Genomic DNA, 71,035 nt, shown 5'->3' on the forward strand with positions numbered 1-71,035 from the left:
TAGTGACAGACCTAAATAGTACTGAAAGCAAGAAATTACTAAACTGCCCTTAACATATAATGGGCTGTATTTATTACATGAAACATCAAATAAAAACAATGACGAAGGCCCAGTCGGTGAAGCTCCCAACCACGTTCCTTGCCATTTGAAGCCCGATACTCTTCTTTCATCGGCCCATGAAGCCCATAGCATTACTTGAAGATTCTAGGGCTTGGTCGAATTATTCTTCCCCAATTTCTCTCACGACTTCATCACTTCGTACGCCCCTTCGTTCGCACCCGACGCTTCTCCTCTTCACCTCACTGTCCCTTAGCTGTCGTGTAACATATAGTCTTCTCCCGGCCAAATCCCAATATTCCTGATCTGTGCCCTGATCATCAAACATGCTATAGCTCCTCATCATCAACCTTTAAATGAAACTTTCTAGCACTTAAATATGCATATGTAATTATCAAATTTTCCAAGTTTGCAAATCATGCCATTAGGCCGCCGAAAGGTTGTACATAAGTCCACGAGGGGAGTTGTGACGGATGGATGTATCATTATTTAAAGAAAATTAAGTAAAAGATATTTTTTAATTAAATAAGAGATATATTATATAGTACAATGAAATGGTGTCTTTCAACGATGTTTACTTGAGAGATGCATGCCGTCCAAAAAATTAAGGCCCCGCGCGGGGGGTCACTTTTACTTTATGTTTTTTTTTTTTTTTTCAACGAGTACTTCTACTGATCTTGAAAGAGATTGATTTGGTTGTATAATAAAAATGCATTGACCTTGAACACTACTTTTCCTTTCACTCCAATTCAAGCTAGCTTATAAAATAAATAAATATATGATCACGAGTCGCTAGTTAGCCTCCTTATTTGTTTATTAAATCAAAAAACATATTTTATTGCAAATAATTAATAAGATTGTCCTTCCGAAATTGAAGTACTAATTAACTTCCACATGACTTGTTGGGGACGTTTTACTGCTACACACTTCTGATCTCTTACAACCAAAGAGTAAGGTGGCTTAGAGGTTTTGATAGGGTGTCTTCGATGCCTAAGTCAGTAATGATATGAATTTTTTTAGAGTTAAATTATTCAAGAGTTTTCATTAGCATGCCTAGATTCTTTAAATAAAGCTTTTGACCTCTTAGAATCATCCAAACTAATAGTTTCCCCCACTATTTAAAATTTGAACCTCGAAACATTTGAGCTATTTACTCACTTTGAATGAGTGAACATCCCAACCGTCCCAGGATAAACGGGCGAACGTTTATATCCTTAACAAACTAACATGAGCCCTATTGGGCTAGAGGGGTTTGAGCCTTGAGTAAAGTGGGTCATTGGGCCACCATGACCCAGGCCCATGGTAGCACCCCGCGAGCCATTACGGTTGTATTAAAGCCATTCCATGCCCCTTCAGCATTTCCCAAAAATAATTAGTATCAAACCAATTTGTTTTCTCTTGTTTTTCCTTTCAAAATCAAAGGCACATTTACTTGCTAATTCCTTTCTTTTTCTTTTTCTTTTTTGGGTAGACTTTGCTCAATTTTGAGTGTAAGAAAATTGTGGACATGAAAATAGTACTAAATAATTAAAGGATGATGCTAAATCCACTAGACGGTGGCCACCAAATGTGTATTTTTTTTCAAACGTTTTTTAAATTCCCTTAAACATTAAAAAAAAATAAAAATATAAACTCATTAAAAAATATTTTCTTAATCATTAAGTAAAAAAATACAAATTGGTGGACACTCTCCGTTGACCACTCTCGGTGGACACAATATTTTCCATAATTAAAACCAATTTGAAGATATATTAATGAGTTAATCTTATAACCGGTTCAACTGTTTTTCCTCAATCAAGAACCCTCCAATGGGTGACTTCCACATAGACAACTCACTTTAATTACTATGTGCCCCCACTGTAGGGTATTACGCACGCTGCCCTCTCTTTCTCTCCCCAACTCACTCCCACGAAACCCAAGGTATTATGGCTCTCATTCTCTCCCACGGAACCCAGACGACAACCCCTTTACTCCACTCTCCCCTCCCTCTTTGTTGATTCTCGCACGGAAGCCCCCTCCATCGCCACTCTCCTCACTGCCAGCCCCTAATCGTGACCCTCCTAGTGCCGCCAACAAGATTCTCTACCTAGTGCTGCCACCGACGTCTTTCTGGCATCAACCCAGTGTCACCGACGACAGATACTAGATTTGAGATTGCAGGTTTGAGAATGAGTTTCATTGTAATTTTAAATGGATTGTGGTTTGATTATAGCTTTGTGGTGGGCGATAGAGAGGATGGTGGGCGACGAAGATGGTTGGCGGCGGGTTTGAGAGTGTGTTTTATTGTGATTTTAAATGAATTGGGGTTTGTTTGTGGGTTTGTGTTGGACGATGGAGAGGATGGTGGGTGTCGAAGATGGTGGGCGACAGCAAAATTACTGGAGGGTGACTGAGCGGCGGTTGGCGACGACGGCAAGAGAAGAGTGAGCTGATGTAGTTGCAGCTTGAGTTCGAGGAATGCGATGTGAGGAACAATGGGGCTTATGGGTTTTGCTCTGCAGAATTCATATTCCAATGTGATGCACCTCTTTTGGTTTCATGTAGAATGTGTGACGTGGCGAAATTATATTGGTGTCTGTTAAGGCTAGGAGTGTAACCGGTCCGGTTCGGTCCTGTTTTAGACAAAATTTAGAAACGAAACGGTATGTATCGGTTTTGCATTTTAAAAAACCGATTGCGCGCCGATTATCCCCTTAAACCGGTACTTCTGGTTTTACCGATTCCGGTCCGATTTTAATCATCTACCATAAAAAAAATTTTGTCATAAAAAGAAATTTAAATATTCTACCATAAAAAAACTGCTCCCATGTAAAAAATATGCTGCCATAAAAAATATTCTATAACAAAAAAATTGCTATAGAAAAATCTGCTATAAAAATATAACATCTGATATGAAAAAAAAAAATTGTAACAACAAAATAAAGCCTAAATCAGAAGCTCATTAAAGTTTTTACAATATGCAGTAATGTACATATTCATGCCAGTTCATAAAAAATACACAAAAGAAAAAAAAAAAAAAAAGATCAACCAAAACTGACTTTTTTTATAAGTGTTCAATGGACACCAAATAAATTGTTATAAAGAAATCTCAAGTACATGAACTGCAATGACAAGCCAAAAGGGAAAAGTACCCGCCTTTCGTTACATAGCACAAGAGAAAAAGCTTTTGGGTTCCTTATATCAATACCCAAAATAAAGATTAATAGAGAAAGAAAAATCATCAATGCAATAACAGAAAATCCAAATAGAGAATACACACATTGCAAGAAAGATCATAAACAATACACATAAAAAGAATACACTTAGAAAATACACATAAAGAAATTCAAATAGAGAATACACACAATGTAAGAAAATATTGTAATGATTCAAGAAAACACAAAACACACAAGAAACCAAACCAGTAGAATCACTGATTGACATCCATGCAACCCAAAAAAATTTATCAGGTTCAAATCTACTAACAGATATATATGAACAAACAAACAAAATTACCCACAAAAACAAAAAGGAAAGAAATCAAGCTATTTTCAACTCGATGGGAAACTATACATGTTCATCCTCGATGGAGAGCTATACAACATATATAAACCCTAAATCCTAAAATATAAAATATAAAATTATACTTTTCACAATTATAAAATATAGATTCAGCTTGATGGGGAGCTATACAAAAAAAATATAAATATAAACCCTAATCAGATTTCAAAATCTGTAAAAAACCATAAATCTCAAATCTGTAAATTCGATAAAAAAAACCCTAAATGAAATGAATCAATTAGTAATGAATTGAAACATTGCAATGATTCATGAAGTGAATGTAAGATTTTGAAAATTAAAAAGCATATATATGTTCACATACCAATTAGCTCGTCGAGAGAGGGGAAAACAATATCTGTCATTCTGTAGCCTTGGGAACAACTGGAAGCGGAGGAGAACAGAACGGACCAACAGTGTCGACGGCGAGGGGCTGTTGACGGTGTGAGAGAGGGGTTAAGCGTGAGAGACGACTGCGGCAACTCAGGGACTCAAGAGGCAGAGCAGAGAATCAGAGATGGTCGAGCGGGGAGAGAGAGTGGGGGTGGGGGGACCGTAATATATATAACCCCATTAAATGACGCCGGTTGGCCTTTGGGACTAAAATTTAGTCTATATGCATATATATTAATTATATATATAATATATATAGTGATAATTAATATATAGCATACTATATTATATACTATAATACTAACTATATATTATACTATTATAGTGATACTATCATAATAATACTATATACTATACTAATACTAATACTATATATAGTTATATATATATTTTGTTATAGTGATTTAACCTATTAAAAAAAATTGTAGTGATTTATATCTAATACTATAGTATAGTATTAGTTATAGTGATTTAGTATAACTATATTAGTATAACTATAGTTTATATTAAACTATTAGTATTAGTATATATATTAGTATTAGTTATAGCCATATAATATATTAGACTGTGTAGTAGTATTAATATTAGACTATTAGTATAGCTATATATTAGTATTAGTTATATATTAGTATTAGTTATAGTGATTTAGTATAACTATATTAGTATAAGTATATATATTAGTATTAGTTATAGCTATATAATATATTAGACTATATAATAGTATTAATATTAGACTATGAGTATAGTTATATATTAGTATTTGTTATATATTAGTATTAGTTTTAGTGATTTAGTATAACTATATTAGTATAAGTATAACTATAGTATATATTAGATTCTAGTATTAGTTAGACTATATAATAGTATTAATATTATACTATTAGTATAGCTATATATTAGTATAGCTATAATAATATAACTATAGTCTATATTAGATTATTAGTATAGCTATATAATATATTAGACTATATAATAGTATTAATATTAGACTATTAGTTCTTGGATTGAATAAGAGGTTGATGAATGAGATTTTGCATTATCAAAGAAGAAGAAATTATTTTTATAATTTATAATTATTTCAAGAAAACTCTAATTATATCATTTATGAGTGTTCACTATTTTTAAAATAGGACGACAATGTTAGAGGATCGAAAATGGTGTTTCATTGTACAAATAAGTATAATTGTACTTTTTTTTAAAAATATTTGTTAAATATTAAAAAAAATACATACATTCACCAATAATTACTTTTTTTTAACTAATAAAAAAATACAAAAAATATCACTTTCGGTCCCCTATCATTTTCCTTCCGAATATAACCTCAGATATGCTCTCGCTACAACACCACCAACCAAAAAAAGTCAAAAAACAAAAAAAATATTCTAGATAGATTACTGAAAACTTTGGAATAACCATTTATTCAGCAATATAAGTGATGGAATTAATGAATAAAATAGAAGAAGACATGTAAAAATGAAAAGAAAAATGTTTAAATAGTAGAGGGATGGGGAAGAGGAAGGAGAGTACCGGGGAGTAGGGGAGGAGAGGGGTAGACCAGAGTGGGTCAGAAGCACACGTTTATGAACAGGCAGTTCCATGTGCACACATGGGTGATAATTGGCGAAGGAAGAAACACTCATCCACAGCAAAAACTACACATTTAGTGGAAACAAAGAGAAAGATGATCCACCATATCTACACCCACATGGTTAAAACCCAACCTTTAGCGCACTCTCACTGTTCTCTCTGATCTTTAAGCATACCCGATTCAGAGAGAGCCAAGAGATGGAGAAGAGCAGCGATGGGTTTGTGAGGGCCGATCAGATTGATCTGAAGAGCTTGGACGAGCACCTCAACAGGGCTTGGATCATGGAGAAGAACAAGAAGAAGGAGGATGGCACTTTTAACCATACTCTTAGCAATAGTATTCATATTGACGTCAGAACCACCTCCAGGACTGTGAAGAAGGAGAGGCAGGAGTGGGAGATCGATCCCTCCAAGCTCGTCATCAAGGCCGTCATTGCCCGTGGCACCTTCGGCACCGTTCACCGTGGCATCTACGACGGCCAGGATGTCGCCGGTCTGTCTCCCTTCCTCACACCCGACTTGTAATTTTTTTATTATTATTATTTTCTCTTCTTCTATATCTACTTCTCCTTTTCGTTTGATTATAATCTGCCAAATTTTATATTTTACACAAATTTTATTGTTTCTTTTTAATTTTGTTCTTAGTTTTTGGCTTGAAATCTCAATTCACAACGTTCCCATTTTTGTTTCCCTCGGAACCCATTCTCCTTTTTTACTAGTAGTTTTTCCATTCTTGTGGCTGGGGCTGCCGTTAATATAGTTTTCATAATTGTCATTTCTTGAAGGAGCTTTTTTTGTATGGAAAGTTGTTACTTGTAGTATTTGTGTTTTTTTCTTTGGATTAATCTAATCTTTTCTTAACGATTTGACAATTCAAATGATACCCAGTTGGTTCTGCATACATGCATGCACTTGTCTTCGACCAATTTGGTTGATTTTGATATAATACTTTAATTTGGTCGGTCCTATAGCGAATTGAGGGACCATTCTGACTGGCAAGCTGACACAATCTCTTGGTACTTTTTCTACTTTTTATCTTTTTAATAACTATTAAAATTTCTTAATCCTTGGGGATTTTTTTTTTATAAGTGAAAAGAATTTATTAAAACTACGTAATTAGGTAAGGCCAAGTACACAGGAAGTATAAAGGAGATGAACCTAATTACAAGCTAGAAGGGATTGGGGATTCTGTACTCTTATGAAATCTGTAACTTATACACGGGTTCGGAGTGAATTTGCTGATGATAGGACATACTTGTTTGATGCTATTGTATTTGTGGACGTTCATGTGATCTCTGCCTATAGTTAAGGTCTTATTAGAAAAAATGGTCTTATCAAGAAAAATGGTAATTAATCTAGTCTGGTATCTAAATATTACGATTAGTTTTCTCCTCTCATCGCCATCACAATTTAGTAAAGCTATTGAATTTCTTTGTAAGATTATGTTAGCCTCTTTTGAATTTGTTATGCTAAGTGGGTTACATTTGTTATTTATCATTAACGGTAGTACCCAGAAGCTGTTAACAGTGGTTTTCTGTGGTCTGTATTCTTTCTTGATATTTAGTTAAATTGCTCGATTGGGGTGAGGAGGGTCATAGGACAGAAGCTGAGATTGCTTCATTAAGGGCAGCTTTTACGCAAGAAGTTGCTGTGTGGCATAAGCTAGAACATCCAAATGTTACTAAGGTTTACTCTCTAGTTCTGCATCTTTTCTGTCTTCTGTATCTGCATTTATATATATATATATAATTTTAATGTTACCTTTTTATAAAATTATGGACCGTGAATCTGTTGTCTCTTTTGGTTTCATTATCTTTCTGTTAGTACACTGAATGATTCATTTTCATGGTTTTCATTTTCTTTTTTCCTTTGTTGGCTCTTCTACCACATTTTTGGGCCACTTGGTAAGAAAATTATTATGAGCTCAGATGGGCACAAACCACCCAATTACACAAGGTGTATTCAAGAGAAAACACCCATCTAGGGGGAAAAAGAAACACAAAAAGACGTAAGCTCACCATAACTAGGAAAGCCGAAACTGTTCTGAGCCAAAATCTGGACATAAAGCATTTTTGGCACAGGGGATTTAAGCTCTTCCACTGTCTTCCCACAATCTTCAGATTTAAATGAATATTTAAGAATATGAGGTTCATATGATCCTTAGTGGTATTCCAAAGCTATTATCAAGTCAAGAAATAAACACTAGATTCCAGCAATTCAATCTAGTTGCGGTAATTGCTTAGGAGTGATTCTTTTCCAGGATTAGGAACCTCTTCATTCGCAAAAGTTTTGTTTTCCTTGTGGTTCATGATACATCTCAAGTAGGCTGGTTTTTTTTATTATATACACCCAATGTCACTTGGAACAAATTAAACTAATGGATGTTTCATGATAAACTCTTCAAAAAGGTTAATCTAATTTGGGATCTGGTATGCATCGTGGCAAAATGTCGTGCAACTCTTAAGCATTATTGAGTGATACATGAAACCAATCAGCCAACTGTGTGTTGTCATATAAATACCATGTGGGACCAAGGATGCTTTCTTCCCTTGATATGACTAGATCAAGATGGTTGAGGACTTTAGGTCGACATGGAACCTTTTTTTCGACGAGTAAGATAAAATTTTATTAATAATGGAGACGGATGTTCTCCCAGTACACAGGAAGTATGGATGAACCCACTCAACAACACAAGGGAAGCACAAGGGTGCTAGCTATCTCACAATGCAGAAGTAGATGGTCCACGTTTCCTCACTTTTCCTACACCTCCAATACCACCATGATGCCACATCTCCTCACGTTGTTCGATGTGAGGATTTTCTCTGGTGCTGCTGTCCCCATGGAGAAAGCCACTTTGGGAGGAGCCCTGTTTCTCCAGATAAACCACTCTGGACATGGAACTGAGGAGTACAGGCTTTATGGATAGCTAATCTTGTTGCATAATAGATCTTTTCAGATAGATGCGAGGCACCTCTGCCTTTTTTATAAGCAATCTCCTATATTGTTTTCATTTTGAAACTGTTAAGTGAATTAGACCAACCTGAATTGGTTAAGTTGAATCAAACAAACTCAAGTATTGCTGCCTAGTCCAAATATCTGTATCAAACATGCAGGCTACAATCGAAAATGCTGCTCCATTTCTTTAAAATTGTTGTAATTTACTCCTTCAAAGCTAAAAAAAGTGCTGGAAAAAGTGGTTAACGTGTTTGAGCTACCTAAATTGCTCCTTGCATTGATCTCCATGGAAGTGAGAGACATGGAAAGGCATGTTGGAGTCAGCATCTGAAGCTAACACAAATTGAGAAATGGTTCCATAACCACTACCTGTGCTAAAAGAACAATTAAGGGAAGAAAACGAATTTCAATTATTGTTGAAAATGTCTGATGCCATTCTATCACATGTAACTTAGGAGAGGCAATGCCCTCATGTGTATTTATATAATCCTTGTGATCCAGAGTTCCCTTTGTGTTTCCTTTATAAAATATTTGGCCATTTGATCTAATTAGCACAAACCTTGAAGTTTTGACCATGGCGGGAAGCCTTGCTTCTTGTGGGACAAAGAAAAGGCAGGGTATAGGGCTGCTAATGTTATCGACTAAGGAAGCCTCAAACCATGTTTTTTCCCTTTTGAATTTCATTTTCATTAATTTGATATTCTGGGCTGCATTTCTCATCTCCCAATGTCATAGTAGCAATTTGAGTACTATTGCTGTCTGACGATTAAAAAGAGTTGGTGCATTTGGATGTTTTAGCTATTATGACTGTGCAGTACATACAGTTCAGGTTGATTCTTTTTTTCCCCCTTTCTCAATTGGTTTTTTTTTCTGTTTTTGTGGAAAATGGACGAAATTATTAATATTTCTGTCATCCTTCATTGTAGTTTCTGTCTTATTTGACATTATGGTCTTTTTACCATCCAGTTTATAGGGGCAACAATGGGCTCATCAGAACTACAGATACAAACTGATAATGGTCAAATTGGCATGCCAAGTAATATCTGTTGTGTTGTTGTGGAATATCTGCCTGGGGGTGCTCTGAAATCTTACCTCATAAAAAACAGGAGAAGGAAGCTAGCTTTTAAGGTCGTCATCCAGCTTGCACTAGATCTTGCTAGGGGGTACCCACCATTTGTATCTTGTTCAGTGTTTGCAATTCTTTTGTTCTTCATAATACTGTGGTTTCCAGTTCAAAAATGACACATGACTTGTAATTTTTTCTAACAAGGCACTTGAAAGCTCAATATGCACTATATCTCGTAGGTTGAGTTACCTTCACTCGCAGAAAATTGTTCACAGAGATGTAAAGACAGAGAACATGCTATTGGACAAGACACGTACAGTAAAAATCGCTGACTTTGGAGTTGCTCGTGTTGAGGCTTCAAATCCTAATGACATGACTGGGGAGACAGGGACACTTGGTTATATGGCTCCCGAGGTATAGTCTATTTATTTAAGTGCTAATTTTCAAATTAAGACTTCAAAACTATGCAAACTACTTCTAGTTGATTCTTCTGGGATTTTTACTTGTCCATTTGTGCTTAGGGAACAAATAGAGAGCATATACATCCATAGCATTCCTTTATTATAAAAAAACATTCCTTTATTATGAAGTGGATGCCTTCTTAGGGCAAAGCTATCAATCTCAGTTTTATCTAATTTTAAAAAATAGGCACTTCTGGCTCTATGTTGTCTCTGCAAAGAGGAGTTCTTCCAATAGCAGTTAGCACGATGATGGTTATTTTAATAAGTACACAGTTGCAGACCCACGTTTGGACTGGGGGCGGCCATGCACCTCCCCTTCCCAAAGAAAAAGAGTAATGGCACCTCCTTTTTACTTTCTACTAAGTCATCTGATCATTTATAGGCCCAATTTCACTAAAAAAATCCAAACCAACTATGAAGTCCAAAAGTTTAAGTTGATAGGAAAATGTAGATTTAATTATTGGTATTATATTCTTAACACTCTCTATCACGTGTGAGCCTGACTCTCCCTCAATAAGTGGGCCCAACACTTGGAATATTTAATTAAATGAGATAGAGTGTAGAGTCATGGTTCAAACTCAGGACCTCTGCTCTTATACCATGTGAAATCACCACTTGTCCCTAATGGTTATGGAAAAAACAATCAGATTACATCAAAAAGAAAATGGCACGAACCACACAACTTTTCACCTACCCTACAAAAGAAACAAACAAAAAGTTTTTTTTTTTTCTTCTGGCTTTATTAAGCAATTGTCATGTTTTCTATCCTTAATTATCAAACAATTGAGCTGCTTAGCTACTCGATTTTTTTTTATTGAAAAAAAGTCTTCATTAAAAACAAATTATGCTAAAAGCAACCTTCCATTTTCAGATATTTTCATGGCTGAATAATTAATAAAAACACTTGTTCTATGTAAACCCCAAATTGCTAAGAAGTTTGATTTAGATTTAATACTTGATGATTTTATTTCTGTAAAAGACCGTAAACTTCTATTTTAGATACTTAGAATCTTCCTTTTTTTTTTTCCTTTTGTATGACTAATGGGTAACTAAATGTTATCTCAATGATAAATCATTCTTGACACATTAAGACACATATTGGTGAACTTTAATGTGTACACTTTTTAAGATACATAAATTGTATTAAAAGTGCATTATTTATATTTTAAATTTTTATCATATTTTTCTACATAGTAGAATGAATTTTCTGGCTTGGCCCCTCTAACATAAACTCCTGGTTCCACCACTGTAAGTACAACGGAGGTGTTGAATTACTGGCCCTATTGTTTTAGCTAAGAGCTTACTCAGAATTTTAACTCACTATTACATTGTGAGCAGCTTGGGGTTTGTTTGATCCAAAACATGGGGAATTTATTTTCAAATGCAATAAGTTCGGAGATAAAGATTTCTTCTTTATTTATTATGTTTTGAAGGATGGCTTAAAGAAATACTAGATCATACATAATAAGCTTTTTCACCTAAACCAAGCTACAATTTCTAGCAAAACCAAGCTACTATTACCTTAGCGAGCAGCTTTGGGATTGTTTGATCCAAAACACACAGCTTGTTTTTATTTAATCCTCTAATTGCGGGGATAAAATTTTCTTCTTTATTTATCATGTTTTGAAGGATGACTTAAAAGAAATGGTAGATCTTACATAATAAGATTTTCCAGCAAAACCAAGATACAGTTAATGATTTGTCTCAAGATTACCTGTCACCTTTAACTCATGAAACTATCGAGGTGAGTTACCTCATTATAAGAACTAAGGAGCACACCACATTCCCATTTTTTTCTGCCTACCACAATGATCTGTGTTTTAGGTAACTTAGAGCTAATCATTGACTTGTATGCGGTTTACAGGTTCTCAATGGCAATCCATATAACAGGAAATGTGATGTGTACAGTTTTGGCATCTGTTTGTGGGAGATATATTGCTGTGACATGCCGTATCCTGACCTTAGTTTCACAGAAGTGACTTCAGCTGTGGTTCGGCAGGTAAGCATCAGCTCTTATCGGAAATCATTCTACCCTATAAGTGTCAAGTCTTTCTGCAGGAGTCGTTTTTTCAAGTCTTTCTGCAGGAGTCGTTTTTTCTTTTTTCTTTTTTTAAGGAAGTCTAATTCATTATGGTTAATTATTTTCTTGGGCGATGTTCTCGTAATGAAATCCCAGAATCTGAGGCCAGAGATACCAAGATGCTGCCCAAGTTCCCTGGCAAATGTAATGAAGCGCTGCTGGGATGCCAATCCCGACAAGCGGCCAGAGATGGAAGAGGTAGTTTCCATGATAGAGGCCATTGATACATCTAAAGGCGGAGGTATGATCCCACTCGATCAGTCCCAAGGTTGTCTTTGCTTCCGCAAGTATCGTGGACCTTAAATTCTTTGGTCCTCATAAATAACTTTATGTAATTATTTCAAAGACTGGAGAGATCCAACTGTAGTTACACAGAAGATAACAAAACTTGGGATATCTTGATGCGAGAAAACAGACGGTGATGGGCGGAGCTGTGCCACATCTCACTTTGTTGGATGATGCAAAGTTTTTGCTTCCCTTTCAAGATGTATATTTCTTTTGTCAAAATAAGTTTTGAATTTCCCCAATATGTGTATTTTACTCTGGTTGTTGGACTGGCCCTGCAACCTCCCTGTAAGATGGATGTCCCATTATTATAGTTTGATCAATTATCATTGGCTATATAAAGTTGAACCTCACTGTTATTTGAATCCACTATATGCATTGGATTGATGGAGTGAAATCAATTGTTGTTATAATTCCAAATCTTCCCAAACCCGTCTCTTTATCTCTAGGAAAAAACTAAGTCATTCCTGAGGTGTTCTTTATCTCAAATCACCTCCAGCTTGCTCCATTAACAGTTCAGTGGCAAGCTTGACAGTTTAGATTATGATGATTGGATCAGTATAATGAAATAAGCTTAAATTACCTGTAATGCCTCTCCAGCACATTTTACCACCTTTGCTCTTTTATTTTTAATTTGAGGAAGAATATTCCAAAATCAAGGGTATTGTTTACCAGCCCCAGTTTTTAAAACCTGCCAGATGATGACAAGCATGGCCTGATGAAGTCATGCCTGTTGTTTGTTACAGAATCTGCAATGAAAAAGAAGACGACCTGCTTGCTGATCCATGTACAGTAATTTCATGATACATTACTTGACATTTCTAATCAAATCACGTTTATCTCTTTTCTATTTTGGTATGTGGGAACTGTTCTGTGTTTTGAAGAAGTGTAAAACCTTATGCAGGCACATGAAAAAAGTGAATACGGCTACAAAATTGAACTGGGAATAGCATTAAGATTCTTATGCATAAAAGAGTTGGGTCTCGCGAGCTGTTGTGTCCCATTGGGTCGGCCTGTAGTAGATGGCATACAGAATGAGCTGCACCAAACCAGAAAACGCTCCCAAAACATTGGGAATCTAGCACCAAATCAAAAACAATTAAGAATATGTTAAGTTTGCCTACTAATCCTCGAAGCCACCAAAGAACCTTTGGCACGTTAATTGTATCTAATTCCCCTAATTTGAATTGAAAACAAAACTAAACTAGTTTTGTGTCCCTTCAAAGTAATTGACTCGACTCGACTCGACTCAACTAACAAAAGAATATGATCATGTGTCATTAGAGTTTTTTGAGTTGCAAGCCACACCTTCCATACCGCCGAGACAATATAATTTGATTTGCAAGACAAGTTTAAAATTAAATCATTTTACAACTTAAATCTTGTCGTGTTAGATATATGGAGAACGTGTCATCCATACAACTTGTAAATATAATTTTTCTATTCCGAGGCATATACTAGCTCTAGGCTTTAAGTCAAGTAGCAGGAAAACAATAAAACGATCCATGGAGTTACCAAGATGTAGACATCGAACTTTAGGAGCGAATAAATCATCCAAACAATAGTATCGCAGAAGTTGACCAGTGAGAGAGCGAATGGCATGTACTTCACACTCTTTGTTCTAATGACCATGCGCTGCCATCACAAAGAAAGCAAAAAAATACAGATCCAAGTTAAAAGTAAAATACTAACAGTAGTAAATAAATTTCCTGTGGATGCATGGCATCGGAGGAGGCATACATACATACATACATACCATGACTGTCAGGGGTGAAGCATACATCACGATATTGAAGATAATACATAATGTTCCAATTATCATGGATCTGTCTTTGGTGGTATGGAAAACTTGCAGGGTGATGACAACTACGCAGACAAAGAAGATGGTTTCAATCACAAGAGCAATGATGATCTTCCGCTGAAAGACAAACATAACAAAACTAAAAACATGTTAATTAAGATAATGAAGAACATGATGCAGCAAAACCAACGTACATATATATATATATATATGTGGTTTGATTTACTTACACGCTTAGAGAAGGGAGAATATATGAAGAAGATGACGAGATAGATGAGCTCGATTATAAGGCCAGCGCTATTGATTGAGATGACAAGATAACTGTCTGGATGCACAAAGGGAAGACCGTAGATGCACCACATTGCGCAGTTGAGTACTGTTGCTAAGTATGGATCAGGCTTGAAGTCTTCCACTGATTTTGCCTTGTATATTTTTATGAATGTTGGGCTGCCATTTTTAATATTCACCATTTTACTATGACTATTAGGAGAACATAAAAATCAGCCTACGGGCAATTAGTATATGAAAAAATTCATGATCATGTGTATGTTTGGAATCAAATTCCCCTCAAGTTCGGGTTGGCTTGAGCGGGAAATTAAGAGACATGCATGATCAAGTGAGTGAGCTCTTTAATATTTATCGAGTATTTGATGTGACAGTACTCATAAATATTGTATAGCTTACTTCATGTGTCTGTCTTTATTAATTATCAAACCCTTAAATTGAACTTGAATGAATCGTTTTCCATGCATATTTGAGTTAGAGCGAGAGAGATTACATTGGGGAGGCAAATAAACCTAGAGCGAGAATATTCCCTGCAAACAGAAAGGAGAAACTTGAGGAATATTAAATTATGAGAAAATATATTTACAATTGTGGATTGTGCAATCATTGTGTAATTGCTTTGAAAAAATAGAATAAAACATGAGATCCACATCAAAAAAATTAATTTTTTAATAATAAATCTTAATTTTTTTCAAAACGATTACGCGGCGTTTACACATTTCACAGTTGTATATAGATTTACTAATAAATTATATATCATGTGGTTTAGCTTTATGTATTGGATTATAGACTATCTTCCATATGCATCCTCGAATTATCAATGCTTTTAATTTCATCTTTGAAGTTTTAATTAATATGCATATATATATAAATATATATATATATATATATAATTCTACCTAACATATATAACTAGTTCTGATATAGCAATGATACAATGAAGTAATAAATGGGTACCTAGCTATATATCATTCTATTCATCAGCTTGATCATGTTCTACATGCATTGAGATCATTCTTATATATCCAGAAAAACTTGCAATTCCTCTAATTATTTTCATTTCATTATCATCAAAGATAAGAAAAAGAAAATCTAGGCCTTTGATAAAATGAAAGCTAACATCCCTTAAATTTTCTCAGGTAATTTCATTAAATTACCTCAAATTCTGTGATTGAAATTACACGACAAAATGAATGCTCTGATGATCAAAACATGAAATTAAAACATATATATATATATATATATATATATAAAGTATATTAATGATGAAGAAGGTTTGAAGCATGACTAACCGAGGACACCCACAATGGTTCTAGTTGTCTCAGTGTCAACCATACTTGCTGCAATATTGTCCAGGAAAAAGATAAGAGATACTTTGAACAAGAAAACGAATTTATTAAGAAAATAGAAGAATAAATTAGTATAGTTTTTATTTTATTTATTTATTTATATTTATCGAAAAACCCACAAAAACAAAATCTTCCTAAATTCATTTTTTGTAGCAATATAACACGGATGATGATAACTGTCCTAGAAAATTAACAAAATGCCACGTTCCACTGAATACTACTCATTAGTAATTAGTGAACAGAAATGTGTCATCCATTGCTGTGTCTGCGTTCTTGAATTAGTATATATAGCCACTCTATTTCCACACTTGTAACTTGATCCTTTATTTTCGATTTATCCTTGAATTAATTATTCTGATCTGATTGTCACAAACTAACTAGAATTAATGATTATTAATTAGGCACTCACCTTTTTTTTTTTTTTTTTCCTTTTTATGAGTTTAAAATCTTGTTTTTATATATATAATTTATAATGCAAGTTAATTTCTTCCAAATTGGATTAAAGGAAGTAAGTGTTGTGTGGCTTTAAGCACATGAGAGACACTTATCTTTTTTGAGTTTTGTTACAAATCATCAACTGTTCACATCACACAGCCTACACATGACATGTAAATTTGTTTTTTTTTTTCATAGGATGTGGGGGTGTTTTTCATAAGGTGATATGAACCCGTAGGAATGGAATCCCTTGAACCCACAATCAATTTAAAAACTCACCCAAAAAAGCCAAAATCATGCCAATGAAAAATTTAGACCTGTTGAGGAACTCGTTTCAAGAACTTAGATTATATGAAAATCTAGACCCGTTGAAGAACTTGTCTCAAGAACCTAAATTATAAGGAAGAACACCACAAAGGTTGTGATTTACTTTTGATAAGTTCAAAAGTTCATTCAAGAACAATAAGAGATAAATTTAACTCACAATGAATAAATTCATCAAATTTCATAAACTAATTAAAATGAGATTACAAAAAGTATTTAAATCAAAACCTAATAAAAAAATCTAGCCAAAATACAGCCTCATCTTCTAAAGTATCCATTAGTGAATAGTATCGCGACTACAGTAATTTACATATCTCAATCCACCAAAAACCCTAGGTTAACATAAAATCCTTTTCCAAAATACCCTTGGGCGGAATACAAGGCCTTCCCAAAAGAAGCCATAGCTGCAAATTAAAACAATCCATAAACTACCCTTAAAAACTTCTTTTGAAACCCTAGTTCATAAAACATATGTTGGTCAAACATCCTCAATCCCCATTATTCTAGACTAATTCCTATAACTAATAAAATAAGCCCTTTTAATAAATTAAATAAGGTCCAAACAATAACTCTACCTCATGTCTTTCATAGCTTGTATCAAGTGGATCAAAACTAGATCTCCTTCTCTGAAGCCCATCTTGAGTATTGGAGTCTTCCTAGTTTCATTCCAAGTGGATTTCATCAATCATTGTATTGCCTCCTTGACCTTCTTAGCTTTTGACCCTGTAATTGGTCCATATGAAACTTGCAAATGATCTTTAAGACTAGGCCTATCTTGGTGCTCATCATAAGGTGTGGAGTGGTGAATGGTAACTAATGAGAAGAATTTTTCATCTTTTTTAATAAGATTAACAATGTCAGATAAAAAATGAGAGTTTTTAAATATAAAGGAAAAATGACTAATATAATTATTCTTTTTTTTTTAAGTCTCTAACTCAATAATTCTCAAAGGATACATGGCAACTTAATAGTTTAAGTTAGAAGAAATTATTTTTAATTAAAGAAAAACTCATGCTTATATTTTTAACTTTTTAGAATTTTCTATTCATCATGGTTCTAAATCTATTAATCTTGTTCCTGTATTTTCATAAAGGTAACAAAAAAAACCCACTGAATTACTAAACTAGTCCTAATTTATTATATGGAATCAAGATTTTGTCTAAATGTAGAATATATTTGGTTTGGCACTTCACATTAGCCATACCCATGGGGTGTTCTAATCCATTAGGAATAGTTAATTCCAATATTTATTTTTTTGTGATTGAAATATATTATTCTTTATCTTGAATTTTGTCATCCTTTAATCACACTAATATTATAAGCAGATTTTTTAAATAATTAAATTAGTACTTAAAAAGTTAAAATGTATCACGTTAATTGATGTGATTGAGAATAATAAGATTTAAAAATAAAAATAAAAATAAAAATAATTAATTATAACTTACATCATCCAAAATTGAAATGTCCCGTTGAATTGAATAAGGAGGATTTATTTGGGCCAAGGGCGTAATGGATTGAAATGGGTTGGAGCTTATCTCGAGATAAAAGGTAAAGGAATTAGAGTTTTATTGGGCTAAAGTCCGTTTAAATGTTAAGCTGAGTTAAGATAAATTGAATTTTTTATTATTAAAAAGATGATATTTACAATCGTGAGTGTACAAGTGCCGTATAGTCGCTTTGAAAAAAGTAAATAAATATAGTACCCACATGAAAGGAAATTAATTTTTTAATAATAAACCTCACTCTTTTTCAAAGCGACTGCAAGGCGCTTGTGCACTCCATGATTATATGTAGCATTACTCTTATTATTAATAGTAGTCCGTTAAGATGGTAGAGTGAGTTTAGTGGAACTCACTTAAGATGAGTTTAGATGTGTTTGAATGTTAAGATGAGTTTAAATATATTTATGAGAAGTTGAAAAAAGTTATGTGTGCTACATGTAAAAAAGTTTTGAGTTGATATGAGTTTAGTGAGTTGGGTGTTTGGATGTTAGATTCAGTATAAAATTAGATTGAATTGAGTTTATTTTAGTTCAGTCCAAACTCCAAACGAGACCTTAAACGGACATTATTAATTGTCAAATTAGTAAAGGGAAACTAGTAATACAAGATACAGTCGTGGGATACTCAAGCGTCGTATAATCATTTTGAAAAAAATTAAAATTTATTATTAAAAAATTAAAATTTTTTTATATGAGTTTTATATTTACTTATTATTTTTTAAAATAAATTAAGCAGTACTTGCACATTCACGATTATAAATAATATTTATGAAAGAAAATATATAAAGTGAAACAGTGACCCAAATGAATATTAAGGCTATGAGACCTGTATTTTCAAACATATTCATGACTACTGAGATTGACACATTACCAACTTTTCTGGTACCAATTGCCCAACTCAGTCACAGATATTACAAAAACACACCAAAAATTCTACATATTGTGCTATCATTTCATTTTATTTTATCACGATGAGGTGGCACCATTTACTAATCGTTGAGTTGTTTTTTTTTTTTTTTTAATATCCCAAAATAATAATAAAAAAAAGGATCACATTTAAAAAAATATGATGAAAGTGAAATAAGAATATAGTAAATATATCATCTCTCTTTTTTAATAAAAATATATATATATGTGGAAAAATAGTAATTACCATCAAACGAAAAGAAAATATTGCCGAGAAAAAAAAAATGAAAAGAAAATAGTAAACTACTATTGCCACCTAAATAATTTACTTATATTAGGTCTCTCAGTGGTTGACCTAAATTAATGAAAGAAAAAGGCATTAGTGAATTAAACTCTTTAAAATCATTTTAACCACAAACTATGTGGACTGCCTAAGGTACACTAAACTCCTAATACTCCAAGTTCTGTAGTTTAGTGATTAAATTTTCCGCATTAACATCCAAATTACAAATGGAATTAAACTTACTTGATCGTGACAAACTTAGGCCTCGTTTGTTTTCGAAAAACATCTTATTTCATCTAATCTAATCATTACAACTTTTTCAACTTCTAATATAAAATAAAATAAACAATTCAACTTGTTCAAATTTCAAAACAAAAAATAATATTAAAAAATATATTCTAACAATATTTTATTTAACTTTTTAACTTTAATCTCAACTCATCTCATCTCCGAAAACAAACGAGTCCTAACTTATTTGGAAAGAAAAACGATCTCATCTCATCTTATCATTATAATTTTTTTAAATTTTTACATAAAATATAATAAACAATTCAATTTTTTTAAATTATAAAATAATAATAATATTAAAAAATAATATTTTATTCAATTTAGTTAAGAACACCTCATTTCATTTTACTATCCATCTGCTCGTTACCTGTAGCCAAATGCGACTTCGGTTTCTGCCTACTTTTCCAATTCTTACCCCACAAAATATCTGTTTTCAGCTTTTCGATCTCATGATAAGTGGAGGAGTTAATAGTAGCCGGGCCGCAATTGAAACAGTGTTTTTTTATGCATGACACGTCTGCGTTTCTGGGTCCCTGTGTTTGAAAAGTACAGAATCCAGTTTGGTATTGGGAACTTGGAAGTGTTTGGCGTGAGAGTAGACGTCCAACTCAAATGTTCTGAGAAGAATCAAACTTGTTTTGCTTCTGTGGAAAGATATTAAAGGTAATGGAGATCTTCATCTCTGTGATGCTATTGTTTGCTGGTATTGCTGTATTGATAGTAATACACGTTTGTATTGCTGGGAGAGTTCATAGGAGACGGAATAATCAAGGTGATCATGACCATAATCATACTATGGTTACAATCAGCACTGAGAAGAAAACAATGTCCAACGATGATCTGAAAAGGCTTCCTTGCTTTGAGTACAAGGTAGCAGAAAAAGGGAATACTAGCTCAGTTGATTGTGCTGTGTGCCTGGAGAACTTCAAGATGGGTGATAAGTGCAGATTACTGCCAAATTGCAGACACAGCTTCCATGTTCAGTGCATAGATTCATGGGTGTTGAAGACACCAGTTTGTCCAATCTGTCGAACTTGTGCCAATCCTACCTCTCAAGATGAAGTGGTTTGAAGAGAGGAAAGCAGCATTTCGAGTTGAATTGACATAGAAGAAAGAAGAAAGTTCCTTTGTACAGCTCAAGTGCGTTTATCTACTTCTGCAGCTACTGAGTTTATTGTCCCTCAATGTTTCAAAATCTATGAAAGTGGGATTATTGTTTATATTTGCCCATTCAAACAGAATACATAGAACAGGTCATGTGGTCTACTTAGCCCCCTGCTCTTCTTTCCTTTTATGTTTTTTTTTTAACTAATACAAGTCATTTTACAGAATTTGCTTTATCATTGTCTGAAGCAGAATCAAGACCAACTTCAGTTTCAAATGGAATCTGGCTTTTCTTTCCATATTTAGCATATTTTCTAAAAAAGGATGACAATTTGTGTTGTTGTATTGAGTTTGGATCATGTCAAGTTAGATTCAACTTGTATATGAGTCCACTGTAATTCAATCCATTTAATTAAATAGATCAAACCTCTCAACTCTCATTTAACAATTCATGTTAGATAAAAATTATATCTCTAAATATATTGAATTGATTTTAGATCGAGTAGAGTCGAGTCAAGTCTTATACAAATGAACCTAAAACGACGATCTATTAATCTAAACGAATGAGACTCTAAATCCTAACTCACTAATTTGGTGTCGGGTTCATGTTAAGTTAGCTTAACAAGTGACAACCCGAATATTAAAAAGAGTAGAGATATCAATTGGAAAACAATAAATGAGAATTGAAAACTGAGTACAAAATGGATGACGTAACAGTCTTAATTAATTCTTAATACATTTCGCTATCACAAGAAAAGTGACCTATAAGACTTAAATTTTTAATATAAATGTTTTTGGCGTATAAAAAAGTAGAGGAATTTGGCAATACCGAACGTGAAACGCGTAAGACCTGTTTGAAGAGAAGCGGAAGTAATATGTGAAAGGCTCTAGAAACGCGTTTTCGTAAACCAGGGCTTATCCATAAGCAGAAACACGTTGTTGATAAACTCCAAAAAGCAACTATCATCATAGAACCAGCACAAAACTTAAGCCCCTGTCAATTTTTTCCAACTTTTTTACTGTTCTATCTCTGGCTTCTAGATTATTTTCTTTTTTATCGGCACCGAGTATACGGGACAAAATTTCAACTAATCTTGAGAGTGCACAGATTTTAAGTTAATTTAAACAGAAGCTTATCTATAAAGAAGATTCATATCTATGAATATACATAAACCACTTGCAAAAGTCCCCTTTCTAATCTAAAATTAGGGGTGCACCTTACGGGACAAGGTACCCCCCCCCCAACTTCAATCCATCTCACCTCTCGCCTACTTTAATAATAGATTACAATCCGGTAGGTCCAAAACTTATTCCTAGATTTAAAAATGATCAAAAACACATTTTGACAAATTATAAATTTAAATTTGTAAATATGACTATAATTTAAAAACTATGTAATTTTAAATTTGTTAATGCATATCAAGACAAAACAAGAGTCTCACATTGCTTAAGTGTGAGACTTGTATTGTCCATTAGTATTCATGTCTTTCTTTTAAATCCTAAACGAGAATATTAAAAATAGAAAATATTGTAAATTTCCCATTTTTTTTTCCAGAATTACATCATCCAATTTAATAAAAAAAAATTGTAGAGAATCTCTATTCTTGTAATTATGGTAAGCCTCTGCACTATACTAACATTATACTCCTCGAAAGGTGGGGGGGGATGCACCTTTTCTGCAAGCACAGCAACTTGCATGGATATTAGTTGGACCGACCTGGAGAATTAAAATCCCTATTTATATCAAAGCAAATGATCTCATACAAAAGTTCACTGATTAAGCTTCATACAGCATGTAGAGCTCATAAAAAAGCGCAAGCGCCAGAGCAGAGAATAAAGACGAGAAAATGATGAATCTAAAATTTTTTTAGCTTAGTTCTTCTTCTCCGTATTGTTCTCCAGTTCCCTCCTCAGCTGCAGAGAGAAGTCATCATTGACATCATCATCATCCCAATCATCTTCCCACTGCTGTGTCACGTCTTTCCCTTCCTCCTTGTCTTCCCACTCTGTTATGTGTCATGGTGTAGTTAGGAGAGAAAAAAACCAAGAAAAAGTAAGTCAGAAAGGAGGCAAACTGACAAGTTCTCATCCGCTGGTACTCATCAAAATAATATTCTCATCTGCTGGTGGTACACAGGCCGAAGAATGCAGTGATCCCAATAGAATACCAGGACAAGGAAAATCCAGAATGAATATATTGACAACAAAATATGCACCACAAAATTCAATGCTTGTACGAGAGGTGCCTATAGTAAATTCAACACAAATCTTGCAAATTTTAAGTAGCAGAACAAAAGAAGTAGAGCATTGTCAAAGTCTAGTAATCAGGGGTGAGACTGGGCTGGACCCGGGTGAGGGGGCAGAATTGGTGGATGCAATAATCTGTTAGTCCGGTGCATATAACATATAATTCATCTCAAAAGCCCAGAATTTTCACTTTTCACCAATAATCATAATCTCAGGTCCCTAAATTTTATCAACAAAAACCACTCCATCAACTGAACCAACGAAGAACAAGAAAATTCCAAAAGGCACCACTATATGTTAGATCTAGGGTGGTCTTGGACCCCCTTACCCCAGCTACACTCCTGTTCTTTGTAACACCATACAATACGTGAGAAGAGAAGAATGTTACCAAGATGTTCATATAGGATAATGAAAGTCATTTCGAGCATTGTTATTTGTGCTTTGTCAGCAATCCAAGCAAAATTTTGAAAAGGATTGTATCCATCTGTATCTACCAAAACCGTAATCTAAATTATATTAAGGCAGCCCCTTATTGCACCTATGTACATCAAGCTTTGCTAATCATCAACCTGCTTAAAATTGTAGTTTGGTACCTATTATCCCAGAAATAAGTACCAACCGTCAAATGCCCATATCCTCTTTCTCACAAAGTTTGCGAGGTTACCAAAAAATGCATCTTTTGTGGCGAGTTTTCTTTGACCCACAAAAACCAACCCAAAATCTCTCACTCTCCTATTCTTGTGGGTGTCAAGAAACGTAGCACATGCATCACTCCAGCAGTGAACTAAACAGAACACAAATTTGTGAACACAAGTAGGAAGTTCCAGGGAATCCAAGTGGAACATTGACATATTTTCCTCTCCTTCATTACTTAAAAACTGAAAAAGATGAGATTCTAATATATTATTTTCTTTTATCTAGCGGTGGGCCGAACATTATGTAAGGATTACAATGAAATCACAATTCTAACTAGTTTACAGATTGTTGTTAAACTCTCAAGTCCCAACAGGCTCCACCTCATTTAAAAAAATAGAGTAGAATCTTAGCACTAAGAGATCAAACCCACAAATGTAACAGCTTGCTTTGTTCCTTTGTTAGCCACAAGAGAAGTATATTAACTTTTATGTTCGAATTTTATATAATTAGTTGATAAGTTTTTGTTATGTTGCGTAATACTCTAAAAAAAGGAGTTAATATACTAAATATATTATTATATTGCTGCTTTAAAACCATTTTTATTGTATTTTATCATTTTTTTATATTATGTGCGCTTTACTTTGCTCAAGCTCGCGCTTGCTTTGCGCCTAGGCTCTAGGTGGCTTGTGTGCTTAAGTGCGCCTAGCGCTTTTAACAACACTGGTATAAAGTAGTAAATGGGATCCCACATTAGTGGAGGGCAAAATTCCCACTCTTTATAATGATTCCAAGGGGCTCCAATTGTAACCTTGAATAGTCTTTTAAAGTGCAAGCCCAAATGTGGCTTGAGCTTTCCTTGGATAGTTACAAATAGTATCAGCACCAGTCCAATCAAAATGGGACCCGACCCATGCCACCTAAAATGGAATTTCCTGACAGGGACAAATGTGGCTTCAGCTTTACACAAGACAAGGATTACGAAAATCAAATCACATAATTTGATATTATGAATATAAAATCACTTTATTAGGATCATATGATATTATCTCTAACATCCCCTCAAACTCAAGGTCAAGAATTTTGAAATCTTGACTTTAAAATTTGAGTGTAGCTTTCACATATGTTGATTGATTGTTGAAGAAAGTGGTGATGGTGATGAAGTGACCGCAGCTAGAACATTAAATCTGGAGTTGTGACCTATAATATGTTGATAATTGGCCAAAGCCAACAAAGGGCTAACAGTAAGCCGATTGATTGAGCCAACAATGGGCTAAAGATAGCCTTGTTCAACTATAGGACAAAAAACAAAAGGCCAAAACGGGTCTAGGGCTTCAAACAATGGTCACAACAGACCTTAAAGAATAATCAGACTAACAAAGAACCCAATGTTAAAGGCCCATAGCTAATAAATATGCTCTAAAGTGTCGATTTGAGAAAAAAAATATGGTCGAATGGCAATGAAAGAGGTAAAGGTAGTGGAAGGACTGAACAAAAAGTGAAATATTCCACAAAATCTAGCTTGGCAATAGCCAAGGGCTCTGATACCATGATCGAAAATATAAAATACAACATAAATTGAGATAGAGAAGTGAGAAGGAGAATGAGGGAAAGAACCTTTGCGGACTACATCTTTACTGTTCTCAATTATGATTGAATACAAAGCATATGTACCTATTTGCTTTTTGTTTTTTTTTTATGACAGGGGAACCACCCCACAGTAGAGCCCTTAGGACTCGGCCATGGAACCTAAATCTCCGGGGACACTAACACAGCAATCCACTGCCATGACCTCCCACTTAAATCGCAGTTTGATCCCAGGGGGAATCGAACCTATGACATGTGGCACATACACACAAGTTTGCCCTTACCACTTGGGCTACCCACAGGTAGGTGAGGTAGGGAAATTACATAGACATGAGGTAAGGTAAAAGTTCTTATCATTACGAAAATCAGAACATTTACCTTACCTAATTTCCATGTAATTTCCTTATAAATAGGGACATATACTTTGTATTCAATTACAACTCTGAACAGTAAAGATGTATGTTTCCCACAAATTCTCTCTCCCTCATTATCCTCCTCTCTTTTCTATCTCAGCTTCTTTTATATCTTATGCTTTCTATCAATTGCTAACCAAAAATCAATTCAAATGACCACAGAAAAATCAAAGAACAATCAACTTCTCCGCCCTTGATACCTATTTGACCTAAACATCAAGCATCCAACAGAATTAATGGTTTTAATATACATCATATATGAACACATCCCGAATTAAAACATAACTAGCATCCAGAATTAATACCTTTTTAGTGGGAAAAAAGGTATTAAACTCTTTTGCTTCTTATTTTACCTTCATTGATCTCGAACTCTTCGAACTCATCGTCGTCCTCAAACAAATCGATCTTCGCATCCTCAGTTGCTTCCTTGGGCTCCGTCGCCATTGCAAAAAGCTCACACTAGTGCCTGCGGCAAAAACCAGTTTCACATAAAATAAAATAAAAACTTTTGCTTACACACATACAGGTTTACACAAAACAAAGAAGAACTCAGAAATTTGCCGCAATTCCGAGGGAGTTAAGGAGAAACCTGAGAAAAGCCCTAATATTTCGAATCGAGAGAGAGAGAGAGAGCGCACCAGAGCCAACGTAGAGAGCAAGGAATTTAACCAAGACGAAGTCGGTGAGGCGGCGTCGTTTTGGTAGAGAAAAGGCCTTTTCGTTTTACACCGTTGGATTTGAATCGACAGGGTGCTGGATGTCGTTGACTCGTTTATCGCCTTCCCACGGTCCACTAAAGAGTAAAGGCAAGTCGGTCACCCAAAATCATTCTGAAATCCCGAATTTACACGATGAAATTGGTAGGCCCAATAGGGCCCATAAGCCCAACCCAAAGTTGATGGACATTAGCTGGTTTTATATAGGACTAATCAAACAGGCAAATCAATATTGGGAAGAATTTTCTATCAAAAGTTTTTTTAAAAAGGTCTAAAAATCCCTTTTCTATCTTAAACAAAGGTCAAAAAGTTTTTTATTTTACAAAAAATTCAAAATAATTTTCGAACTCTAATAAGTTTGAAAAAACACACGAATTCCTTTGAAAAACCTAATTAAAATATGACTAGGAAATACAAAGTGTTTTTTTTTTTTTTTTATAACACTAAAAAATTTAGCCTAAAGTCTTTTATCAAATCTTGATCTTTCTAATTTAAAGGTTTGATCCAAAACAGTTTCTAAAAGTGAAAAGAAAAAATGATTTTCTAAAACCACAAACAAACATGATTTTTCTGTTATATAAAGAATAATAACTTGTATTAATAATCTATTACAACCATGACGTGGCTTAAGCATGTTCGGATGGATGAATATTATATATATATATATATATATTTTAAATAAATACTTAAAATTTTGCTTACAACTTTCATGATATCATATTGTATAACTTATATATAACTTATATTAGTTAGTACTTCATTTGGTTACACAGTTTAGATGAGATAAGATGAGACGAGATGTTTTATTGATAATTGAATAAAATATTATTATAATATTATTTTTTAATATTATTTTAATTTTGAGATTTGAAAAAATTGAATTATTTATTATATTTTATGTAAAATTTAAAAAAATTATAATAATTATATGAGATGAGTAATTTTGTGTAACCAAACGTTAAGAAATGCTAAATCTAATACTTAGCTTTTCAAATTCATATCATCCAAATCCTTCCTAAGAGCCGCCAACTTTTACCATTTGAACAAAGCATGACTTTTGAGTACCAGATGGAAGGCCTTTTTTGACGTGGACCAACCATTTGATGACAAATAGCAAGCACTTGTTCTTGCTAAATATCATTGCTTGGAGTCAATATGAATGGAAAATGGGTTCATACTTCACATATTAATGGAGTAGTTCAGCCAGTCACTGTTTGATGATTGAGACGATCAGGCTTTTAGTCTAATTTTCAAAACAAGCCTCCTCCAACCATAATTCCAATATCCAAATGAAAGGGCTTTGCATTTTCTTTTTAGTTTTTATGCATGATGAGCAAAAGAAGATTCTCCCTTTGTTTTTTGTGTAATTGTGTTAAGATATAAAATAAATAATAAAATTTATCTCTTTTTATCGGTTTAAATTTTTGAGACAATTGATAATTTTATATGATATCAAAATAGAAGTAATAAATTCAAATCCTAATTTTACACTCTATATTATTTAATTAAATATTTCACGTGTTGAGTCACTCACCCACATGTGAGAGTGGGTGTGAGAGAGAGTGTTAAGATATAAAATAAATAATAAAACCTATATCTTTCCATCAACTTAAACTTTTGAGACAATCGACGATTTGACAAGTTGTAAAATGATATGAGATTCTCACTTTATCTATAGACCCTTAGAAAATGAGAAGTCCTATAGAGTTGGAGCCAATGGCCATGATTCTCTTTTTCCCACTTGTTTCTTGTAAAAATTTCAAATGTTTGGAAGTTCTGAATTGAATGTCTTAGGTTTTTGTTAGCGGCTTTGTTATATTCTCGCTCTTCATGTAAGAAGCCTCTGGTTTGCATTTTCTTTTACTCTTTATACATACATACATACATACATACATATATTTATATATATATATATATATATATATATATATGTATGTACACGATTGTGGACATCCAGACTAAAGGCCTTGGCGTTTCTAATATCTAGCGCAACAGGCCCTGTTATCCAGCTCATTCGAGCAGTTCTTTGGGCGAGCAAAGGAATGCTGGTATCTTTAACTCTTAGCTTTTGTAGCCATGCCAATGGCAAGGTTGAAAAACAGTGGGCAGGTATTTTCCTCGTTAAGCAGTCCCACCCAAGAAAACAGCATATAAGTGACAGATAAGATGGCTGATAGCCACAATTCAATTGCCGCAGTGGAAAAAAGGTTTTTACCTTTTCATAAATTTAATTCGGAAAAGAGGTGCAACACCATGTAGTGAACAAAACACATCATCACTCAAACTGTAATGCAGCGCTACAAAGGTATCAGTAAAGATGCAAAAGTAACCTTGGGGCAGTTAAGTACCATCAAGAAGCTTTCTTGAGGAAGCTATTACTTTCTGTGCATCTTAAACCACAAGCCTACCTTGTATGCTGTCCTTATTTAGAACACCAAAAGTGAGACCAACAATATGGTGGAACTGAGACACTACTTACAACCATGCTGCCTTCTTCAAAGGAGTAACAACAGCCTTGACTTGCAGGTAGTTGTGAAGGCTGTAGATTCCCTTCTCCCTGCCTATACCACTCATCTTGTACCCACCAAAAGGAATTGCAGCATCAAACACATCGAAGCAATTAACCCATATCGTACCAGCTCTTAGTGCTCGGGTCAAGGTGTTAGCAGTGTCCAAGCTTCTTGTAAATACTCCTGCAGCTAGACCATAGCGCGTTGTATTTGCCCTTCGTATTACGTCATCAATATCCCTGGTTAAGAACCCAAAACATTGAGGAGACTTTCAGGTATGAGCGAGCACAAATAAAGACAGTTATTCTTTTCAGTTGCTATGTGCATGAAGCGACTGGTTATTGGTCTTCTTTTACATGGTGTTCGAAATGTAATTATGTAGCACTAGCAGTTGGACATATCTTTCTTCGAAAGCATCCATTAAAATAGGATAAAATAATTTTGGGAAAATGGAAGTGCTTAAATCGAAGGAAGGTTTAACTCACTTGAATTTCAAGATGGATTGCACTGGGCCAAAGATCTCATCCTTTGCTATCAACATATCATCCTGAAAGATGGAAATATCAAATTCATGTTACACCATATAATACTTCACATATAATGGTTAAAGCCATTACTGGAATCGAATTGTTGGTACCTGGACATTGGAGAAGACAGTGGGCTGAATAAAGTAGCCTTTGGAGCCTAATCTGTCACCTCCACATTCAAGGGTGGCATTGCTTTGGATTCCAGATCTTATGTACCTAAGGACTTTATCAAATTGCTCCGCATCAATCTGTGAATTTCACAAGATCCAGAAACAGCATTACTTGAGTTTGAAAATCACTGGAACAGGTCCCAAATACACACCTAGGGGGACTACTTGATAGGTGTTTGAACGAAACACAACAAAATAATAACTAACTTTGATAATCAACAGATCTAAATATCTAAGCAACCACAAATCAACAAGGATCAAAAGTAATAAACCTGAAAAGTAAAGAACACCAAAACTTTAAAGACAAAAGGAAAACTTTTGAAGAGTTCTTCAAAAGAAATACCACTCCAGGTGCTCAACCACCATGTATAAAACCATTATTTATTGAGAAAAGACATGACAATCACTTTAAGGTCTCACAAGACCTTTGTAAGCTCAACCACCAAACTAATCCCAGCGAGTGACCTGCTCAATCTTTGCCCACAGCAGATGCAGAACTCTATATTTTTTCTGCAGCACCACTACACGAACAAACTTGTATGTACCACTGGAACTCCAGCATAAACTCACCAGAAATCTCCAAGAACGCAATGATCAACAATAACTGGGTGGTAGTTTGTGTAAAGAAGAGAGAACCATTTTAGATTTAAGGCTCTATATCTCACAAAGTGCTTTCTCTCACATAAAGTAAATATGAATTTCTGAAAAAATACTCTTCCAACCTCCAAAATCGTGTTAGAACTCCTTATATTTATATGGTTCCGATCAGAGGTGAATCATGACTCAGAAACCTTTTAGAATCCAAACCCAGGTAAGTTCGCTCTATCAGGATGTCTCACAAGCATCTAGCGAACTGCCTCATGGAAGCTTGACCATACAACCTATACGTGTCTAGCGAACAACGAAATGTAGCCTTTTCTCAACCAAACATCTCATAAGTTGTCTAGCGAGATCTCTATACAAGCTTAACTCGACCATGTGGTGGCGCATAAGAGTTTAGTGAAATCTCTTGTTCTTAAAATTTTAATCCAACTTGAACCCAACTTAACTCAACATAATTACAACTCAAATGAACTAAGTTTTGTCATCAAAATATGCCAACAAATTATTATTTTTTTTTTTATGTCGGGGAACCTCTCCAAAAAAGGGCCCTTCGGACCCACCCCTGTAGAGTAAACCCCGTTCCCATGTACCGCACCGTCGGAAGTTTCCCTACACGGATATGCCAACAAAATATTTTTCACATGAAAATATTTTTTAGGCACTATGAGCAAGATGAAATTGATCATGGTCTTAAATCCATTTAAAAAAATGTGTTAGTCACATGGATTCATAATCCACTAGTTTCGTAAGTCCTTCAAGTTCTGTTATGTGCACAATCCCAAAAGCTGAAAGAACAAAGGTAGAAAAAAATCTGACATCTCATTGGAAAGCCAGAGATTTATTTAATTCTATGAGTTCTATGTTACTTCTGTTTTAGGAAAATGTTAAAGTGATACTCTAAAAATTACTCCCCTCTCCACCCTAGCTCTGTTGTACTTATACTTTAAACCATATTGAACTATAAATAAGGAGCTTAAGAAGTTTACTAGTCTTATTTAGTTCTATGTTACTTTTGTTTTCGGGAATTTTAAGTGATACCCTAAAAAATGCTCCCCTCTCCCCCCTAGCTCTGTTGTACTTTACTGTAAACCAAATTGAACTATAAATAAGGTGCTTAAGAAATTTACTAGTCTTACTTTAAACTGTCAAAGACAGGACAGTTTAAGATAGATAAACCAGAATCTGTTGGAGTTGATCCTTATGTCTCAGTACCTGAGGACCTTGTTCCACACCCTTCTTGAAGGGATCACCTACAACACGTCTTGTAGCACGTGCCTTTGATTTCTCTATGAACTCATCATAGATTCGTTCATGTACATATGTACGAGAACCAGCACAGCAACATTGACCCTGGAAACAATATAGCATTTATCTATTAATTAAAGTGTTCACAGTCAACAAATCCAACTCTTGGAAAATTGTTTGAACAAACCTGATTAAAGAAAAGAGCAAAGTGTGCAAGCTCCACAGCCCTATCAATATCAGCATCCTCGCATACTATGAAAGGTGACTTCCCTCCCAGCTCTAGTGTTACAGGCTTAAGATTGCTTCTCGCAGCCAATTCAAGTACAATTTTTCCAGTATCAGTTGATCCCGTGAAAGCTAGCTGCAAAGGCATTGTTAATGGTTTCAAGCGGTGGACAAGTACAAAGCAAGATTAATGGTTTATGGCATGTTTGGATAATGAGATGAGATGAGATGAGAAATTCTCAATACTCATCATAATTTCCTTCCCAAACATCACTCAAACACAAAACACAAAACACATTTCAATTTCAAATTTTCAACTTTTTCATCTAATCATTACCTAATCATTATCCAAACACAACAACCAATACAACTTTTCCAAACTTCCAAACAAAACACAAAAATCAATACATTTTTTTCAAATTTCAAAACAAAAATTATATTCAAAAATTATATTCAAACAACTTTTGAACTTTATAATATTTTTATTCAACTTTTTCTCTCTCCTTTCCCAAAATCCAATAAAACATCTTAACTCGAACCATTTCACTACTAGTCACAAACTATTTCACTATTATTTTCAAAATTCTAAGATACTCTTAGTGTCCAAACAAGTCCTTAGTATTGCCAAATCAGCAGAATTTAAAAATTAAGACCATGACAAGTAGTACAAGACATGCGGGATAGCATCCTTGTAGACTGGCAATATTTTTTATTATTATTATGATTGACAGACTATAAGTAATGGATGCCAGCAGGAATAAAAAAATTATTCCAATTCTAAGATACTCTTAGTGTCCAAACAAGTCCTTAGTATTGCCAAATCAGCAGAATTTAAAAATTAAGACTATGACAAGTAGTACAAGACATGCGGATAGCATCCTTGTAGACTGGCAATATTTTTTATTATTATTATGATTGACAGACTAAAAGTAATGGTACCAGCAGGAATAAAAAAATTATTCCAAAGAACAGGTGAGTCTACTCTCAATATAATTGATTCATCAGATATAAATTGATCTGGCTGTGAGTTATAACATGTAGAACACTGTTGCTCCCAACTTACCTTGTCCACATCCATATGGCTGGCAAGAGCTGCACCAGCAGTCGGACCAAAGCCAGAAACAATATTTAATACGCCTGGAGGAAGACCGGCCTGTCACAAAGGATGCATAATAAATACCAAGCTTATTACCAAGGAAATGTAAAGAAACGAAACGCATTTGCTCTCAATAAACATACCTCATGGAACAGCTTTGCCGCATAGAGAGCAGTCAAAGGTGTTTGCTCTGCTGTCTTCAGGACTACAGTATTACCACATGCTAGAGCAGGCCCAACTTTCCAAGCAAACATGAGAAGAGGAAAGTTCCAGGGAATGATTTGTCCTGCAACTCCAATTGGTTCATGCAACGTTTGCACATGATAATCTCCATCAGCCGGAACTGTTAGTCCATGGATTTTATCTGCCCAGCCTGAATAATTTGTACAGCAAAGCATTAGAACAACACGACGCATGCTACACCACAAACAGTAGATAGCATTCAATTAACTTTAGTAGTCTCACCAGCATAGTAGCGAAATAGACGAGCAAGCATTGGCAATTCAGCTTGTGCAGCCTGTTCATAAGGCTTCCCATTGTTCCATGACTCTAGAGCTGCAAGCTCTTCAGTGTTTTTCTCAACCAAATCAGCAAATCGCAACAATATCCGTGATCTTTCCTGAAAAGAACATATTTGTGCAAACGTGTCAAAATTTGATAGAATTCGTCTGTATTCGGATCATGCACACACTAATTGAGTAGAAACAGCAAAGCAGGAGGAGGAAAGTTCATTTTACATAAGCTGTCATCTTTGGCCACGGTCCCTCATCAAATGCCTTCCGTGCAGCAGCTACAGCACGGTTGATATCTTCAGCATCACCTTCAGCAACATGCGCAATCACTTCCCCAGTACGAGGGTCATATGTTGGAAAGTTTTTTCCTGAGACCAACAGAAAGTTCGGTAAGTTCCATTATATATACATCATCAATAACAGACATATTGAAAGATATCAATTGGTAAAAGTGCTCCATGAGAGAGAGAGAGAGAGAGAGAGAGAGAGAGAGAGAGAGAGAGAGAGAGAGAGAGGGAGGGCGAGAGAAATCTATTGGTCTTGTTTGATGGAGAAAATGTTACCTGATGCAGCATCAACAAATTGCCCATTAATCAGATTCTGGGTATAAGTTATTTGAACAGGGGGAGTGATTAATTCCTCGGCGACTGAAGCAGTGCTAAACCTGCTGATGCTTCTCCCATGGCAAGAAGTTGTTCCTGGAGATCATATTTACAAAATAACTTCATCATCTACGTTTCGTAAGAGATGTAAGAATTGAAACTAAAATACAGGCAAGAAAAAGAAATAGCATGGAACAGGATCATTTCACAATTTGGCCTGAAATTGTGGAATCTGATTATTTCTTCTTTTGGGCAAGTTGAATGTAATTATTTCAAGTCAGCACAAAGCTGGATATTTCCTTAAATCTTTTCCTGCTTCTAGAAGGCGCACTTTACCAGTTGAATGGTAATTGGGTTTCTTCAATGATTCTAAATAACCTCCAAATAAGGACCTCATCACTAAAAACATCAGGCTTTTCGAGTCTACTCCTCGATGGATCTTCCTTCATCATCATCACCCCAACTACAACAAACATTTATGCCAGGTCACAGTTGTAAATCTGTTTCTCTCAGTCCTTAAAAATGAAAGGGGTTTAAAAGGGCAAACGGGAGCATCTGATTCAAAATCTGTATATTCTTCTTTTTGCCTGTATTTTCACACTGACACATATATACAGAGTATATACAGTAAAGCTGTAACTGTCAAAATTCAAAGCAAAACTTTATGAAGAATGAACAAAAATCTAGACTCCAAAAACAAATCATGAAGACGAAAAGATGGTATCACTCGTGCAAGTAAAACCAAATGAAACAGAGAGGAAAAAAAAAAAACCAGCAGAATGATAGTAAACACATAATCTCCATCCTCATCAGCAGTTAAAAAGAAGAAACCCCCATCAAGAAGAGCATGGTATGAGCCGTCACCTCGAGACAAAAGCAGAGAAGCAGACCCAGAAACAGACAGAGAGCGAGACAGAAGCGAGGAGAGCCTGCGAGCAGCCATGGCCACAGAAATTATCTCGGAAGTGCTTCTCTCTTTTTTTATGTCAAAACAGAGTGCCCACTGCCCTGTCTGAGGCTAAAGCTGGAGCGTAAGCACGTTTACACACGCACACTCTATCTGCGTTTGAGATGTGATCGTGACTTTTAAGGTGCCATAGCATCCGCGATAATTGGGTAGAAATAACTTAAATTAAAAGAAGTGAATAAAATCAGATTAGATATCATTATCATCTGGACTTTTCAATATGATTAAGTATGGGCACCCAGAAGTGACAGCCTCGAGGCCCTCTACTTTATCACAGAAACTTTTTTTATGAAAAAAAAAAAATAGAGAACGGCGTCTCTCTACACCGAACAAGTTTAGTTTTTTTATAATCTTTTCTTCCCTATATTAAAGAACAGGTTACTTCCATTGTTTGCTAACCATAGCTATTCTCGCCAACGAGGGCAATACTGTATTCCCTCGCTATCTTGGACACGTGCATGCTATTTTGTCCAATCTTGCTTTCTTATCCTCTTCTTTTTTTTCCCCACCAAAGCTTTTTTATCCCATCTGTTCTTATCTGTGACATCTATCATTTCTGGAAAAACAGAGCAGAGTGTTTCGGTTTGCCAGGCAAAAGAACAAATTGACACGAATGTAATTCTAGGAAACTGGTATGAACGTGACTCTCACTTTACCTTTAAAAACAAATTGCTTTGCATTTGTTTATTGTGCACTTACAGCTATGGGAGAGTGATGATCAAAGTGTTTGGTGTATTCAATGTTTTTGGCCTAATCTCTTTACCAATGTCTCCCACTTTTCTTTCACGTATTTCTTTATTGGAAAAAAAAAACGTTGTTGCAAAGCCCAAAGAAGTCAGTAGTAACATAAATAATGGGAGACATGTTTGTTTAGTACCATGTTTTGTTGGATTGAAATGCCTGTAGGAAATGAAAAATGGCTTTAAAAAGCTCTGTTGCCATTTTTACTCTACCTTGAGCAATTAATGTATTGTGTTGGGTGAAATTGGGGACTGCATATACGTTGATGTTATATTTTGTGATAATGTGGTGATGGTGGGACTGGTACTGCATACATGGGACTGTATAAAGCTGGAATCTTGTGAATGTGCTGTTATGTGTTGTTATGGTCATGCTTATTATATGAGTATGTATGGATCGACCTCTGGCAATTGCTGAATTGTATGAGTCTGAACTGAAAGTAACACAATTTGTTGCTCAAGTACTAGATATGCTAATATGTTAAAAAAAAAAAACTAGATATGCTAATTGTATAGATTGTTGAATTGTGAAAAAAAATATGAAAATAAAATAAAAAAGTTACTTAAACAAATAAAAAAATTATATTAAAAAAAATTAAATATTTTATTATTACAGAGAATATTATAACTAATTCAGCGTGGAGTTTAAATTTTGAATGATTAGTTAAAAATAGATTTTTCTACCCACTATCCCACTATCTGTATTATCTTAAAAAAAACCAAACCTTCATAAAAACATTACATGACATTTTAATTAGTAGTCCCAAGATCAGGGAATTCAAATTGTATGATAAATCTTCATAAAGTAACATTGTTGTACAAGGTAGAGTAAAAATATATGGAAAGTGATTTGTATAATTTTATGATGTACAAGTCTCGCACACTTCATCTGAAAAAGTAAGCAAATCTTAAATACATATGAAAAAATTAATTTTTTTTTATGATGTGTCTCATTTTTTTTTTAATAAAATACGTAAAATTTACACACTAAATATTGTATCTAACATTATTCAATATATATATATATATATATATGCATATCCCTTGCACAAGATTCAATATAATCTTGTAATATGTAGTGCGAATAAGGTATTTGCTCGAAGGATTGGTCGAGGGGGACAAAAAAGGCTCTAAGGTACCTTTGTAAATAACTAAATAAATATCAAGTGTCAACATAAAATCATAGCTCATTGCTATTTGGAGTAGTGATACACCTACAACATATTTTACAACACATTGTACAACAATGTGTTAAATGAGGGGCATTATTATAAAATCATCTTATTTTTATAAGATGATTTTACAATAATGTCCCTCGTTTAACACATTGTTGTACAATGTGTTGTAAAATGTGTTGTAGATAAATCATTTTCCTTATCAAAATAGTCCGGTTTGGATGTCCACATGAGATACAAATTATTTCATCTGAGTTGTAGACTTGTACTTTATCTTTTATCTGTCTATTCAAACGGCAGAATATAAAATTTTATCTTATTTTTAATTTTTCAACCATTATTATAGTAACAATACAATAACGATACAGTACCGCTACAGTTAATCTGCTATAAAGTTTCATTTCTCTCTACAATACTGCTATAGCATTGCTACAATAATGCTAACTACCATATTTTAAGAAAAATATATTTCAAGTTTTATAAAATATAGTATAATAAATAGGTCATAATTAAAAAAATTTTGTTTAACAAAGAAATGTTTTCATATTTGGGAATATTGAAAAAATCACGACCAAATTATAAAAAATATACTTTGAAAAAGTCAAAATATTTATGAATTTTTAAATTAATAATAGATATTATTTATTTTTAATATATTCATAATATTTTCCATCTAATAATTAAAAGTAATTTTCAATAATTGATGGGACTCATCATTTTATCAAATTTCCAAAAAGTTAAAATCATCACATCTCATCTCACTATCCAAGCACACTCTTTTATATAAAATATCTTATATCATCTCACTATCCAAGCACATAGTTTTCTACAAACCATTTCATCTCATCTTGATTCAAAAATCTTATTATTATTTAAAATATTTTATATCATCTCATCTGAACTTCGTAACTAAACGAGATAGTATTTTTTAAAAATTTTTACACTACACATTATTTAAATAATATAATTTAATTTATAAAATTTAAATTTTAGAACAAGACGTTGGATAACCTTTTTTTTTTCATTTTTGTAAAAAACAATACCTCTTACATTTTAAAAGGATGTGACACTTCAGAAAATTCGAAAATCACTAACTTGCAAAATTTATAACTATATAATTTATTCAAAAAAAAATTACAATCATTTATAGAGCTATGTATGTTACATGTATGAGTGGTGCTATTCTATTTGGGCATGTCGATTCTTCTGTTGCTTAGTGTAATTTATATATTTTTTTATTTCTTTAAATATTTTTAAAAAATTAAAAAAATACTAATATATTAATAATCACTTTTTTAATTATTAAAAATTTTTTAAAAAATTAAGTATATGAAATATCAAAATTAAGAGGTAAAATTAAGGAGGATATTAGCATTTCTCTACTTATCCTGTACATGTATTTAACTGCTAAAAAGGACACTTGTACAGAAAAAGCTAAGGCCTAAAAGCTGGTAAACCTCTTCTATCAAGAAAACAATATCCACCACATAAATTTAGTGGATTATGTGAAATAATGAAATAATAATTTTATAAATAATAATAAGATAATTTATAAATAATAATAAAATAATTTGAGTTGAATAGTTTTTAAATTTTAAAAAATGAGGGAGAAAAAATTAAATAAAAAATATTTTAAAAGTAAAATATTTTAAAAATATTATTTTATAATATTATTTTTATTTGAAGATTTGAAAAAATTAAAATTACTTTTTATTTAAAAATTAAAAAAATTATAATAATTAATTTAAAATTTTTATATTTAAATTATATTTAACAATAAGATGACATCAGATCAAATCAAATAAAAATTTTATGTTTCACATGAGGTCCCAAACAAGCCCAATATTCAGATTCAACGGTCCAATTCCAGAGACAACCACTTTACAATGATTGGCCTAATTTTCGTAATTCAAATGAATCACACAATTTCTATCAGATTTCTTCTATTCGTTATCTTTACATGCATCACATAATTATTAAAAATAAATAAATAAAAATATGTATGTGATAAATGAATGATAACTAAAAAATTTTTCTAAATTTAAAACTTTTTGAAAAAAATTTTATACACAAATTTCGGGTACCCTTTTTCCTTTTTTCTTTGAGGACAAAGTAAGGTTTTATTTCTCTTTATTTAGTTTATAACAAAATAAATAAAATAATAATAATAATAATAATCATAATAAAAGTAATTCTAGATTTATGCTAGTCTCAAATTTATTTAATTTTTTAAAAGTAAATATGCAGAATTTGTATATCTTAAAACTGTAAAAATTATTTTCTTAATAATAATAATAATAATAACTAATTTGGAATGATAATAATAGTATTGACAGGAAAATGCAGTAGTCACTGATATAATGTCCCGAGGATTTCTACCGATTTGCTTTTTATTATTATTACAATTATTATTATTACTACTTAATGATTAATTAAATATTTTTTTAATGATTTTATGATTTTTTTAAAATGTTTGAAGGTTCTAAAAAATGTTTTAAAAAAGTAAAAAATAAATAAAAATAAAAATTTTACCTTCCTTATAAGCATCCTCGGTGAGAATAATGTCAGTAGCTATAACATTACTCATATTACTGATAACAACAATTGCTTTGCGAATGGCGTGATCTATCTTTCTATCTATCTATCTATCTATCTATCACAATATTTGTACATTTATAGTTATTGGAGAGTGATCATCATGTTTAAGATGTGTGTGTGGTATATTCAAAGTTTTGGAATTGTCTCTCATGCTCGTTTCTTTCACGTATTTCTTTATTGGGACAAAACGTTGTTGCAATGAAAGTGATATATATGGAGAAAAGCCAAAGGTCAAGTCAATTGGAGTGGTGTTTAAGGGATAATAATGGAGGGTAGTGGGATGATTTTTCCACCCACTATATATGCCCTATAATTACTTTCTTTATGGCAAAAAAAGTATTCCAAATCTTGATAAACAAAACATAAAATTCTCTCATCATTACACTTTTTTCAAATCTTCATACAAAATATAATAAACAATTCAATTTTTTTAATCTCAATACATCTTTTTCAAATCTCAAAACAATAATAATATTAAGACTTAATATTTTAAACTTCAAAATAAAACACAAAATTCTCATCTCACCCCCCAAACCTACCCTAAATGAAATCTTAATTAATATTAATTAATCCCAAGATCAAGTGTTTCAAATAGGGATAAAAAAGGATTTTAGTTACCTTTGTAAAATAAATAAATAAAAATGTTATTTCATCAACAAATGTCACAAATCAAGAGTCAACATATATAAAATCATATATAGTAGATATAATATTGCTAGCTATTAGTGATCTTCAGTTATAATTAAAGGTACGTACGTAGTTAGACTGTTAGATAGGTTAGACAATTACAACAACATCCGTAGTTGACATATTGCATGTATGCCTAGTAGTTTTGAATCAATTGAGTTAATGGCCGGAAAGACCCTTATTAAAATCCCCATAATGCTCGATATATATATATATATATATATATATATATATATATATATATTAACTTTCTGCAGGTATATCCAGTCTCCTCATAAAAACACCCTCCAATGGAGGTTTGCCACATAGACACTCCATATTTTCAACCATAAACAAATGTCTTACAATTAATATTAGTATGCGAAATCGTTTGCAAAAAGGTTTTTTCTATTAAAATATTATTTTTTAATATTATTATTATTTTAAAATTTAAAAAAATTAAATTACTTATTATATTTTGTAAGAGAATTTGAAAAAATTGTAACAATGAGATGATATGAGATTAAATGAGATAGATGGAGAGTATTTCTATATCTAAACGGAGCTTAATATATATTGAGATTTTTTTTAGAAAAATAATTGAGCTTTCACACTAGTGATGTCGAGAAGAAAGAATCAGAAGTTGTGCAAAGGAAGATATTGTCAAGAGCAGCAAAGGTGACACAAAGTACAAATGTGTTTTAATTGGGATAAGGTCATGGCGGCAATGAATAGATAAATATAAATGTGATATCTCATATAATATGGATAAGGATAGGTGGTGTTTGAGATTTCATATTGTTTGAGAAATATAAGTTCTTACTCTTTGTAAGGTTCTAATAGGTCTCCAATTACATTATTAATTAGTCCTTTTAAAATATAAACTATGTGATTTAGGTCTTCTATTGAGGCGTAACAATAAAATTGGTAATATGATATATGAATAGAGAAACAATATTTGTAGTCATAGAATGTGTAAGCGTTGCGCACTACTTTTAAAAAAATATAAGATCTATATAAAATAATTAATTTTTTAATAATAAATCGCATTCATTTTTAAAAAAATGCACGACACGTAATACATAATTCATGGGTCAATCCATTTTTTAGAGTTGGAGTGGGAGCTTTAAATGGGTCAATCCACTTTTAACTCTGGTAACAGTTTGATATCGTCATATGAAAAATGTTATTTATCTTCCTCTTAATCATGACTATTTCATTATTTTCTGATGCGATAGAGAAGTAAAAAATAACAAAAAGCTTTTCACTCCATCGATAGAGGATGCTAAAAAAATGATAAATTGTTTTTTTATAAATGTTTATATAAAAATTCTTATCGAGTTAGAAAACTCTCAAATCCAAACCCATTTATTTCGTATCGGCCACGACATCATATGTATCATGCCGAGTCAAATTGGATTGGCTTAGAGTTGTCTTGATTTTTTATTAGAGAAAGTTGTTTTACTTGAAAGCCAGTTATTTGAAGAGGATCATTGAGATATCCATGATACACTTTTGTCAGGTCTAACCAGTATGCTTCTCAGCTTATCTGCCTGCATATTGTGATATATCCCACTTCATTTGTTTGTAGATGACCAAAAACAAGGAAGAAAAATGAATCACATGCTTCTTGTACAACTCAACTTTCTTCCTTGGCATGCAGCAGATTTTACAGAAACTGGTTTTCTTTCTTGGGAATCGTATACGAAGTCAAAGTTAAAGTTATTAGGTGAAAATTAATATATATATATACATATATATAAAATTAGTAATTTTTGTTAATAGAGTCTTTTAGTTTTCCTGCAATTCCTTTTTAATTTTATAACCAAAGGATTAAAGAAAGATTATTGAATTTGAAACGAAATTAGAGAGCTTATAAGTATTATTCTCGACAGCCAATGGTACTTTTGCATACCATCTAAAGTGGAGTACTAATACTACATACAGTCGTGAATTATGCAAGTGTCGTGCAGTCGATTTGAAAAAGAGTGGAGTCCACTATTAAAAAATTAATTTTTTTCATGTAGGTCCCGTATTTATTCACTTTTTTTAAAATGATTGCACGACGTTTGTGTACTTACGACTGCAACTATCATTTCTCTCTAAAGTGTATTGGTCCCACTCTCTGACTGAAACAAAATTTGTAAGGTTTCTCATCACTTAGATACAAACCAAAAAGAGTATGGGGAAGTGAGGGGATATCAGTGTGCTCAACCAAATTTTGTAGATCAGAAAGTACTTTTGACACTATTTTTTAAAGGTTTTATTTATTGTATAATGGCTCAAGATATGCTTAATTAGTTATATACAATAATATGCATTTAATAAATTTAGCTATTCTACACGCCATGCAGACTTACATGAGTGTTGCAAGCATTTTGGCTATACCCTATTTTGTGAACTGTTCTGTTATAGATTGCTCAAGTATCTTCAGTGTCTGATGAGAAATCTGGCTCCACTGGCTTAAACAGCTTGGGAATCTGTAAGCTGGTTGGATCAGACTTGTGTTGAATCCCTCTTCTGGTGTTTGCAGCAAATTTGGAAACCAGAACTGTAGCTCCTAAGTGCTGGGCATTATGTGCATTCTCACCAGCTGACAAGTTAGCGGCACCACTATTCTCATAATCTGCACCTGATCCATCCCTATAATTAAACTCATGGTCCAAAGCATGTGTATCGTATAAGCCCTCTTGTCTTGCCAACTCCATTTCTTTCTTTCTTTTCATGTACCGTCTCCATGCAACTTGTAAAAAGCAAGCTCCCCAAGTCCTCCACTGGTGGGAGTAGTACCTGAAAGCATGCTGGAGTTTCTTGCTATGGAGGCGCTTAAACTGACTGGAAACAAACTTGAGGTCTTCAGCTCGAAGTGCAAATGCCTCGACTTCAGTAAGGGACTTGACAGTTCGAGTTGATAATGGATGGTTGAGATTAGAGGTGGGCATTAGAGCCCATGTCAGTAGCTCTTCTCCACAAAAGTCACCGGCTCTGAGGGTAATAGAATTGAAAAATCCTAACCTACCACCATCGGTTGTGGAGCTCTCTAGTTGGCCTCGAATGATGAATAGCATCTCGTTCACTGGATCACCCTCCCGGATTATATACGTGTCCTTGGTATTCAAAGATGAGACAAGGCGTTCGCATATGGCATCTAAGAGCTGCTGGTCCATTTGTGCAAAAAAGGGAACCTGCAAATAGAACAATTGTTTAATTCAGTGGATCCAGATCAGGAAATTTTGTCAGGCATAATAAGAATGGAATTTATTTATAAGTTGAAATATCAACACATGATACGTTATTATAGCAAATAAAAAATATCAGAAAACACAAATAGAGAATTTTTTGTCTCAAAAAGTTTTCTGCAGTAATAGCCTTTGATCTTATTACAATTCATGTGGTAATTGTCTGAATGAAAGATGATGCACCAGTTTATCCACTTGTAAACCATCGTATTGGCCATACCCCAAGACAGTATAAATGACAGTCAATAACAAGACTTGTTAGTTAGTTCTCAAGTATCTGATAAAAGGAAGCTTTGCCTTCTCCTTGGATTTGTAGTCCAGGCTTATAAGTATCCACTATAGCCTTAATATACTCCCCCAATCTGCAGTTGATGCCACCATCTGACCCCCAAATCTAAGGGTATGAAAGCCCTTCCTTTGTCCTTCCATATACTTGGCTAGAGTCGCCTATGTTGACTTATAGTCAAGGAAATCCATGTTTTAAGAACAAGAATCTCAGGCAACGTGCAGTTAGGAAGCTAGTGTTTCTCCTCCTTTGCAGGGCATGCCAATTGGGTAAGTAGACAACAATAGGCAATATTTTCATTTCTGGATCACAGTAGGCGATATTGGCATATCTTAACTAGCCACTTACCTTGTATTAAGTTCCTGATCATACACACTCATACCTACTTAGAAATATCTATACAACATGAGATTCATGAAGGCTGTAGATTAAGGACTTCGGTTCTAAGATCATATACCCTAGTTGCTTATAAATAGGATATTGTTGCTAGTAGCTTCCATGAAGTTGCTAAAATTGCAGCCTTGAAGACTGAAGTTTACATTCTGCATCACATAAGATTTCTGTCCATTCCAAAAATTATATATGACTAGTTGGCTCTTACTCACAAAATTAGTAATTGGCATATTGCAAGTATGATAATAAAGAAGATACTGATACACGATTTGAGTAAGACATTCTTTTGCAGCTATTTATCTTTGAGGGTATCAGAGAGTGAGTTTTACAGAGAATCTTCAATGGTCAAGACTCAAAACATGAGCTGTTGATTGTGAAGAGGCTGACATTTCAGAAACTATCCTAACATGACTAGTTATATCTTTAATTATCAAAATTATTATTTGAAAATATAAAGGATATGATGCAAAAAGGACATACACGGCGAACAAGGGCCAGACAAAGATGTCTTTGAATTTGACGACGGAGGTCCAAGGGCAAAGAGCGCAAAATGGATTCTTCATCTACACCTCTCGTGGCAAGCCATTTGTACTGAACAAACCGACGAACACGTTCTTGCAACTCTGGAGGTAGTTGACGGTGCCTCATCCACTCCTCTGTATCCCTTCGTTTGACCCTCCATTCTTCTAGTCTTGCTGTTGTAGATTGTAGATAGTTCTTCAAGAAAACAAAAAGGAGTCAGAAATATACAACTAGTTTATCAAAACTCACAATAATGTTGTAGATTGTAGATAGTTCTCCCATGCAGTTAACTATGAATTATGAACCGGTGGGCCTTCATACTGAACCTATTTACAAGATGAAGGCGGATCAGGAGATAGCATGTAAACAAAAACATGGATGTAGATGAAGTATTTGGCAAGGGGCAAAAAATACCTGCATGTTGCCTATGAGGTGGGAGAACAGAACAAGGCCAGCTATGCAGATAAGCATGCTGAACAAAATCTCACCGCTAAAGGTGCTTGTAACAAGATTTTGCCCATACGAACTGCATATGAAAGCATTATTTAGGAAACTATTAGCACAATCTTCAAAAGTAGTATTCCAACTATGTTGATGTAAAATTGTCAGGCCTCAGTCAACTTTCTACACACTAGATCTTACAAAATTGAGAAAACCCAGATATCGTCAACTGTAGGGAAGAAATTCACATGGTGTTGGCTATTAACTTCAAGACATGGACAATCCATATGCCTTTCCAGAGATTTCACTAATGGGTATAGAAATGTAAGCAATACCGTTGGCAGATTTCATATATAACATTTGACTTCCTTAATAATTCCATTTAGCATATTGGAAATTTATTGTGATCCTGGGTAGAACCTAATTTTGACCATGAACTGCACCATGAAAAACTTTCACGCACTCAATCAGAGAAAAAAATCATATGAAAATATAGAAGCTTGTGACTTTTCATGAAACCTTAATCCTTAAACCAAGCTGAGATCCTAGAGAATCCAATCCTAGGACCCATAGGCTGCCAAACGAAATATATGGCGATTCCCAACATCTTGAATGTGGGAGAATGATTCCATAAATTAATTGATGATAAAATAAGATGAAACAAGATCCCAATGCAAGAACCACCAATGAATTAAGGACTTGTTACAGACCACAAATCCGCCAAAACAAACAATACCAGTACCAACAATCTTCTTAAATGAGCATTAAGATCTTCGTGTTACCAGTACCAATGCACTTTGAAGAAAAAAACCATCTACTTTAATACATAGTTTAATTGGCATATTTATGGAATACCAGTAATTGAACGTGTGGTTAAACATACAATACCTTAAATTCCTCAAACCCCACCAGAGGCAATAAAAGTACTTCTCAATGAAATTCGAGGAAGCGACCTCATTTGTAAAGGCGTCGGCAAATATTCCAAACTGGAAATAGTAATCGTTCTGAGCATCACAACTAGAGAGCACTTTAGTGGCATTCAGCCAAGAACGACGTTCGGGCTTGTCCAGACTATTGCAATCAAGAAACAATGGATTACAAGACGGAGAGTGAGTGGCATTCATCTCCTCTCTGCATTGTAGACTCCAGCACTGATGCTGTCTCTGAATCGACAACACATACCACGAAGCTCCGAAAATCTGTACTGACATTTTACAAAACAGTAATGATAAATAGTGAGGTCCTCCCAATAGGCGTTGGGGCGCCGGGGGAGGGAAATGACGAAATTAAGTGCCTTACATGGCTAGCTAAGATGTAGAGAAGGAGATTGTAAGCTGCCCCTGCCCAAGCAGTCTTTGCTATAGATCCGGAAGTCTTGATTATCCGCCTGTGCAAAGGAAAAATAACAAAAAATCGTGGAACATACTGAACGAGGACAATCAGAGAAAGAGTGTGATTCGTGTAAGCAGCTGTTGGGATTTTCATTGCTGGATTAATTATAAACCATATGACAATCTGCCAAAGCAAAAACAAAAGTAACGAAGGCAACAATTAGAAAACTAGCATCGAGATCCATTGGCATAACTAAGGCCTAATAATCCAAACATGTGCAGAATCAAAATTTTTTCCAAAGTAATGTTTTAATAAAAAGAAATAAGTCTTGATTGATTCACCTGTGGCAGCGGCAGCGTGGCGGCGAGATCAACCACGAAATCAGTTTTCAAATACCGCATGGCGATGGCGGACGGGTCCATGACGAGCTCGCCCCTACCGAAGACTCGGGAGCTGGGCGCCACGAAGGCGGTGCGGAACTTCATGATCATGTGGAGGACATGGAAGAGGTCAGCGGCGGTTCGCAAGAAGGTGACAACGATGCCGAGTCCAAGGTCGATCTGCATGCAGGCGGGGCCGCCGATGACAGGGACGAAGAGGTAGAGAGGGTCGAGGAACAAGGTGAGGAGGGAGGTAACGAGGAAGAAGTGATTCCATCGGGTGACGAGCTCGGAGCCAGGGTCGAGGATCTGGCCCCACCAGGGGACCTTGCGGCGAAGGGAGAAGGACTTGGGGAAGCGGCGGAAGCGAGAGGAGGTAGCGTAGAGGGGGTGGATGCTATGCATTTTCCATCGAGAAAGAGAGAGAGTGAGAGTTGCAGAGAAAGAGAGATGGAGAATCTCAGAGAGGTTTGAGAGAGAGAGAGTCGTGGAGAGCCATTGGAAGTCGCAGTGTTTTCGGTTTGCTTCCACTTCCTGAATGACAGTTGATATGTCCAACGATAATTCCGCGCCAAAATACCAAACTTATAAAATGTTTTTATTTTTATTTTTAAAATTCAAAATCTCTCCCAATTTTTTTTTTATCAAAATTTCACAAAAAGAAAATTTATATATAAGATAAATATGTCACATCTTATATAATAAAATGAAAGTGAGATGAGAATATAGTATATAGCATTACTCAGAAAGAAATTGCCCCTCCCTTAAAATTATAATCCTTATGTACTCGTCAAAATTTTTTAAAATCTCTATATACATAGAAATGTCACCATTTTTTTCTACATGGCCCAAAATCTTATTTAATTTCTATATATCATGATTTATTATGAGGTGGTCCGGTCCCTTCAAAATTAATTTCTTTGCCCCCAACAATTCTTTCAATTTGATGGGTAAATTCTAAAAAAGTTTAAAACTAAAATGGACCCCAAAAGTTCTTGATTATACAATATTAAACTTCTTAATATAAAACCTAAAGTGAAATAAACACTAGAAAAATCATTTAAGGTTCATTTTTTGTATGAAAAAATAGTTGAAAACTTTTATCCTTTAGAATTCATTAAGTAAGAAAAAATTTATTTTAAGGTCTCAATTGTAACATTATCTACTTAATGTGGCACCAAAATATTCAAATTTTACATGAAACTTGTATAAACTAACTTGCATACTAGAATGAAATCTGAGTTTATAAAAAATCACACTTTTTATTGAAAACAAAATTTCTAAAAATATCATTACAAAAATTGATATATAATGAATGAATATTATTTCACGAAAAACGGTCATAAAAAAATTTAAAAGGAGTGATATGTTATGTTTTTTATAATTTTATTTTTACATTTATATAGTAAGTTATATTTTTTTATCTTCAAAATCATGAAAACTCAACTCTATTATAAAACTCAACTCAACTCTTCTATATATAGTTATTATTTTACTTTTATGGTGGAATTAAACATAAGATTTATTTTTTTATTTTATTTTATATAAACATTACACATTAACTAGAAAAGTTGACACCCACATATATTGCCATGTCATGCTTTTCAACCTAATCTACATATTGCCATGTCACATGATGACAAAGTTATACTCTCTCTCTCTCTCTCTCTCTCTCTCTCTCTCTCAAGAGATCTTAACTTTTAAGAATTGGCCGGACCTCATCATAGACATGATCACACGGAAAACAAAATACTTAGGCATATTTATAGTCAACATAGATTTACATATCTAGTTACAGAGAATGACAGCTTGGGACACTCGGATAGGGGGGGGGAAAGTAAATGCTAGGGACCGATGAATTGGACCCCAAATCCACGATACTTAGTTTTTTTTTTTTTTTTTTTTTTTATAAATAAAATAGAATAGCTAAAGAAGTGTTTATTAATGAATTGATATTTTTTTTTTTTAAAAATAAAAGAAAAAAACAAAAGAAGTCTTTTTTACCTTTTATCGGTCCAACTATCGGTACCTTTTACCGGTACCGAACCAAAAAAAGAAAAAAAGTGAGGATATTCAAGCTGCCGAGGCTAGATGCCATATATAAACAGGCAAACCACAAAAGTATATATATACATATCATGAGATGGCAGATCATAACATATTGAAGAGCAAGGTGGTGAGAACGAAGAAGCTCATGATGGGAACGACTAGCGTTGTTTCTTCTGCAATCTCTATGAATTCATACGCAAAAATATTGCGAAAAGAAGATCATGAAGTTTTTGTGGTCAGTAATGGTGAAAAAGGATCAGTCTCTGCTCATAAACCGGCCGTGATCAGTTCTGCTGAAATATTAGCAGACAACAAAGATATTTATTATTCTGGTGATGATCATGTTCATGATCTCAAACAACCAAGTATTCCTGGTTGGTTTGCTGAGTATTCTCCAATTTGGCCAGGTGAGTTTCAGGACTACTTTTTAATGAACTTTCCAATGATGTCCTCGCTGATCAAAATCTATTAGACTTTCTTTTAATCTATACATTGGATTAATATATATCCCTTTGTTTGGATACATTTATATATAAGTTCTGTTTCTAATTAATCAATCTCGGCGCAATACATGATCAGAATAAGTTAATATTAATTGTTTCCTTACTTTATCATCACTTCTCTCTCTCTCTCTCTCTCTCTCTCTCTCTATATGCTGGAAACTGGATTCTTATATATATATATAGGCTTTTCCAGGTAATTAAGTTATTGACCATATAATATATATGCATGATCATGAGTATGAACCTTAATTTTTCCGAAAATATTTGTAGTTATGGGATGGTTTAATTTAAGAAAAATTCTTTTCATTAGTCATTATTTATCACTCCACAATATTACACACTCTATAAAAAAACATCCACACACCTTATGAAAAACATCCTCACACCTTATGAAAAAATTATAAATATAAAATGTGAGAGTGATAAATAGTAACTGATGTATAACATTCCTCTTAATTTAAACTATTTTCATCACGGACATATCCTGCACTTGAGTCTTTAATAATCTAGTAGTTTCTTCTTCTTCTTCTTTTTTTTTTTTTTTTCATTTTGGTGGTGTTCTTCCTAGCTAGCTCTTGCAGTAGTAGTACTATACAGGCCTAGCTAGGTTTTGATCTTATAATTGTGCCATTAGATTAAATTTTTAAAAAAAAAAATGTGCTCACATGACCATGCATCCAACATCTAGCATGTGTCACACGTTGACTACTTGTGGGTGTGTGCTTTTTGTGCGTGCATGCTTTGATAAGAAATTGCAGTACATGTGGCTCTTCTTAATTACTTGAAAAACTCATGACTATTCCACTACTTTCTTGAATATAAATTAAAGATCATCACATGCATTATTATATAATATGATGGATGATCTTATATTATAAAAACGCATTACCAATTAATTATGCCATTATCTTATCCTAATTTAATTTCTTGAGACAAACTCATGATGATCATCAAAAACATGCAACTATAACAACGGACAAAAGCACTATACTTATTCAAAATATCACATTCTTTAATTTTTGGAGTGATCGATAGAACGATCGTGTATAATTAATTGGTGAAGAAGATAAGTCGATCGAAAATGATCTTGCGCGCATGCGTATCCATGGTTCATGAATATATATCGTTTAAAGTAGTAGTTGGGTAGTACCTATACTGCGTATATATAATTTTGCTTTGAAATTTTCTTATTCCACTTGCACTAATGGACCATATATAACAACTTGCATGATATCATGAATATATCTTGTAGGACAAGCACACTTTTTAAAAGTCGAGAAAATTCTGTTTCAAGGATCTTCCAAGTACCAGAGCATGATGGTGTTTCAGGTATGCAATATCTTGTCCCTGCTGAGTTTTCCTTTCTTTTAACTTAATGCAAAGCAAAAGCTAGCTAGCATGTGTTTAATGCGACTAGTACTACTTAATAAATACAATATATATATATATATATATATATATATTGCTGATGATATATATATATATTGCAGTCATCAGCATATGGTAGGGTTTTTGTCCTTGATGGAGCACTACAACTTACCGAGAAGGATGAATGTTCTTACCAAGAAATGATTACCCACCTTCCACTTTGCTCAATTCCCAACCCAAAGAAGGTAATTAACTCCTCGCGCGCTCCTCCATCTCTACCTAGATATTTACTACTACTACTTTAGTAATTAATCTATTAGCAAATGCAAGAAAATATTCTTATTTACTGCTAGCTAGCTACATGACTTGTCGGGTATCAAATCAAAAACTTCATGTTTTTCCACGAAAAATTCCCCAAGTTATATAATCATTTGCCTCACCTGTTTTACTGATCCATCATTTTTTCCTGATCATCTCAGGTATTGCTCCTTGGGGGTGGAGATGGAGGTATCCTACGAGAAATCTCTCGCCACTCTTCCGTTGAGCAGATTGATATTTGTGAAATAGACTCAATGTTGATTGATGTGAGTACATTAATATATAATATTGTAAACCTGATCTTATTCTAGAATTTAAATATTACATACAGTATATATATATATATATTATCTGAAGTTCTGATCAATGCAGCATGCAGAAAAAAATCTGGTCTCAGTACTTCTAAAAAAGTAAAGTAAAGTTATTAAAAAAAGGTGTATAAACAACTAGCTAGCTAGCAGGATTTTTCGATTTGGGCAAGGACTTTTGAGTGCTATATTAATACATGGTTTTGGTTTGATATTTCAGGTGTATAAGGAATTCTTCCCAGATATTGCAGTTGGATACGAGGACCCTCGTGTCTCATTGCATATTACAGACGGTATATATATATGTACTGCTGTCTGTCTTAGAATATCTTCATTGTCGGAGGTTACTTTTATATATAACACATGAGCCAGCGGCGCCCTTTGTTTTTCTACAGGAATTGCATTTTTGGAGTCTAGTTCGGGAGGAAATTATGATGCAATAATAGTGGACGCGTTCGACCCACTAAGTCTGATCTCTCTTTCTCTCTCTTTCTGAGTCTGATCAATTTTCTGCAATAATTCCTTAATTTCGAATAAAGTATTTGACAAATTAATTAGTCATGTGATCTGATAGATAGGCTGATACACTTGATGATGATGATTAGGGCCTGATCATGATCTTTTCAAAACATCGTTCTTTGAAATGGTGGTGAAAGCACTCCGCCCCGGAGGAGTATTGTGCATCCAAGCAGAGAGCATCTGGTTTGATTCCCTTGACATTGAACAGATTGCCACTAAATGTCGCCAAATATTTAAAGGCGCTGTGGAGTATGCATGGACTATTGTTCCTGCATATCCAAGGTTATATATATATACATGATATATATCATCGATCCTCCCTAGCTAGCTAGCTCTCATCATCATCATCATCATCATCATCATCATCATCATCATCATCATCATCAGTACTTGTACTATAGCAAGTTTCTATATATAGCTGCTATCTAGGGTTTGTTTTGTCAGCTTTTTTGTTTAATTTATTACTAATAAAAGATTTATTTTTCAGTGGAGTTATTGGATTCTTGCTGTGCTCCTCTGAGGGGCCATCTGTCAACTTCAAAAGTCCAATTAATCCAATTGATCATCATCTAAATGAGAGTTTTGGAGTAGCAAAAGCACCCTTGAAGTTTTACAACTCAGAGGTACTACTTAATTAGTTATTCCATGGATATTACATACCCTTGTCTGCAAGTACTAGTTCTTCTTCTTATAATAAATTGTTCGACAATATATATACATAATATATATATATATTGATCATGCATGCATGATTTTCTTTTTAAGTACTAATTGTACTACATGATATTGCAGATACATTCAGCTTCATTTTGCTTGCCATCTTTTGCCAAGAAGAAGATGGTGATGATCGAGGACGTCTCAAAAGTTGGTAGCTAGCATCATGATGATCATGAATGGGTTTGGTACAACTACAAAAAAGATATGAAATAAGTAGTGAAAGTTCAATATCAATATCCAGCATGCAGCATGCAGCTGCTACTATATATAATACCGATCGAGGCAATTTGATTAGCATTGTTTGCCATGATTTATACACACTCCGACAATTATCTCACCCAACTCGGACATCATAATTGTGTTTAGATTGTATTGACCATAAAGCTGTTAGATCATTTTAAATTGCTAGCTAGTATGAATCAATTTGGCGTTGGCTTGAAATTACCAAATTCAAATTATATATATATATATATATATTTATATAATTTGCATGCTAGTATATATGAATCCATCCATATATGTAGTCCACTACTCCACATGGCGGATTGTATTATAACTTTACTTTGCCAAGCAAACAAGCATAATGTGATCATAATGGCATTCCGGCCTTTTCTTTTCATATATATATAGATAGTGTACTTTAATTTGTTATTAAGTTTTGCTTTAGTTAAATATGTAAATAATATAAAATCTATTTATTCCCATCAACTAAATTAACTTTTTGAAACAAATAGTAATTTTACATAGTATCAGAATAAATGTCTTGAATTCAAATTTTGACTCTACATACGCTAGTTTCACGTAATTAAATAAATATTCTATGTATTGGGCCCATGACTTATTGAGTGGTAGTCTAGCTTATCACACACAAGACACTACAACAAATTTGAGATTTTGGGACGAAATTTAAATTTCGTCCCAAAAAATCGATGAATTTAGAAAACCGTTCGAACGTCAAAATAACCGATCGAACAGTTTTTTCTGTGACGAATTAAATCATCTCAAAAAAATTTTCACGTTCGAACGTGAAAAAATACGTTCGAACAGTAAAATTTGGCGGATAATTACTTTATTATGGCGGGGAAAGTTCAAAAACGTTCGAACGATAATTTGTTGTGTTCGAACGGAAAATATTTGGTGGCAAATCCTGGCAGGAAGCTTTCTAAACCGTTCGAACGGAATATATTTAGTTAGAACATATTCAAGCACCACATTTATACATTCGAAGGTATAATATTAATCTCGGTACGAAACTCAAAATATAAAAAATATCTATCATATATACAAATTCATTAATTAATTTTATGTAATTAATTTTAAAATATTTTAATGATTTCTTTTACGTTAAATAAGATTTTTAGTTAAATAAATATTATCAATCACATACATATTAATCAACCAAATAAAGCAAATTATCAAAATGCCATATATATTGTTCATAATTACAACAAAAGAAAATATAAATAAAAGATAAAAACTATTGTGATGCGAGGTCTCTACACACATCCTCGATTGCAGCTAATTGTGTCTCTACCTGTGTCAGTCGAGTACTAACTGTGATCTGAGTTGCATTATTGGCATTAATCGTTGTACGTAACTCAGCAACCTCTGTACGTAACCCAGAGACGGTAGCCATAATCTCTGTACGCAACTCAGATATGGCAGTATGCACTGCATCAATCACTGCTGATGTGTGTACGCCGATCTCAGCACGCAATATGTCAGTCATCTCCTCGCGAATATATGTGTGTGATGTCTTAGCCTGTGTAGATGTCTCACCAGCCGATACTCCAGTATCTTCTGGCTGCCCATCTCTCTGAATCTCAGCCCTGTCAGGAACAACTCCACGAAAACGAAATCTAGAGTGTCCCGTGCTCCGTGATAGGGTGGTGCTGTTGATCGGTGCCATCGAAAATCGGGAACGCTCGGCAGGTTCGGACACAACCCCGGCATGTAGCAAAAATCGAGTGATAAGGATCCCAAACGGCAGTATATCTATTGTAATGAACCGTGCCTCTGATCGGATCCTCTCAAATATATAACCAACGAGGTCGATCGGGATGCCACGAGCGACCCGTATCATAAATCTCGCTCAATCCATGCCGACCTCGGTCTTGTGCTGCCGTGGGTCAATATTGTTGGCAATGATCAAATTCATAATCTTGAAGAAAGAAGATAAATCTGCCTGCCTAATACTCTTGGAGCCATCGTACACTGGAGCATCTGGACCAACAATCAAGTCTCTGACCTCGTGATCAGCAAGTGTATCGATCTCATCTGTGTAATCTAGTCCCTCGTCCTGAGACATAGCTGCATCACCTGAAGGACCAGACTCTCTAGGCGGGAGGTTTGGATAGGCATCAAGAAGCCTAGGAATACCCAGATATGCAGCGAGTCCATCCGCTGAAAATATAACAGGAGCTCCTCGGACACAGATCCTATATGCCCCTCCATCGTCTGGGCTAGCAGCACCGAGCTCTTTATAGAACTCAGTAACGATCTCAATGAAGGAAACGAGCTCCATTCCTTCTTCTCGCTGATCTAAGATTGGTGCCCAACCACGATCATTGAATACTGATGGGAGGGAATGACCCTCCCATATAAGAGCGACAAAATCAGACAGTTTTACCTGTCGCTCAAGTAAAACGGTCCGCTCTCGAACTGTTTGGATGGAAGGTTCTCCTGATCTACCACGTTTACGGCCCCGATAAGACATTATTATAATCCTGCAATTTAAAAAATAAAATATACATTCAAGATTAGTGATAAAATCTAATTACGACTAAAAGATTTACAAAATTATATACTAATAGCAATTTAATAAATTAATTGATAGAACATATAATCAATTAAACGATGAAAACAATTTAATAAGCTAATAAAATGTTAATGGATTTAATTTAATAATTAGCGTTCGAACGTCTAAATATATGGTCGAACGGACAATTAATAACGTTCGAACGTGTCTATCAAGTTCGAACGTACAGGTTTACCCGTTCGAACTAACTGGTTAATACCGTTCGAACGTAAAACAGATCTAACTCGGCCATGGCTGAGTCAACTCAGCAGCCATGAAAATACTCAAAAATTAATTGATTCCGTGGTTTCTTCGACTAAAAAATAAAGTACTCTTCATTTCTAAACATCCTACGATAGATTTATGATGTTTTACGGTAATTATTAATGAAAAAATGTAATTTAAAAAAAAAACAAATAAAACCATAAAATTATAAAATAAACGGTAAAATGAGTTTGAAAATACATACCTTTAGTTGGGAGGAAAAATGTTTGACGTATGTGCTGATCACGACGGCAGACGGCGGTGAATGTAGTGCGTTCAAACGTTTTCTCGCTTTTTCAAACGGTGGGGACGGCGGCGTGAGAGAAATCGCTGCCCGCGATAACTTATACGTGCATAACCGTTCGAACGTTAATAGTTAAAGTTCGAACGTTAATATAAAACCGTTCGCCCGTTACTATTTCACGTTCGAACGGAAGTTTTGTAAGTTTATTAAAAAATATATTAAACGTATACTATATTTATATTTATATAAATTATTATAATATATATACTATTATAGTAGATTATATATACTGTAATATATATGTAATATTATAATAGTAGAATACTTTAAATGAAAGCATAATAACTTATAAAATATTTTCTTATAGTATAATAGTAATATATCATAATACTTTACTATCAAAGTGTTATATATGAGATATTAAGATATATATAGTACCATATAATAGCATGTAGTACTATATGGTATGAGTTTATACTTAACTAATATATGTCATATTACATATTCCATTATACTTTACCTACTAAAGTTATATATGATATTATACAACATATATACATAGAGTATAGATTACTTATAATATACTATCATCTTATAAATTTCTCTAGACTTTATTATGTGACCTTAGTATATTTGGGGCTATATATATGTGAGTATATATTACTAATACATATGATCTTAATAATATATATGATAGTATAGGTCACTATATATATGATAATATATATTACTATATATACTATATAATTAGTATAGATTACCATATATATGATAGTATATATTACATTATATATGATAGTATATATAACTAATACATATGATGTTATAGTACTTTTCATTTAATGATGAAAAAAGTTATATTTAATCATAAAGGATATGTGTTCGAACGGTACTCATAAACAGTTCGAACACATATGTTAACGTTTGAACGTAAAATAAAACATTCGAACGGACAAGGCAAATGGCGGGAAAACATCCCGCCAATTAAAGACAGCTGGATTACCGTTCGAACGTAATTTGTTATAGTTCGAACGGATTATTGCAGTGGTGGGAAAATATCCCGCCAATTAAACTATAGTATCATCTAATATGTCTACATATATTAATGTTGTTCTTTTATTCAAAGGTATAATGAAAAAAAATATATAAATAAACATTTACAATACCGTTTGAACAGTTAGAAATTAAATTTCGAACGATTAATTTTCGAGCGGGAATAATTCAATAACGTTCGAACATACTTTTTATACGTTCGAACGTGAAAATTAGGAGGAAATTTTCTCCCGCTTAATATTTTCACATTCGAACGGTTAGTAAATAACCGTTCGAACATGAAATGTTCTTCAAAAACACGACAGAACCTCACAATTGAGTTTCTCTCCTCCTGCGCTGTCGCTCCGTGTGGTCGCCTGAAGATTACCCTTCGCATATCAGAGGTATTCTTTCTCAAACTAGCCCTTAAGCTCAAAAAAATTGTTCATCTCACTCCATTATTCTCGGATTAATACTTGTAGAATAGTTTGTGATTATTTTCAGATTATTTTCGATTATTCTCGGATTATTTCCTTTTCATCTTCAAAATGTCAGGTATTTCTTTTAAAATAGAAATGTATGATTTGAACTTAATATTTTGCAATGTTAGAAAGTTGTATGCTTTGAAATTGGTGTTTGTGTTTGTTAGAGTTTGTAATTAATGGAGTTTTCGGCGTTGTTGAAGACGACTAGAATCTGGAACGAATACGTTCGAACGGATTAGGACTACCGTTCGAACGTATTCATTTTGTTCGAACATAGGGCATCATCGTTCGAACGGGTATATATGTATATACATATATGTATATATGTATACAACATATATACATAGAGTATAGTTTACTTATAATATACTATCATCTTATAAATTTCTCTAGACTTTATTATGTGACCTTAGTATATTTGGAGCTATATATATGTGAGTATATATTACTAATACATATGATCTTAATAATATATATGATAGTATAGGTCACTATATATATGATAATATATATTACTATATATACTATATAATTAGTATAGATTACTATATATATGATAGTATATATTACATTATATATGATAGTATATATAACTAATATATATGATGTTATAGTACTTTTCATTTAATGATGAAAAAAGTTATATTTAATCATAAAGGATATGTGTTCGAACGGTACTCAAAAACAGTTTGAACACATATGTTAACGTTTGAACGTAAAATAAAACATTCAAACGGACAAGGCAAATGGCGGGAAAACATCCCGCCAATTAAAGACAGCTGGATTACCGTTCGAACGTAATTTGTTATAGTTCGAACGGATTATTGCAGTGGTGGGAAAATATCCCGCCAATTAAACTATAGTATCATCTAATATGTCTACATATATTAAATTTTTTCTTTTATTCAAAGGTATAATGAAAAAAAATATATAAATAAACATTTACAATACCGTTTGAACAGTTAGAAATTAAATTTCGAACGATTAATTTTCGAGCGGGAATAATTCAATAACGTTCGAACATACTTTTTATACGTTCGAACGTGAAAATTAGGAAGGAATTTTCTCCCGCTTAATATTTTAACATTCGAACGGTTAGTAAATAACCGTTCGAACATGAAATGTTCTTCAAAAACACGACAGAACCTCACAAATGAGTTTCTCTCCTCCTGTGCTGTCGCTCCGTGTGGTCGCCTGAAGATTACCCTTCGCATATCAGAGGTATTCTTTCTCAAACTAGCCCTTAAGCTCAAAAAAATTGTTCATCTCACTCCATTATTCTCGGATTAATACTTGTAGAATAGTTTGTGATTATTTTCAGATTATTTTCGGATTATTTTCGGATTATTTCCTTTTCATCTTCAAAATGTCAGGTATTTCTTTTAAAATAGAAATGTATTATTTGAACTTAATATTTTGCAATGTTAGAAAGTTGTATGCTTTGAAATTGGTGTTTGTGTTTGTTAGAGTTTGTAATTAATGGAGTTTTCGGCGTTGTTGAAGACGACTGGAATCTGGAACGAATACGTTCGAACGGATTAGGATTACCGTTCGAACGTATTCATTTTGTTCGAACATAGGGCATCATCGTTCGAACGGGTAATGACATTTCATCAATAACGTATACATAATACAAATAGTTTGGGATAGTTGTGTAAATTATATGTACTACTACCATTTAATATTGTTAATTCTAAATAAATAAAATTATTATTCAAATTAAAATACTACTAAAATTTTAAATTAAAATATAAATTTTGGTAGATTTAATAATACTTAAATACTTAAAGATAAATTAATAAAATTAATATTCAAATTAAAATACTACTAAATCTTTAAATTAAAATAGAAATAGTTAAGATTTAATAATACTTAAATACTTAAAGATAAAGTTATAAAATTAATATTCAAATTAAAATACTACTAAATCTTTAAATTAAAATAGAAATAGTTAAGATTTAATAATACTTAAATACTTAAAGATAAAGTAATAAAATTAATATTCAAATTAAAATACTACTAAATCTTTAAATTAAAATAGAAATAGTTAAGATTTAATAATACTTAAATACTTAAAGATAAAGTAATAAAATTAATATTCAAATTAAAATACTACTAAATCTTTAAATTAAAATAGAAATAGTTAAGATTTAATAATACTTAAATACTTAAAGATAAATTAATAAAATTAATATTCAAATTAAAATACTACTAAATCTTTAAATTAAAATACTTAATTATAAACATGTAAAACTAATATTTAAATTAAAATCTGGAATAAATATTGAAATAATACCTACTAATTATGTTTTTGTTGTATTGTTGTGTAAATAATATGTTGTTATTGTTTGACATATATTATCATATTTTGTATTGTTTGTTCATCAAAATAAACCTTAGACCCGTTCGAGAGTTATCAATCCGGGTGAATGCTTGATTGATAACTCTTGAATTGTCCAGAGTGGACAGTTTGGGATTGTAAGATCATTCTCGCAAACTATAGAACTATATCTGTTGTCGTCCAACATTATGATTTTGGTAGATTCATCCATTGTTCTCTGGATATGCAGTTTCGGTAATGGTGCAACGACGTGTTAATCGTCAGTGCACACAAGGAAACGAGCATATTTGGAGAACTATGAGGAGATGCTACCGAAATTTTGTTGGACGTGACAGATAATAGATCATAGGTTGGCGACTATGATCTTACAATCCCGAACGGGATAGGACCAACTACCCGGTGAAAGGTGGCATACTCATTAATTGGTACATGATACATGGTTGTTTGCTGATGCATTACAATATTGTTTGTAATGAATATAGTCGGCATGGATAAGAGTTAGATGAGAGTTACCGATCGATTGGGTCAGAATTACAATGTATATGCTGAAGGTGTTAAGAAATTCTTGGAGTTTGCATTAGGTACATGTGATAGTGATGGGCGTATCAGATGCCCATGCAGAGAATGCAGGAATTTGCGTTCTCATAAGATAGACTTGGTGAGAGAGCATCTGTTTGTCAAAGGTATTGATAAGGGTTATACTGATTGGGTCTTACAAGGCGAACCATATCCAACTTCATTTGAGGCTCCACATGAAGAAGAAGAGATCGATGAAGATGTACAACCAGAGATTGTTGGAGATGATTACGATGAGGATATGGAGGAAATGTTAGGTGACATCGGTGCGGGAATGTTTATGGATGAAGGTGACATGGACACATTAAGCTCAAATAATGGGGGCCATAACACTTTTGCACGCTTGTGGAATCATTCACAGCGTGAGCTATATCCAGGATGCAGAAGACATAGTAAGTTGTCGTTTACATTAAGATTGCTTCACATAAAATCAATGTGTCGATTATCTATTAAGGCAGTCAATATGTTACTTGAGCTGTTTAAAGAGGCACTGCCGATAGACAATACTTTACCTCGTAACTTCTATGAAGCAAAAAAGTTGAAACGAGGACTCGGATTTGATTACAACATAATACATGCATGTAAGAATGACTGCATATTATTTTGGCGAGAGAATGAGCAGTTGAATGAGTGTCCTATATGCCACGAGTCAAGATGGACATCGGACAAGGCAAATGTTCCGCAAAAGGTCGTCCGCCACTTTCCATTGATACCTAGATTACAACGATTATTTATGTCACGCGCAATGGCTGTAGATATGACATGGCACTCATCAGATAGAGTAAGGAACGAGAATATTTTGTCACATCCTGCTGACTCCCAGGTGTGGAAGGAATTTGATCAGGAACATCCATGGTTTGCTGAAGAACCGCGTAACGTAAGACTTGGGTTGGCAACAGATGGATTTAATCATTTTGGGAACATGAGTACTAGTCATAGTACTTGGCCAGTTGTACTTATGCCGTATAATTTACCACCTTGGAAGTGTATGAAAGATCCATATTTCATGATGAGTTTGCTCATCCCAGGTCCGAGGTCACCGGGAAATGATATAGACATACACTTACAGCCATTGATTGTAGAATTGAAAGATTTGTGGGAGAATGGGGTTGTCACATTTGATTCGTCAACATGCAAGTCGTTCAAGATGCATGCTGCGGTGTTGTCGACAATAAATGATTTTCCAGCTTATGGGAATTTGTCAGGTTGGAGTACTAAGGGGAAAATGGCATGTCCAACTTGTAACAAATATACCAAATCTGAATGGCTTACGTACGGGAGGAAATTATGTTTCATGGGTTATCGTCGATTTTTACCTGGTGACCATAGATGGCGTGGAAATTCTAGAATGTTTGATGGAACTGTTGAATGGGGCCAACCTTCACCATATTTGTCTGGCGAAGATGTACTTGCACAATTTATAGATGTTGGTTGTAATGAATTTGGTAAAAAACAACGAAAGAGAAAACGAGCTACGAATGAGTTGAATTGGACAAAGAAGAGTATATTTTTCGAATTCTCGTACTGGTCGAAGTTAAAATTGCGACATAGCCTTGATGTTATGCATATTGAAAAAAATATTTGCGAATCCGTATTGGGAACATTGATGTCAATTGAAGGAAAAACAAAGGATACAATAAACTCAAGGAAGGATTTGAAGCGGTTGGGAATAAGACGGGAAATGCAGTTGCAAGAAAAAATGGTTCGTCTGTCTACATGCCGATTGGGTGGTATACATTGTCAAGGAATGAAAGGGTTACATTTTGTGAGTGGCTAATGAAGATCAAATTACCGGACGGTTATGCCTCGAATCTAACAAGGTGTGTGAGAACAAATGAATTGAAAATAACTGGATTAAAAAGTCATGATTGTCATGTTTTCTTACAGCGTATCTTGCCTATTGGTATCTGTGGGTACTTGACCAGAGATGTGCGCGTGGCTTTGACTGAGTTGGGTGCATTTTTTAAAGACTTATGTGCTAGGACGTTGAATGTAGAAGCTTTGGATCGAATGGAACGAGAAATTGTCATAATATTGTGTAAGCTAGAAAGTATTTATCCACCGTCATTCTTCGATGTCATGGTTCACCTAGCCGTTCATTTGCCACGTGAGGCTCGACTTGCAGGACCAGTTCAATATAGATGGATGTATCCCATTGAACGATTTTTTGGAAAGTTGAAACGTACAGTGGGTAACAAGGCCCGTCCAGAAGGATCAATTGCAGAAGCATATATTGACGATGAGTGGCATACCTTCTGTTCCAAATATTTCCACGGAGTTGACACTCGGTTTGATCGGCCAGAAAGAAACTTTGACGTTGACCGAGCAAGACAACGGAATATATATTCTGTGTTTTCCCAACAAGTTCGTCTAATTGGTGCAGTGCGTGGTTATGACTTGTGTGGAAGAGAGTTCGAGAAAGCTCAGTGGTACGTGCTGAACAATTGCCCTGAGATAGAGAACTACTTGAAGTAAGTTATAACTTTTTCTTAATTTAAATTGCCTCATTACTGTTAAAAAAATACAAAATATAAAATATTTGTGGTAATCATCAATTTCAGTGATCATATTAACGTGCTCAAGGAACTAGGAGTAAATGATATAAACCAGAAACATGAAGAGGAGTTCCCGAGATGGTTTGAAGAACGGGTAATTAAATTACATATGCGTTACTCAATAACAAATGAAAAAATATTAATTTCAACTTTGATATAGTATATGTTTTACTCAATATGTAGGTTGTACAATTGCATGCGAATAATCCAAATGATATATCTGATGAACTGTATGCATTGGCGCGTGGCCCATCGAGACGCGCTGCTCGATATTCTGCATGTATTTCTCGGGGAAGTAGGTATCACACACTGGATCGAGATTGTTATAGGAAAACCCAAAATAGTGGTGTCCTAGTCGAAGGAAGTCATGATGGAGAAAATATTGATTTCTATGGGATTATTGTCGATATAATTGGAATGAAATATTTGGGAGAGCTTGCGGTGTATCTGTTTAAGTGCGATTGGTGGGATTTAAGCAATCCTCGTACTGGAGTCCGTGATGATGAATATTTTTTGAGTGTTAATACATCAAAAAAATGGTATGAAGATGATCCTTTTATTTTGGCTTCTCAAGCATCTCAAGTATTCTATTTAGATGACCCGAAATTAGGAAATCAATGGCGAGTAGTTCAAAAATATTCTCCAAGAAATATATATTATGTTATCCCTCAGGCGGAAGGACAAGATGAAGAAAAAGATGACTCTTCTACTCAAGAAGCATACCAAGAGAGTCAACCCGCCTTAAATTTGTTTGTCGATTTGAGCCAATTCCATTAAATAGAGAAGATATTGAGGCTAAAATTGTTGATGCGACAGTTGAGGAAAATGTTGAATCATCTGAAGTATCTACAGATGATGAGAGCGAATTGTCAAATGAAACTGATACAGATTCTGATTGACCAATTAAGTGTTAACATTACACTTGATGACAAATATTTTACTTATTGAATGTATCAGTAGTTTGAAATTATGCCGCCAAAGAGGAAGGAAGTTCGCAACCCATCTCCACCTGTTCCTATCTCTCCTTCAGACTCACCATTAGAGATTGATTCTACAGAACAAGGTAAAAATCTAATACTCATAAAAGTTATTAATTAAGGTCCTGTAATAGAAATATAAATGTAATTGATTACAATGTTATATTTTATAGAATCTACAGTACAATCTCGTCAAGGTCGAGGCACCACTAGAGGGGTGACGTTGGAAAAATATCGGAAGGTGGGTAAGATCAAGGTTAACATTCCTGACGAACATACTGGGGGCGAAGGACAACCAGCAGCTTGGCTTGCATCACATGTGGGTGCTCTTACACGAACTTACGCACCTTTGGCAACGACTTCATGGAAGAAAGTCCCCCAAGATGTTAAAGAGCTTATCAAGAAGCGTTGTTTGGTAATGTTTAAAATATTGATTTAGTAGAATAAATTTCTATACTTTACTTAAATTTAGAATATTATAAATGATAATGTGTTTGTGACTATTTTTTTAAGGATGATTTCGAATTAAATTTTGGTCGGAGAGAGGAGCGTAAGACTGTGGAAGAGCTTATGGGTAATGCATTCCGCAAATATAAGGCGAGGTGTCATGAGCATTATAATAAGTTTGAGAAGAAGGAAGATGCACGCCAACATCCTTTCCAGGATGTCCGACCTTCTGAGTGGGAAAAACTTTGTGACATGTTTGAGGATCCATCATATCAGGTATAATGAAATTTAATTATTTTACTTGTCATATCTGTCATTTCGCTTCATAATATTTTCAATTTCTTTGCAGGAGCGAAGTTCTATAAACAAAACAAATAGATCAAAATTGAAGATTAATCATCATGCAGGCTCAAGATCTTTCCATCGTCTTTCTCAGAAATTGGTATTGCTATTTTTTTTATTGGATATAGTTAATTATTTGGACTCATCATAATGACTTTATATCTTTAACACATTTATTGTAGCAAGATTCAGATACTAATTATGATCTGACAAAATTATATGCTGCATCGCACACTGATCGTAATGGAGAGTAGACTCATCTTGATGCCCGTGAAAATTATGTAAGTTTTATAACCTGTTTTAATTAAATATATTAGAATATTTATGATAATATTAATTCTTTATCTTATATATGGCTAGGATAAAATGGTTGCCCTACGTGCTGAATCTGCGTCAGATCAAAATTCCTCAACAAGTGATATTGAGATTTTTACACAAGTCCTGGGTCAACGTTCAGGATATTTGAGGGGTTTGGGTCGTTGTGTAAAGCCTGGTCCCTCTTCCTCTTCTTCTGGGAATGCATCTATGACTTCTATAGCGCTAGAGAATGCGAATTCCAGAATCGAAGAATTGACTGCAAGACAGCATGAGTTAGAGGCTCAATTGGCAAAACAAGCAGATATGGAGATGCGCCTCAAACAACATGAAGAACAACAAGAAGAGTTCAGAAGACAGATGCAACTCCAAATGCAGCAGCTTATGCAACAGTACAGGCCTCCAAGCAACTGATGGATTTTGGGATTATCTATTTATGTACGAACAATACCTGTCTCGACTGTTATTTATTTAGTTTGCGCTTATTTTAACACTTTTGTGAGTGTTAAACAGTTTCTAATGTATTGTGGCAAATAGTATGAATGTCTATTTGGTTTTCTATTATTGATTTAAATTAAAGAGATATCGTTCGAACGAACGTAAAACGTTCGAACTCTATGTAACGACAATAGCGTTCGAACGTAGACGTAATGTTTGAACGAAATTTATGTTCGTAGTGTTCGAACGATCACACAACGTTCGAACGTAAATAATTTCAGTCGTTTTCGAACATATCCTATACCGTTCGAACCCATATAGCGTTCGACCTGACCATTTAACGTTCGAACACAAAGACAATTCATAACGTTTGAACGAATTCATATGTGTTCGAACATATTTCGAAATCGTTCAAACACGTTACTACTGTTCGAACTTAAAATTTTTTCCGTTCGAACTATTTTCTGGGACGAATTTAAACCGTGACGAAAAAAAATTTTCGTTCGAACGGTTTCCTTCAATTTCGTCCCAAAAGAAATTTTTTGTGACGAAATGGTGATTTTCGTCTCAAAATACCTTTTGGCACAGTGATATTAGAACGACTTTGGGACGAATTTTTTTCGTCCCAAAAATTTTTTCGAGACGAAATTGGGGTCTTTTGGGACGAAAATTTTCGTCCCAAAAGACCCTTTCTGTTGTAGTGAGAGGGAGTGTTAAAGATATAAATAATATAAAATTGTTTACATTTTTCCACCATGAATCTTAAACTTTTGAAATAAATGGTAATTCTAAATTTTGCTACATACTATATTAAAACCGATGGGCTTTTAGTGTTGTTAATAACTTGGCCATGTCCAAAACCACGGTTCTATAATGTGTTATATATTAATATGTAATAATATCTATGACAGAGTTAACTAAAACATGCAACAATAATATTTATTTTATTTCGACATTGGATGAAGGCCGCAATTAGCTATGGATCATCAGCTCTTTTTCTCACTAATTAATTCCCATGGAGCTTATTGATCATTAGAGCTGCAACCATCATTTTCATAAGCTAGATAGCCAAGAGGCCGATCGGAAGAACACATGACAAATTAGAGAGCTTAATTTTTTATTGAATCTTTGATCTCTAGCTTGGAATTCGAAATTAAGGTAGTGATCACACCAACATATATATAATCTGCATGTTATAATATTAATTTAAAAAAGGGTAAATTTATATTAGGGTTAGATTGACATGATCATGATTGATTGATCATGTTGAATATTTGATCAACTAATTAAGTGATTAATTGGATACTGGTTAATTTGTATAATGTGATCTTGGTGTGTTTTGGTGTTTGAAGAAGGTTTCTAATAATTTGGTTAATTAGTATATAAATATATAGCTTTTCTTTCTTTTGCCATATATAAGTACTTGCGGATTGTTAATTACAAACTATAATATGGGAAATGAAGAGATGATCATCGAAGGAAAATAAATTTTTGGGCATCTTAACTCATGAAGCTAGCAATGCTGTCGAACTATATACATGGCCGGCCAAGCTGGATACCTACCATTGCTGATCATCAGTTAGAATTCGAAGTTTATTATGGACCCTTTTTTTTGGTGGGTGGGGGCGGGGGGGGTTTGTGTCATAGTTTAGAATTCGGTGGCTCATGAATATGTACTCAATTATATATAATATTCTGATCAAGATGGCTGAAGCGGCAAGATATATATATATATATATATATATATATATATATATATATATTTGCAGCAGATCAAAGTACTCCACTAGCGTCGGTGTTTCTGTCCCTCATGTTGACGACATGGATCAAGCATATATAGAGATCACTGAATCCACTGTTTCCCTGCTGGAAAGTGATTAGAGATTTTTCTGCTCACTGAAACTTGGCCGTTGATGATAGATCTCTAGCTACGTAATGTCGTCTCTGAAGACTGAAATATATATCTAGATCATCTGATTGCAAGGGTATTTACACTGTTGGAGATAACAGTAGTAGTACTGATTGCTTGTGGTAGTGGTGAGAAATATAAAGATAAGAGTATATACGTACTACTGGTTACAAGAGAAGGTGGTGACAAGCATGCATGCATGAATATTCTTCAGTATAACTATTAAGAGGTGTTTTGACCTTTAAAATTCCATGTCATTTCAATTATTTTAGTTTTATGGATGATCATGTGTTCAATCGAGACAAGACATGCATGCAATATATTATGAACGAAATAGGAAGTGTTTTTTACTTTCAAAATTCCATGACTTTAGATTTATGATCAGTTAATATTCACCTTCTTTCACCTCGTGGAAGTAAGGTTTTCTCTCTAAGTTTTCCTTTGGAAACTTAGAGACTTAAGAGACTTCTTGCTCTTGGACTCTAGTCTATGGAGATTGCGAGGATGGATGGTGATTTGTCATTACTGTGTGAGGGACTAAAGTTGACAGAAGAAGAACAACAGGAGATCGAAGTTAGTGATGAAGAAGTTTTATTGTCTTTATCGAAGAGTAAACAATGTATTTTAATTTGTTTGATAGCTAATAAGGAGACAAATAGAAGGGCCCTTATGAATACTTTGAATAAAGTATGGCATGTAAAGGGTCTAGTAGCCTTTAAAGAGGTGGGGAGAAACAAGTTTCTAGTGGAATCTAAAAGGAGAGCAGATAAAACAAGAGTCCTAAATGGGCGTCTGTGGTTCTTTGATAAAAGTCTGATGTGCATACAAGATTGTGAAGGGACAAAGTCTGTAAAGGAAATGCAATTTCAATATGAACCTTTTTGGATTCAATGTCATGACATGCCATTTGCAGGTATGTCTGCGAGCATGGGAGAGAAACTGGGAAGTTCTTTGGGCAGAGTTTTGATGGTGGATACAGATGGGAGTGACACCTGTTGGGGAAAATTCTTACGTGTGAAAGTTTTGTTGGACATCACCAGACCTATTGCTAGAGGGAGATTCATATCTCTGGAGGGTTCAAAGTACTGGATACAGTTTAAATATGAAAGGCTGCCCAACTTTTGCTATCACTGTGGCACGATCAAGCATGGTGTTGGAAGATGTGAAAAGGTGGAGATGGGGAAGCATGCAGTGGCTAGTTTCAGTCAATAGTATGGTGCATGGTTGAGGGCTAGTAGTAAAAGCACAAGCCAGAATATAGTCCATGAAGGAAAGGAGCAGGGTGGTGGAGGGTCATCGGAGAATGGCCGAAGGGAGTTTTCAAGCAAGTCTAAGATTGATGGTGGACAAGATGGAAATGAGGTAGAGGTGGCTAAGAATCAAGAAGATATTCTATTACATCTCACTAATGGGGGAGCTGATCAGATTTCTGGCTCTAATTTTGGTAACAACATATTCTCATTCAGTGCTAAGAAAGTTGACCTTGGTATAGAGGCAGTTGGCTTACACGATATGGCAGCATCTGCTCACAAGGAAACTATTGATGCTAATCAAGGCCATCAAAGAAATATTATCATTAATAAGGGAGCTGGGGTGACAGATCAGCTTGAGGCATCATCTGACCATACACCATTGATAGCCATGCAAGATACTATATCTAAATTTGGAAAGAATGGGTCTTGTAAAGCTACCAATTGGAAGAGGAGAGCACATGCATATAGAGCTACTTTTAGCAATCAAGTGCATGAGATAGACAAGGATCTGGAAATGTTTGATCAATCTGTTAAGAGGAAGGCTCTGGTTATTCAGGAGGGAGGTGGAGAAAAAGAGCTAAATTGAGTATAAGAGATGATGAGAGTGACAATTTAATAATGGCAGAGGCTGCTGAGCAGCCCTGCCAATCCCCATGATTCTACTTAGTTGGAACTATCGAGGGCTTGGGAACCCTCGGACAGTTCGTGAGCTTCACCTTTTAGTGAAGGGAAAGGGCCCAAAGATCATTTTTCTCACAGAAATGAAGTGCAAGAGAGAAAAAGTGGAAGGTATTAGAAACAGGTTGGGTTTTGAAGGTAGCTTTGTGGTGGATAGCATAAGGAAAAGTGGTGGATTGCCCATGTTATGGAAAACTGAGTTACAAGCATAATTATTCTCTTATTTCTAGAACCATATTTCTTTGTCAATTAGCTTGGAGGATGGTGATCAGAAAGTGATGGTGACAAGTTTTTATGGTAATCCAGTAGTGGAAAAAAGAAATGAAAGTTGGCAATTGCTTAGAAGGTTAAAACCTGAGGGAGAAGTTGCTTGGTTATGTTATGGGACTTTAATGAGCTGCTTACTAATGATGAGCAGTATGGTGCAGCAAATAGACATTTCTCTCAAATGGAAAAATTTAGAGAGGCTCTTGATGCTTGTGATCTGTGTGATTCAGGGTATGAAAGGTCACAATTTACTTGGAGCAACAAAATGGAAGGGGCTACTTTTATCAAAGAGAGGTTGGATCGTGCTTTTAGTAATTATCCTTGGCATTTGTTATTTAGTCACACAGGGGTGAGAGTACTTCCTGTTTTACAATCTGACCATTCTCCTCTTCTTATTTACTATGAGACTGATGATGGTATTAATAGAAGACCAGATAAAGTATTTCATTATGAGGCAAGCTGGTCAAAGCAACAGGAATGCAAGGATATTATTCAGAAGGCTTGGAGGGTTAGTATGAAAAGGGATAACTCTATATTTAGTTTAAAGGAAGTTATATCAAGGTGCAAGTTCAACCTAATTGTCTGGTCTAAAATAAAGGGAGGGGAGAAGAAGAGAATCTTCAATGCTAAGAGAGGTATGTTACAAGAGTTCCAAAGGATTAACAATGGTGTTTTTAATGTTGCTATTAATAACCTGCAAGAAGAAGTGGATACTTTAATGGAGGAAGAGGAAACTAAATGGAGACAAAGATCTAAGCAGTTATGGTTAAAAGAATGGGACAAAAATTCTAAATATTTTCATAGATGTGTCACACAAAGGAGACAGTCAAATGAGATAAAGGAAATTGAGAATGAAAGAGGTGAGAAAGCTAGAAATCAGATGGAAATCAGCCAACTATTCCAAGAATATTACCAGTCTTTGTTTAAGACATCCAATCCTCGAGACATTGATGCAGTTTTGTGTGACATTGAACCATTAGTTACACCTGAGATGAATAGGCAGCTTGAGAAAAAGTGTAGCTTTGATGATGGGAAGAATGTTGTTTTTGAGATGGACCCTTTGAGTTCACCAGACCCTGATGGTTTCTCAGCAGGGTTATATCAAGACAGTTGGTCTGTTGTGGGGTCTGAGGTGTTCCTGGCAGTTAAAGATTTCTTATCTTCTAGGAGAGGCTTGAGTGGTATTGATGAGACTTTCATAGCACTGATTCCAAAGAAGAATAAACCACGATTTGTCACTGAGTTCAGACCTATAAGCTTATGTAATGTTCTCTATAAAATTGTTTCCAAAGTCTTGGCTAACAGGCTAAAACAGTTTCTTCCATCTCTGATTTCACATTCATAGAGTGCTTTTGTCCCAGGCCGTTTAATCTCAGCTAATATCATTGTTGCCTATAAAGCAATGCATTCTATGCAACATAGGATGATGGGTAAAAAGGAAGGATATATGGCCCTCAAATTGGATATGAGCAAGGCTTACGATAGAATTGAATGAGATTTTTTGGATATTGTTTTAAAGAAAATGGGTTTTGGTGAGGAATGGTCTGGTCTGATCATGAAGTGTGCAGAAACAGTGAGCTACTCTTTGCTGATTAATCGAGTTCCACAGCAGTTTTTTCATCCTTCAAAAGGGTTAAGACAGGGGGACCATTTATCCCCTTACCTTTTCATTATTTGCTTAGAGGTGCTTGGCAAGTTGCTGGATAAAGCTGAGAAGAAGTGACTCATTTTTGGGTTTCCTTTTGCTCTAGGTTCCTTATCAACCATTTTTTTTTTTTTTTTGCAGATGATAGTTTACTTTTTTGCAAAGG

The 71,035-nt window shown here is 34.1% G+C and overlaps 7 protein-coding genes across 8 annotated transcripts; 3 read left to right on the forward strand and 4 right to left on the reverse strand.

The window, feature by feature from the left end:
• The first annotated feature begins 5,479 nt into the window (after positions 1–5,479).
• LOC108999264 (serine/threonine-protein kinase STY13-like) lies at positions 5,480–12,774 on the forward strand. The gene is made up of 6 exons (XM_018976129.2): positions 5,480–6,067; positions 7,139–7,260; positions 9,496–9,692; positions 9,835–10,009; positions 11,921–12,055; positions 12,233–12,774. Exons 1-6 carry the CDS (start codon positions 5,773–5,775, stop codon positions 12,437–12,439), a joined length of 1,131 nt encoding a protein of 376 aa, XP_018831674.1. The 5' UTR covers positions 5,480–5,772; the 3' UTR covers positions 12,440–12,774.
• Positions 12,775–13,068: 294 nt separating this feature from the next.
• On the reverse strand, positions 13,069–15,920 carry LOC108999161 (bidirectional sugar transporter SWEET5-like). Its single transcript, XM_018975956.2, has 6 exons — positions 15,800–15,920; positions 15,001–15,037; positions 14,453–14,669; positions 14,178–14,339; positions 13,937–14,056; positions 13,069–13,499 (listed from the first exon to the last, which is right to left on the reverse strand). The coding sequence occupies exons 1-6, from the start codon at positions 15,840–15,842 to the stop codon at positions 13,383–13,385; spliced, it is 696 nt and encodes a 231-aa protein (XP_018831501.1). The 5' UTR covers positions 15,843–15,920; the 3' UTR covers positions 13,069–13,382.
• A 4,286-nt stretch (positions 15,921–20,206) lies between these two features.
• LOC108999158 (RING-H2 finger protein ATL56-like) lies at positions 20,207–20,861 on the forward strand. Its single transcript, XM_018975953.2, has one exon. It carries the CDS (start codon positions 20,260–20,262, stop codon positions 20,662–20,664), a length of 405 nt encoding a protein of 134 aa, XP_018831498.1. The 5' UTR covers positions 20,207–20,259; the 3' UTR covers positions 20,665–20,861.
• A 1,554-nt stretch (positions 20,862–22,415) lies between these two features.
• LOC108999270 (protein DSS1 HOMOLOG ON CHROMOSOME V-like) lies at positions 22,416–26,256 on the reverse strand. Its single transcript, XM_018976138.2, has 3 exons — positions 26,167–26,256; positions 25,931–26,043; positions 22,416–22,703 (listed from the first exon to the last, which is right to left on the reverse strand). Exons 2-3 carry the CDS (start codon positions 26,019–26,021, stop codon positions 22,570–22,572), a joined length of 225 nt encoding a protein of 74 aa, XP_018831683.1. The 5' UTR covers positions 26,022–26,043; positions 26,167–26,256; the 3' UTR covers positions 22,416–22,569.
• Positions 26,257–28,490: 2,234 nt separating this feature from the next.
• LOC108999220 (aldehyde dehydrogenase family 2 member B4, mitochondrial) lies at positions 28,491–35,015 on the reverse strand. 2 transcript variants are annotated; one of them, XM_018976048.2, is made up of 11 exons: positions 34,648–35,015; positions 33,745–33,879; positions 33,407–33,549; positions 33,135–33,288; positions 32,813–33,042; positions 32,637–32,726; positions 31,536–31,709; positions 31,316–31,453; positions 29,441–29,578; positions 29,289–29,350; positions 28,491–29,042 (listed from the first exon to the last, which is right to left on the reverse strand). In XM_018976048.2, exons 1-11 carry the CDS (start codon positions 34,724–34,726, stop codon positions 28,769–28,771), a joined length of 1,617 nt encoding a protein of 538 aa, XP_018831593.1. In that variant the 5' UTR covers positions 34,727–35,015; the 3' UTR covers positions 28,491–28,768. The 2 variants fall into 2 exon arrangements, with proteins under 2 accessions (XP_018831593.1, XP_018831594.1); XM_018976049.2 differs by lacking the exon at positions 34,648–35,015 and adding an exon at positions 34,120–34,447.
• A 7,150-nt stretch (positions 35,016–42,165) lies between these two features.
• LOC108999105 (probable cyclic nucleotide-gated ion channel 16) lies at positions 42,166–47,000 on the reverse strand. The gene is made up of 6 exons (XM_018975905.2): positions 46,484–47,000; positions 46,110–46,325; positions 45,699–46,009; positions 44,784–44,895; positions 44,328–44,564; positions 42,166–43,114 (listed from the first exon to the last, which is right to left on the reverse strand). Exons 1-6 carry the CDS (start codon positions 46,925–46,927, stop codon positions 42,350–42,352), a joined length of 2,085 nt encoding a protein of 694 aa, XP_018831450.1. The 5' UTR covers positions 46,928–47,000; the 3' UTR covers positions 42,166–42,349.
• Positions 47,001–48,705: 1,705 nt separating this feature from the next.
• On the forward strand, positions 48,706–52,671 carry LOC108999150 (spermidine synthase 1-like). Its single transcript, XM_018975946.2, has 9 exons — positions 48,706–48,978; positions 50,327–50,403; positions 50,565–50,687; positions 50,922–51,026; positions 51,289–51,361; positions 51,464–51,535; positions 51,674–51,869; positions 52,075–52,210; positions 52,380–52,671. The coding sequence occupies exons 1-9, from the start codon at positions 48,717–48,719 to the stop codon at positions 52,461–52,463; spliced, it is 1,128 nt and encodes a 375-aa protein (XP_018831491.1). The 5' UTR covers positions 48,706–48,716; the 3' UTR covers positions 52,464–52,671.
• The last annotated feature ends 18,364 nt before the right edge of the window (positions 52,672–71,035 follow it).

The sequence above is a fragment of the Juglans regia genome, chromosome 2 (genome assembly GCF_001411555.2).
Source record: "Juglans regia cultivar Chandler chromosome 2, Walnut 2.0, whole genome shotgun sequence".
In the NCBI taxonomy this organism is placed as follows: Eukaryota; Viridiplantae; Streptophyta; class Magnoliopsida; order Fagales; family Juglandaceae; genus Juglans; species Juglans regia.

Bases quoted from the DNA above. Each gene is read 5' to 3' on its own strand.
- LOC108999161 (XM_018975956.2), bottom strand. From the start codon at position 15,842: ATGGTTGACACTGAGACAACTAGAACCATTGTGGGTGTCCTCG. The intron at 14,670-15,000 runs GTAATCTCTCTC...TAAAAATGGCAG, and splicing joins GGTTTATTTGCCTCCCCAAT to CCCAACATTCATAAAAATAT. The intron at 14,340-14,452 runs GTAAGTAAATCA...TTTGTCTTTCAG, and splicing joins ATTCTCCCTTCTCTAAGCGT to CGGAAGATCATCATTGCTCT.
- LOC108999220 (XM_018976048.2), bottom strand. From the start codon at position 34,726: ATGGCTGCTCGCAGGCTCTCCTCGCTTCTGTCTCGCTCTCTGTCTGTT. The intron at 33,550-33,744 runs GTAACATTTTCT...TGTTGGTCTCAG, and splicing joins ATTTGTTGATGCTGCATCAG to GAAAAAACTTTCCAACATAT. The intron at 32,727-32,812 runs GTATGTTTATTG...CCTTTGTGACAG, and splicing joins CGGCAAAGCTGTTCCATGAG to GCCGGTCTTCCTCCAGGCGT.
- LOC108999158 (XM_018975953.2), top strand. From the start codon at position 20,260: ATGGAGATCTTCATCTCTGTGATGCTATTGTTTGCTGGTATTGCTGTA.
- LOC108999270 (XM_018976138.2), bottom strand. From the start codon at position 26,021: ATGGCGACGGAGCCCAAGGAAGCAACTGAGGATGCGAAGATCGATTTG. The intron at 22,704-25,930 runs GTAAAATAAGAA...GACACATAACAG, and splicing joins AGAGTTCGAGATCAATGAAG to AGTGGGAAGACAAGGAGGAA.
- LOC108999105 (XM_018975905.2), bottom strand. From the start codon at position 46,927: ATGCATAGCATCCACCCCCTCTACGCTACCTCCTCTCGCTTCCGCCGC. The intron at 46,326-46,483 runs GTGAATCAATCA...TTGCTTTGGCAG, and splicing joins CCACGCTGCCGCTGCCACAG to ATTGTCATATGGTTTATAAT. The intron at 44,565-44,783 runs GTATTTTTTGCC...GTTTTCTTGAAG, and splicing joins ACCTCATAGGCAACATGCAG to AACTATCTACAATCTACAAC.
- LOC108999264 (XM_018976129.2), top strand. From the start codon at position 5,773: ATGGAGAAGAGCAGCGATGGGTTTGTGAGGGCCGATCAGATTGATCTG. The intron at 9,693-9,834 runs GTACCCACCATT...TATATCTCGTAG, and splicing joins GCACTAGATCTTGCTAGGGG to GTTGAGTTACCTTCACTCGC. The intron at 10,010-11,920 runs GTATAGTCTATT...TGCGGTTTACAG, and splicing joins TTGGTTATATGGCTCCCGAG to GTTCTCAATGGCAATCCATA.
- LOC108999150 (XM_018975946.2), top strand. From the start codon at position 48,717: ATGATGGGAACGACTAGCGTTGTTTCTTCTGCAATCTCTATGAATTCA. The intron at 50,688-50,921 runs GTAATTAACTCC...TGATCATCTCAG, and splicing joins CAATTCCCAACCCAAAGAAG to GTATTGCTCCTTGGGGGTGG. The intron at 52,211-52,379 runs GTACTACTTAAT...ATGATATTGCAG, and splicing joins TGAAGTTTTACAACTCAGAG to ATACATTCAGCTTCATTTTG.